General features: G+C 43.6%; 1 protein-coding gene across 1 annotated transcript; it reads left to right on the top strand.

Annotated features, from left to right (window-relative positions):
* The first annotated feature begins 21,426 nt into the window (after positions 1-21,426).
* Positions 21,427-49,338, top strand: LOC149453066 (L-threonine 3-dehydrogenase, mitochondrial-like). The gene is made up of 8 exons (XM_089688753.1): positions 21,427-21,621; positions 24,574-24,616; positions 27,204-27,274; positions 29,790-29,939; positions 32,367-32,539; positions 37,050-37,140; positions 37,686-37,955; positions 40,214-49,338. Exons 1-8 carry the CDS (start codon positions 21,441-21,443, stop codon positions 40,351-40,353), a joined length of 1,119 nt encoding a protein of 372 aa, XP_089544879.1. The 5' UTR covers positions 21,427-21,440; the 3' UTR covers positions 40,354-49,338.
* Positions 49,339-68,724: the final 19,386 nt, after the last annotated feature.

The following is a 68,724-nucleotide window of genomic DNA, read 5'->3' as shown; positions in this document are numbered from 1 at the left end:
TATCGGATTTGTGCATTTCTTTTAGAGCCCCTCCCCATGATATACCTTTTTACTACACAATTTTGCAACTTATTCCACTATACTTTATCTGTCTAGGTGCTGAAAGTAGATTTTGTTAATGTAATAAAGGGTATATCAAGGCGAAAAAAAACAAAAAAACAAAAAACCATGCAGCACATTTCTGCAATATCTGCATATTACCTGTGATTTATCTGTTTAATTGTAGTAAAGTCGTCTTTGTGACTTTTATAGCTTGTAATCTTACCTGTAGTTAAAATAGTTATGTGATAAATGTGAACCGTTTAGGCCAGGGGTAGGCAACCTGCAGATCGCTAGCTGTTGTGGAACTACATTTCCCATGAGGCATTGCAACATTACAAAACTGACAGTTACAGCTATGACTTGCAGAGGCATGATGGAACTTGTAGTCCTACAACAGCTGGAGAGCCGCAGGTTGCCTACCCCTGGTTTAGGAGATAGTAGCATTTTTTGCAGACCGTGACGTCGCCGGCAACATGCGCTCTGTGAGGGCAGCATACTCGAGTGTGCCACCCATTGAGAGTGCAGAGACTCTCGTGCGCATGTGTGGAAGTGATGTCATCGCGGCTCAGCCAATCGAACGGCTGGAGCCTGTGAAACCGAAATCTCTTCAACATGAAAGGCTAAATATTTTGTAGTCCAAGATAAGAGAAGGCTAAATACAGGGGCGGAACTACAGGGGTCACAGGGTTTGCAGTTGCAACCTGGGCCCCATGCTCCAGGGCACTTGTGCACCGCCCCCCATACACCTGGATAGGAGGGGTGGCAGGGGCTGCATATAGAGGAAGCGATCTCTTCATGTTCCTCCTGCAGCCGCTGTATCCCCGCTTCTCCTCCTCTCCCTCCTACAGGCATTCAGCGGCTGCAGAAGAAACATGGAGAGATCGCTTCCTCTATATGCAGCCCTCTTGCAGCTCTGATCCAGCTTCTTTCTGCCACCCCTTGGCCCCCCGTGCTCTGTTATGGCCCCTCCGTTTGCTCTTTCCCTGCCCCGTGCTCTCTCCTGCAGCTGACGGGAGAGGGGAAGGTGGTACCCGGCAGCGTTGCAGGGGATGTGTTAGGAAGGAGAGCCGGGAAGGAGCTGGTAAATATGTCATTTACCAAACCCTTTCTTGTCTGAATGGACAGAGTCTGTGATCAATGCCGATCGCTGATGCTGTTCATTCATAACTGAGGGCATAGTAAACTTTCTTTGTGAATGGACGGAAAGCTCTGCAGAGAGCTATTCCTGTCCGTTCATTCTGGGCTGCTGAGGCTGCAGGGGTGGAGATTGAGGGCTGTGTCCCCAATCTCTTTTCTGTGTCAAAGGTGAAACATCACACGTCTGTTTAGACTCCTGATATCTCACCAAAGAGATATCGGGGGTAAAAAAAATAGTTTAAAAAATGTTTAAAAATAAAATGATTAAAAAATAAAATAAAAAACTACTGACACCAGTGGCAGAACTACCAGGGTCACAAAGGTCGCACTTGAGACCGGGCCCTGGTGTTCCGCTACCATGCCCGGAGGGAAGGGCCCAGGCCCTGCACGCTCCCAGCACAAATGTCCACAACTCTCGGAAAGGTCCCGATCTCCCCTTTCGATCGGGACCTTTCTTTTCCAATCATGTGGTGGCGAATCACGGCAGTCACGTGACCCTAAAGCCCCGCCTCCCGGCTTCTGAAACTCTTAAAGGGCCTGGAGGCGCTGGTGCCAAGAGGTTAAGGATTGCAGTTGTGCTCAAAAGTTTGCACCCCCTGACAGAAGTCGTACTTTGGCTTTTATATTGAAAATCTGACTGATAATGCCGAAAAACTGTCTTTTATTGAAGGATGATGATCATATGAAGCCATTTATTATCAAATAGTTGTTTGGCACCTTTCTAAATCCTGATGATGGCGCAGAAATCACCCAAATGGCCCGGATCAAATGTTTCCATCCCCTGGAATGTTTGGCCTTGGTACAGACACACAAGGTCCAGACACTTTCACCCCCTTCCTGCCCAGGCCAATTTTCAGCTTTCAGTACTATCACACTTTGAATGACAATTGCGCAGTCATGCAACACTGTACCCATATGAAATTTGTAGCATTTTTTTCACACAAATAGAGCTTTCTTTTGGTGGTATGAATTTTTTTAGCATTTTTTTTAAGACCGTTAAAACTTTATTTTGGTGGTATTTATTCACCACTGGGATATATATATATATATATATATATATATATATATATATATATATATATATATAAATAATGTGTGTAAATGAAAGTCAAAAAATTAAAAAAAAAAAAGTGTGTTCTTATAGAATTTTGCAAATACACTTTCTTCATAAATCTTGGCCAAAATGTATTCAGCTATCCTTTTTAGTAAAAAAAAGAACCCAAATTAGTTTATGTAAAAATTATAATTTTTCAAGAACTTTTTTTTTTTTCCTATTAACATTTTTTTAACATACTGTCGCCCTAGCAGTGCAATGTCACCATAGTGACACTGTACTACTTGTGGGGGGTGATTAATATTTTTTTTTTTTTTTACACTGATTGCTTTTACATCCATAAAGGCTGTAAAAGCTATAATTTCTCCTTCTCTCTGACTGCATTCTTGCAGCCATTGAGAAATACTGTGAGAGCTGTGATTTGGACACAGCTTGTCACATGGTACAAGGCTGTTGTGAATAGTCCTGTATTATGTGATCTCTGTGATCATTCACAGATTTTGCACGTAGTAAGCAATGATGTCTGCAAGTGACATCTTGCTTACTACTATTCATGTGATCAAGGATTGTCCAATCAGTGGTCACATGATCGGGACCTCGCACAGAGGTCCCATACAGTGATCGGTGTACGGTGCCGCGCGCTCCCAGGGAGCTTGCACAGGCAGGGAATGCAGGAAGATGTTTATAAACGGCCACCCGCTCCTGCACTGCTCCCGTCCAACCGTTTATGTACATGGGCTGGACGGGAAGTGGTTAAAAATGGTACATTCTGTTTATTACCATTATACTTTAGGTATGTCTGATGCCTAGGACCTTCCTTCCTTTTTTTTTTTTTAATTTATTTAGCATCGTTACCATCTCAGCACTTTAATTCTCTTTTCTTTGCTACTTATTACTTGCCTTTTATCCTGTAAGATCGCAGTCCTTGCATTGTTGTGTTGCGAAGCACTGACTCTCCTTGTTACACATTTTGTTTCGCGGCAATAAAACCGCTACATGTCCACAGTTTTTCGGCAGCGCAGTGCTTTGGTGTGAACCGAGCACATAGACAGTAATAGTGTTTGTGGTGTCCTTGAATTTAGCCTGTGTTCTCCGTATATTCGGTGTGATCGCTTTCTTTTTTTAATAGGAAATCCATAAAATGTTACAAAAAATCATTGTTTTTCTAACCCTCAAAAAGATATTTTTCATTGGCAGACTCAGCCCTGCTGCCGAGTACACAGGGAGGTGACAAGTATTCCTAACATTGTTACAAGGACAATACAGCTTAAGGTGTGAGCAGGTTTTGGCAGGTGTGAGTCACTTTTATCCGGTTATATTCATCTTACTGGTTTGTGTTGGTTGAGGGTTTATCCTGACCGCATTTCACTGCTTGCTGGATGTAGATTCAAAACTGTACTTAACAATGGAGATATCTAAATGTATAGAGTGTAATAAGCAGACGTATTACAGGAGATGGTCAGAGACTGCAGACATGGTACAGGAGATGGTCAGAGACTGCACGCATGCTACAGGAGATGGTCAGAGATTGCACGCATGCTACAGGAGATGGTCAGAGACTGCTGACATGTTACAGGTGATGGTCAGAGACTGCTGACATGTTACAGGTGATGGTCAGAGACTGCTGACATGTTACAGGTGATGGTCAGAGACTGCTGACATGTTACAGGTGATGGTCAGAGACTGCTGACATGTTACAGGTGATGGTCAGAGACTGCTGACATGTTACAGGTGATGGTCAGAGACTGCTGACATGCTACAGGTGATGGTCAGAGACTGCTGACATGCTACAGGAGATGGTCAGAGACTGCTGACATGCTACAGGAGATGGTCAGAGACTGCTGGCATGCTACAGGAGATGGTCAGAGACTGCAGGCATGCTACAGGAGATGGTCAGAGACTGCAGGCATGCTACAGGAGATGGTCAGAGACTGCAGGCATGCTACAGGAGATGGTCAGAGACTGCAGGCATGCTACAGGAGATGGTCAGAGACTGCAGGCATGCTACAGGAGATGGTCAGAGACTGCAGGCATGCTACAGGAGATGGTCAGAGACTGCAGGCATGCTACAGGAGATGGTCAGAGACTGCAGGCATGCTACAGGAGATGGTCAGAGACTGCAGGCATGCTACAGGAGATGGTCAGAGACTGCAGGCATGCTACAGGAGATGGTCAGAGACTGCAGGCATGCTACAGGAGATGGTCAGAGACTGCAGGCATGCTACAGGAGATGGTCAGAGACTGCAGGCATGCTACAGGAGATGGTCAGAGACTGCAGGCATGCTACAGGAGATGGTCAGAGACGGCACGCATGCTACAGGAGATGGTCAGAGACGGCACGCATGCTACAGGACTCAGGTGATGATCAGAGACTGCTGACATGTTACAGGTGATGATCAAAGCCTGGAGACACATTACATTAAATCCCACCACATCTGAGCTCCAAATCTCTCTCCTAAAAAATTACTTTGTGCCAAATTTGATATTTCTATTAGGATAATAAAAAATTTGAGGAAAAAAAGCAGAGTAAAGAAATAAAGCAAACCATTTACTCACTAGAATCTAAATTTTTTTCTTTATTGAATTGGGTAGGCACCAGAACACAGACAACTATCGTTATGGACACCGAGGACTACACAATAAGTGCTGAAGGACCCAAAATTGGGCAGCACAGAGCCACACTATAATATTTATAGGGCTCTCAAAGAGCTCCCTTTACCATTGGCACCCGCAGCGGTTCCCAGGCTGCCCTATACATCTGGGGAGCCTGGAACCCCAGGAAGCTCCGCAGGAGGAACTCGGGGAACATACTGAGACTGTTTACCCCAAAAGTGGTATAAATGACGTCACAGCTGTCATTTCTCAGCTAAGTTTAGCAGAGGATGCAGCTATTCAAGCACAACTGGTGTTTAAATAGCTGCATTGAAGGGCAGGGGAGACACCGGGGGTCTAATAGACCCCTGGTGTCACCTTTTTATGACAATCTGTCACCTTCCTATTTTGGCACTTGTTAAAAAAAAAATATATATATATATTTTAGGAAGGTTTAAAAAAAATAATTATATAAAATAAGTAAAAGCAAAAAAAAAATGTCCCCTTAGACAAGTGGTTAAACAATTCCTGCAGGCACCATACAAAACCCTTTTTGTCTTCACGTATGTATCATGAAGAGATATAAATCAGAGGAACTCAATAAGACTCCTGACCCCCCCCCCCCAACACACACACACCTGCATTTACTGTACAGATCACCCCTGGGCAGGTAGATGAGAGCTGTTGTCATTCCACGCTGGCGGCAGTTACATAGCAGCATGTTTTACCTGAAAGCCAAGGTCACACTGCTTGTCTGCTGTGTGCAATGACAGCTGAGCAGATGTGCTGAGACATGATCTTGCAGTTCATAGAGCTTTCTGCAGCCAATCCGGAAGATCTGACAATGTCACAATGTATGTGACATTAGGCGAACTTCTAATTAGCTGCATGTTCTGTTTATACATTCTGCCAGGTATTCCCCACCAGGGTTCTGTGTAACCCAATGTGACGGTAAAAGGGGGGGGGGGGAGCTGTGTTGCAATTTCTTCGCAAGTCTGCCACAAAACGTTAAGATTTCAGTCTGATGTCTATGCTGCAGAAAGGGATGCAGACCAGGTTGAACACACCCACGTTAGAATATAGTTACCGCTCTTCCCCTGATACCCTGGGAAAGTCCCCATTTTCTAGGGTCTCACTAGGGTACAATCATCCCTACCGTTCATGCCAGGTGACTGCATGCTGGTCACTCTCTCCATCCTTCCTGCAGTCCCCAGGGTATGGGAGTGTATGTATTCCATGGGCTGCAAGTGTACGCTATGTACTAAACCTATAAATACCACTCTGTCTGTTACCTACTCCTGACTTATGCACACTGTTTATTATACAGCCCTGACCTTTGCACTCTGAATGTTACTTGATCCTGACCCCCTGCAGTCTGGGCTTTACCCACTCCTGACCTCTGTACTTTGTGTGTTACACACTCTTGACCTCTGTACTCTGTCCATTACTTACTTCTGGCCTCTGCACTATTTGTATTATGCACTCCTGACCTCTGCAGTCTATCCATTACACACTCCTGACCTCTGCACTCTGTCCATTACTTACTCCTGGCCTCTACACTGTTTGCATTACGCACTCCTGACCTCTGCACTCTATCCATTACACACTCCTGACCTCTGCACTCTGTCCATTACTTACTCCTGGCCTCTGAATTGTTTGCATTACACACTCCTGACCTCTGCACTCTGTCCATTACTTACTCCTGGCCTCTGCACTGTTTGCATTACGCACTCCTGACCTCTGCACTCTATCCATTACACACTCCTGACCTCTGCACTCTATCCATTACACACTCCTGACCTCTGCACTCTATCCATTACACACTCCTGACCTCTGCACTCTGTCCATTACTTACTCCTGGCCTCTGAATTGTTTGCATTACACACTCCTGACCTCTGCACTCTGTCCATTACTTACTCCTGGACTCTGAATTGTTTGCATTACACACTCCTGACCTCTGCACTCTGTCCATTACTTACTCCTGGCCTCTGCACTCTGCATTACGTATTCCTGACCTTTGTATACTGAACCTTATGCACTCCCAGCCTCTGCACTCGGAGCATTATGTGACGATCGCGGCGTCAGACTCAAGCCCTTCTCACCAAACTCGTGACCGAAGGACTAGCTAATCTAAAACCGCGCTGTCATGTGCGTAACAATGCTGCACCCTGCACAAAGATTTTCCAGCTAATGGACCACAATCTGTGTACCTGCAGCCTGGGAGCGATTGTTACTGGGTCAGGTTAATTACACAATTAACCCTTCACACTGCCACCACATCCTTTTTGTACAGAGAAAGAGGAAACTCGGCAATATTAGCAATATAACACTATGATGTTTGAATAATCGTTTGTATACACAATGTTACCGCAGACAGATGTATGCAGATATTTTAAAACACACAGTAGCGCTCTTCAGAGACAGGGGTTCTTAGTTTGCATTAACAAATAGAAACAGTTCAACACTTTCAGAAAGTAAGATTTATTACTAAAGGGTCAAAAGGGTGCAATAAAGATATTTACAGAAAAAGATGTAGCATATATATATATATATATATATATACACACACACACATGCACACAGAGAGCAATAACACAGCAAAGAGATAACAGAAAGAAGTTTAGAGGGATAAAGTACTTGCCGTCAGCCTTGGTTTAGCAGATCAAGTTTCCGGAGCAAAAGGGCTTTTATCTCCCAAAGTTGGTTCCGATGTTAAAAGGGAAAATTCTTCAACTTAGCTTAGTTCCAAGCATAACCGCTTTTCTAGGAACTCAGCAGGGTGTCTCCTTGAAGCAGAGAACCATTCACCTCATTTGGGGAGGGTGTTGGGCGTAGACCCAAGCTAGAACCAAAATCCCTCGCCGTTTATATCATGGTCCATAACTTACCCTCGAGGCATCTAGCCACTAGTAGATTAATATGCAGAAGCATCTGCTGAACGTCTAGATATGAAATATGACATACCTGCTTGGGGCGGTTAAGGAGATATCATTTTCTGCTCTCCTGTAGATTCCAGCTAGGGGGTGTAATATATCAGGCGACTTGTTTTAAAGTTTCCGATCTGAATATATGCCTGGTCTCCTTGTAAGTCTTCCATATTCCAAGATATGAAATCATAGGGGAAAATGGACTTTGATGTCTGTTTTTTACGGTTTATCTGGAATGTCTTTGAAGCTCAGTGAAGGACTGGTTTATGGCTTTACAATCCTTTTCCAAGCAAGAGTCTCAGAGACATACGGGGGCCAGGCTAATTTGGGTTTATAACCATGAGCTCTCCCGCTGGGCCTTGATGCCTTTTGAATTCAGCATCCAGGGATCACGTGTCACTCAACAGCGAGGGAGGGGGGATTTGGAGGAGAGAGAGATACAAGATGGAGGATCCTTAGCAAGATGGAGGACCACATCCATCTTTGTATGCACAATTACTACACATTACATACTCCTTACCCGCACTCTGTATCTCCTGACCTCTGAACTCAATATATTACTTACTCATGACCTGTGCAGTTTGTGCGTCACTTACTCCTGATCTCTAAACTCTGTGCTTTACTTCTGACCCCTGCATGGTTGTGTTATGCACTCTTGATTTCTGCACTCTGTGCGTTACTCTTGAACTCTGGGTTTTATATACTCCTGACCTCCGCACTCTGTGTATTTCACAGTCTTGACATTTACACTCTGTGATTCACTTACTCCTGACCTCTGAACTCTGTATGTCACTTACTCCTGACCTCTGGTCTATGTGCATTACTTAATCCTGACCTCTGCACTCTGTATGCTTCTTACTCCTGGACCCTGCTTTTTTTTTTGCATTATGCACTCCTGACCTCTGCCTACTGTGCCTTACGCACTCCTGACCTCTGCACTCTGTGGTTACTTACTTCTGACCTGTGCATTATTTACTTCTGATCTTTGTACGTTATACACTCCTGACCTCTGCACTCTGTATGTTACTTACTCCTGACCCCTGCAGTATGTGCAATCTTTATTCCTGACCACTGCACTCTATAAGTTACACACTCCTGACCTCTGTGCATTATGCACTTTTGACCTTGAGCAGAGTAGGCTCCTGTTTAACTTTACCCCTTTAGGCCCCTTCTTATCACAATTTGGCCACACCCACAATTCACTGCAGCACACAAACAAGCTGCATTGTTTGTTTGCTCTTGGTGCCCAATATCTTTTTATATCTTGCATGTCTTCATCCAAATCCAAAAGCCTGTGACCAACTGTTTCAGAGCACAATAAAAATGCAGGTGTGGTTAAATGGGGCATGATTTTGTGGGCGATGCTGCAAATGGTTTTGTGGGTGTGGTTACACATGGAGCACGATCAGTGGGGTATTCCTGGATTTTATTAAAAAAATTTGGTAGCCCTACACTAGATCCCAGAACGGCTTGAGACACAAGCAGCCTAAAATAAATCTCAATTAAACATCATTAGCAGAAGATTATAAAAATTGTACCAGAAATCTTGCATGGCCCAGAATCTGCACAGCCTGTTAATGATCAGGGTTGTAAATGGCTATTTGGATGTTGTAAAACACATTAGTAGGATGTCCCTTAATCCAGCTCCTGCTAATAGCAGTAATAAAATGATTCCACAATACACATTTTACTTTTTTACTTTTTTTGTATTTCTAGAACACTTTACTACCTGGGGTCAGCGGTGCTGAAATATCAAAAACGCTTTAACACTACTATGTCACACCCCTCAGCTCTCTTGGTTGGGTGAGAGTTGACTCAGTGATGAACTCTGAAGCAGGGCCATCTTAATAGCTTCACGGGAGGGGGGGGTGTCACAGTACAGGTTTTGGGATGGTTCCTGGGACATGACTATCCCGGAATAGCTTGGTAAATAGCGTGACTTTCCCAGCAAATCCAGGGCAATTGGCAAGTATAATGTGATTCGAGATTATCGTGGGGCCCATATGCACCTAGGGGCATATGGGCAGTGTCCAGGGGCGCCCATGCATTAAGACCGCTCCACTTTAAAGAGACTAGGAGCTCTCAGTTTTCCATAGAATCTATACAGGAATGCTAAGAGTCCTCTTTGAGGGCCAGTGACTCTGATTGAACTCCATACAGAAAGCAAGACCAGGCAAACTTTAAGTACCTCTCACTTTTGTTTTACCATTGCTATTGTCTGTTTTGTAATCACTTTCTGTAAATATTGTCTTGTTTTCTTTTCCATTCATTAAAACAATATTTTAACATTTCTAAGCTAAGTCTCCAAATGCTCTAATCAGCAATTGAAGAACTGTGTGAATCTGAAGAACGCTGCTATATATTAAACTCAGACACTGCACATTACTGTCTGGTGTGGCAGCGAGTGTCACATACTGTAACTTTTTAAAGTTAAAATTCTTACAGTAGATGCTGTGAACATGGCATGTTTCTGGTATAATGTGGAGGTGGCTGCCGGTTGTGGGTGTCTGTGCAGTTAACCTGTCCCAGTGATGATCATTCTAAGTCTGCTGGTGCTTAGATTGTTGTCCTGCGAGCCTGGAAAATCCTCAGTGCAGAGTGAGGCTAAGGGTGAATTTGTCACATTCTGATGGTGGCACTGTGATTTGAAACTGCTGCCATCACAACCTAGGGTTCCGCCAGAGGTTGCTAGGGGTTCCTTGAGCTGTGGATGATTGTTCTTACTATTTGATTTTGTTCTGGGGTTAATTTGGCAGAGCCAGCAGCATGACATCAATGATCTTTTTAGTTGTGTGCAAGTTTGGCATTCTGACAGTTTCTGTAACTGGGAAGGGGGTGTATTCTTCTTCTCACTGGTCACCAATGTAAGGAGCATTCTTCCCAATGACCACCAATGTAAGGAACCTTCTTCTTACAGACCACCAATGTAAAGAACCTTCTTCTTACCAGGGGCGGACTGACAACTCATGGGGCCCCCAGGCAATAAGGGATCATGGGGCCCCTGTGTCCTTGCCCAAACTCAAAAAAGCCTATGAAAGAGGTAACAGGGGCATCTCATGGTGCCCCCTACTGACCATGGGCCCTTGGGCAGTGCCCAAGTTTCCAAATGGTCAGTCCGCCCCTGCTTCTTACAGACCACCAATGTAAGGAACCTTCTTCTGACTGACCACCAATATGAAGAGCATTCTTCCCACTGATCACCAATGTAAGGGACATTCTTCCCACTGATCACCAATGTAAGGAGCATTCTTCCTAACTGATCACCAATGTAAGGAGCATTCTTCCCACTGATCACCAATGTAAGGATCATTCTTCCTAACTGATCACCAATGTAAGGAGCATTCTTCCTAACTGATCACCAATGTAAGGAGCATTCTTCCTAACTGATCACCAATGTAAGGAGCATTCCTCCCACTGATCACCAATGTAAGGGACATTCTTCCCATTAACCACCAATATAAGGAACATTCTTCCCACTGACCACCAATATGAAGAGCTTTCTTCCCACTGATCACCAATGTAAGGAGCATTCTTCCCACTGATCACCAATGTCAGGGACATTCTTCCCACTGATCACCAATGTCAGGGACATTCTTCCCACTGATCACCAATGTCAGGGACATTCTTCCCACTGATCACCAATGTCAGGGACATTCTTCCCACTGATCACCAATGTCAGGGACTTTCTTCCCACTGATCACCAATGTAAGGGACTTTCTTCCCACTGATCACCAATGTAAGGGACTTTCTTCCCACTGATCACCAATGTAAGGGACTTTCTTCCCACTGATCACCAATGTAAGGGACTTTCTTCCCACTGATCACCAATGTAAGGAACATTCTTCCCACTGATCACCAATGTAAGGAACATTCCTCCTTACTGACCTGTCCACTGACTCCTGAAAAATTTACTTTAGCAAGGGTTTCCTGAGACCTGTAAACTAATTTATAGGTTCCTCTAGGATAATCAGGCTGATAAAGGCTGCATTAGGCTTTGTGAATTGTGGGACTTATTACTCCGCTATCATTTTGTTTATACAGACAAGTGCTGAGTATATACCAAAACCTTTAATGTCAAAATGAGATCTGTGTGGATGGGGCCACCTTAACTTGCCAGGCCCCTAGGCTCCTGCCTAGGTTGCCTTACTGGTATCCTGACTCTGTGAGTTCACAAAGTCCCACCTACAGAATAACTACCTGCAACTCGTTCTCCGGGAAGGTCCTGCTAGATAATTGTCAAGGTTTCTGTCTAATAGACAATACCTGATATAGTTCCCAATGGGAACATGTCACTTGTTATGTGTACTTCGAGTTCACACCCCATCCACTCCCTGACATCTCTTCCCTGAAGGGAACGCCATGTCTTTCTACAGATTTATACAAGCGTGTATCTGATCCTTTATTTGTTAATATACATGATGATTATGTCTGCTCTCCTATTCTCACCTTTGTTCTTTTACAGGATTACCTCTGCTCCCTTATATTTTAATATTCAGGATTATCTCTTCTCTCCTATAATATTTTATACAGGATTATCTCTGCTCACCTATATGTGATTATACAGGATTATCTCTGCTCCCCTATATTATTAAACATCATTATCTCTACTCCCCCCATATTATTATGCAGGATTTTCTATGCTCCCTTATGGGATAATATACAGGACTATTTCTGCTCCCCTAAATGTTATACAGGATTATCTGTACTCCCCTATATTAGTATACAGGATTATCTCTGCTCCCCTAAATGTTATACAGGATTATCTCTGCTCCCCTAAATGTTATACAGGATTATCTCTGCTCCCTTATATTATTATAAAGGAGTACCTCGTCTCCCCTATAATACACTAAAGGATTACCTCTGCACTCCTATATTATTATACAAGAATATCTTTGACCCCCTATATTACCTCTGTTCCCACATATGTTATTATTATGCAGGATTGCCTTTTCTCCCCTATATGTTAGATTATCGCTTCTCCCCCTATATTATTATACAGGATTACCTCTGCTCCTCTATATATATTATTATACAGAACTATTTCCGCTTCCTTATATATTATTATACAAGATTATCTTTGCTCGTGTGTGTGTGTATATATTTATATATTATTATGCAGGATTATCTCTGCTCCCCTATAATATTGTACATGATTATCTCTGCTCCTCTATATTATTATACATGATTATCTCTGCTCACCTATATTATTATACATGATTATCTCTGCTCACCTATATTATTATACATGATTATCTCTGCTCACCTATATTATTATACAGGACTATCTGTGATAATATACAAGATTATTTCTGCTTCCCTAAATATTATTTTATACAGGATTATTTCTGATCCCTTATATTATTATAAAGGAGTACCTCTGCTCCCCTATAATATTATAAAGGATTACCTCTTCACTCCTATATTATTATACAGGAATATCTTTGATCCCCTATATTACCTCTGCTCCCATATATGTTGTTATTATGCAGGATTGCCTCTTCTCCCCTATATTAGTTTATCCCCCTATATTATTATACTCGATTACCTCTGCTCTCATATATATTACTATACAAGATTCTCTTCTCCCCTTTATTATTACACAGGATTATTATGCTCCCTTATGTGAAAATATACAGGATAATCTCTGCCCCCCTATTTGTTATACAGGATAATCTCTGCCCCCCTATAGGTTATACAGGATAATCTCTGCCCCCCTATATGTTATACAGGATAATCTCTGCCCCCCTATAGGTTATACAGGATAATCTCTGCTCCCCTATATGTTATACAGGATAATCTCTGCCCCCCTATATGTTATACAGGATAATCTGTGCCCCCCTATTTGTTATACAGGATAATCTCTGCTCCCCTATATGTTATACAGGATAATCTCTGCCCCCCTATATGTTATACAGGATAATCTCTGCTCCCCTATATGTTATACAGGATAATCTCTGCTCCCCTATATGTTATACAGGATAATCTCTGCTCCCCTATATGTTATACAGGACTATCTCTGTTATTATACAGGATTTATATAGCGCCAACAGTTTGTGCAGAGCTTTACAAAATTAAGTTACAATATACTGTATATCAATGATCGTAGTGGACAATACACAGTGAAAGTGTCAGATCAGGAAGGAAGGGGTTTGGCAATCTGTGGCTAGCTTGAGGCTTTGACACTTCGGCTCCCATCTGGAGAGTGTCCAGTTGACTGCTGCTCCAATGTATCTGTTATTCTTGGGTAAATCACACGCAGCTTGTCCCAATCCATACGTCATGACCAGATGGAGTCACGCTGCAGAGAAGTGTAGAGCTGAGCCCTCATCCCCTCCCCTGTGCTGTGACACATGGGACAACTCCTACTCCTTCCCCCTCCACCATTGGCTGCCTCTGGAGGATGTGTCCTATAAAAGGACTGAGAACATGCTGGATCATGTACAGGAGCTACACAGAGAGTGAGGTAAGAGAAGGCTGAGAAACTAGGAGACACTGGAGGAGGCTGAGGAAAAGGGGGATACTGGAAGCAGGTGAGGAAAGGTGACACTAGAGGAGGATGAGGAAAGAGGAGACACTGGAAGAGGGTGAGAAACAAGAAGACAGAGAGAGAGGGTGAGGAAAGAGGAGACCCTGGTGGAGGGTGAGGAAAGAGGAGACCCTGGTGGAGGGTGAGGAAAAAGAGGAGACCCTGGTGGAGGGTGAGGAAAAAGAGGAGACCCTGGTGGAGGGTGAGGAAAAAGAGGAGACCCTGGTGGAGGGTGAGGAAAAAGAGGAGACCCTGGTGGAGGGTGAGGAAAAAGAGGAGACCCTGGTGGAGGGTGAGGAAAAAGAGGAGACCCTGGTGGAGGGTGAGGAAAAAGAGGAGACCCTGGTGGAGGGTGAGGAAAAAGAGGAGACCCTGGTGGAGGGTGAGGAAAAAGAGGAGACCCTGGTGGAGGGTGAGGAAAAAGAGGAGACCCTGGTGGAGGGTGAGGAAAAAGAGGAGACCCTGGTGGAGGGTGAGGAAAAAGAGGGGACCCTGGTGGAGGGTGAGGAAAAAGAGGGGACCCTGGTGAAGGGTGAGGAAAAAGAGGGGACCCTGGTGGAGGGTGAGGAAAAAGAGGGGACCCTGGTGGAGGGTGAGGAACGAGGAGACACTGGTGGAGGGTGAGGAACGAGGAGACACTGGTGGAGGGTGAGGAACGAGGAGACACTGGAAGAACACACAGAGAGTGAGGGAAGAGGATGCTCAGGATACTCGTTACACTCCTATGGTGTAGAAAGGGAGAGGGCATGTCCTTTAAATACTAAGACATCAACTGAAGCTCAGGTGGTTGCACCCCTGCATTGTATGTGATTATTTGGTTTGTATACTCCTCCATGGTTTAGATATCGAACTGATTGGTTGATGGCAACAAAGTAGATACTACAAGTAATACATTGTAGCTGTACTGGAGGACTTGTGACATAATAGTTGAGTGCTGCTGATACTTTTTATTTGCATTAAAGCAAGGTGCCATATCCTTCTACCCGGTCTCTTCTGGGTGCCAGGCCGTGGTCATCTTCTCTGCACAGGAGTTCAGTCATCCCGGCACACAGATTTTGCCGAAAGGGAAAATTGTTATATGTCTTCTCACAGCCTATGAAATGCTCTCAGAAAGGAAATCCAAACATGGTAAAAGCACATGTAAACATACCCTTAGTGCAAATCGAAAAGTATCAGTAATCACAATGTATTCAGTAGCCTAAATGTACCAAAGCCCTTAAGGTGACCATACAGTGTACAATCTCCTTTAAATCTACCATCCTTGTAGTGTTAGGACCTGCCTTATTGGATACAAATTGAATGGGATGTTTAGATGTGGCCTCCTATTACATATAAAGGAGATTCTACAGAGATTGTACAGTGTATGGCTAGCTTTTGGGTTTGATTTTCATATTCTTTGTTTTTTTTTTAGCTTGGCGATTATTGGATCAGAAACTATTTAAATGTAAATTGATTTGACTGTAATAAATCAGTTATTGGAGGTACAGTATATGGTGTTCTCATAGGAAGATTATTGTGTGAGCAGGCTAGGGTGTAGCAAGTCAGCAGCAGGAATATTAGTATCAGAGGTGTAATATATGATGGGCGACACCCATAAGATGTCATTGTCATGTAGGATCTGTGACACCCAGAAAGATTTATTGTCCTATTGGATCTGTGACACCTAGAAGGCTTCATTGTCATATATGATCTGTGACACCAAGAAGACCTAATTGTCTATAACCTGTGCAACCCAGGAGACCTCATTGTCCTATATGATCTGACATTGCAATTGGAAAATTTTGATATGTTTTAAAATGTAAACCTGGTTCAGGGGTATTTCATTTTAGAAAGTGATTTCTTGATTGGTTAGAAACAAAATACAAACAAACAAAATACTTGGGATGGTTTCTCGGTGGAACACAACAGATCAGTGTCTTTTGTACAGTAAGCGTTATAAATATGTATATACAATATTGTGCAAAAATGTTTGGCAGGTGTGAGAAAATGCTGTAAATCAAGAGTGCTTTCAGAAATGGCTCTTCCTTCCTTTTTTTTCCATCAATTAACAAAATGGAAAGTAAATGAACAGAAGAGAAATTCAAATCAAATCTATATTTGGTGTGACCACCCTTTGCCTTCAAACCAGCATCAACTCTTCTAGGTACACTTGCACACAGATTTTGAAGGAATTCGGCAGGTAGGTTGTTCCAAACATCTTGGAGAACTAAGCACAGATCTTCTGTGGATGTAGGTGGCCTCAAATCCTTCTGTCTCTTCATGTAATCCCAGACAAACTCCATGATGGTGAGATCAGGGCTGTTTGGAGGTCAAATCATCACTTCCAGGACTCTTGCCTCTTCATGTAATCCCAGACAGACTCCATGATGTTGAGATCAGGGCTCTTTTGGAGGTCAAATCATCACTTCCAGGACTCCTTGTTCTTCTTTACACTAAAGATAGTTCTTAATGACATTGGCTGTATGTTTGGGGTCGTTGTCCTGCTGCAGAAAACATTTGAGGCCAATCACACGCTTCCCTGATGGTATGGCATGATGTATACCAGGGGTGGACTGACAACTCATGGGGCCCCCGGGCAATAGGGGATCATGGGGCTCTTGTGTCCTTGCCCAAACTCAAAAAAACCTATGAAAAAGGTACCAGGGGCATCTCATGGGGCCCCAAATGGTCAGTCCGCCCCTGATGGATACGTATCTGCCTGTATTTATCAGCATTGAGGACACAATTGATCCTTACCAAATCTCCAACTCCATTTGCAGAAATGAATCCCCAAACTTGCAAGCCTGCACCATGCTTCACTGTTGACTGCAGACACTCATTATTGTACCGCTTTACAGCCCTTCGTGAACAAACTGCCAAATATTTCACATTTTTGAGTAGTCCAGGGCACCTGCTGTTGTGTGGGTGTTTTTTTTTTGTTTTGTTTTTTTATGCACTCCAGTTCCTATGTTTTCATGCATAGGACATGGAAACAAGGCTAAGCAACTCAACTATGCACAAAACATATGAACTTGGGTGCAGAAAAAATGGCAGCAGGTGCTCTGGACTGAGGTGAAATATTTGGCTGTAGCAGGAGACCGTTTGTTCACAAAGGAATGGAGAGCGGTGCAATAATGAGTGTCTACATGCAACCGTGAAGCATGGAAGAGGGTTCCTTGCAAGTTTACAGTGGTATCAAAGGTTCAAGTTTAAATTAAAAAAAACAAATACAAACCCACCTTTTCTGTGCAGTGGTTTTGCACAGAGCAGCCCAGATCCTCTTCTCAGGTCCCCGACCCCCGCTCTCTCCTAATTGGCTCACTGGCTGTGATTGACAGCAGTGGGAGCCAATGACTTCTGCTGCTGTTTCAGCCAGTGAGGAGAGGGAGTCCCCCAGGACAGCCAAGGTTCGCGTGCACATTGCTGGATCGAGATGGGGTTAGGTGAAGTATAAGGGGGGGTTGTGGGGGGAGCAGCACATAGGTTATTTACCATTATGCTTAGAATGCATTGAATAGCCTTTACAACCACTATAATATTTTCCTACATACATGCTTTACACATTGTTCCTTTTTAGAAATTTATGGTTTTAAAGATGCTAAAAATGTTTTTTGTATTATTTTTGTTATTAATATTTTTTTCTAGATCCAGTATATGCTTTACATTTTTGTTCCTTTTTAACAAATAAGTAAAGATGTACATGGGCAATCTGTCCTGCAGTTGCTGATTTGGAGAACTGACAGGAATACACAAAGGTCAAGGGATATGTAATATGACACAAATTATAGCCTATTAAAATAATTATTCTAGAGCTCCAGATCAAAAAAATATAAAAAAACCTTGAACAGCCACTCCACCTAAAAAAGTAATGTCAGTTATGGGAGATTACTCTTTGCCATGTTTTATCTCTTGGCACTATGACGGTGAGACTTTTGTGACACTTTTTTTTTTTTTAGTAAAAGAACTGGAACAATCAGTTTCATGTTTATGGACAGGATAGAACACTAGGCTACAAGAAAAATATATTTAATTAATCAGCTTGCCCTAATTGAATCCCCTATACCAGTGGAGGGATCATTTAAAAAAAACATTCCCACAGAGGGTTAATAGTACAGCTTTATCTTCTTGGAAGGACTGCTTTTTATGGAGTGCAGGGGCTATAGGATGACAGTTCTTGGAATGACAGCAATGTGCTCTATACATACTGGACCAATCATGTATGGGCTGGAGGTAATAAACTAGAGAACCCCACAGCCAGCTGCTGCTGGATTGATTGTACGTGGCAATCGTGCATATTGACAGCAATTTACAAACCATTGATGAGAACAGAGATGGATCATTTATTCTTCCATCTGGAATGAGGGACTACAAGTCCCAGCAGAAATCCATTGCATGCATACAGGAATTATTTCAAGCAGAACTCAAGCCAGATGTTGGAATATACATATGTGACATGCAGAGGTGGACTGACAACTAATGGGGCCCCTGGGCAATAGGGGATCATGGGGCCCCTGTGTCCTTGCCCAAACTCAAAGCCTATTAAAAAAGGTACCAGGGGCATCTCATGGAGCCCCCTACTGACCCTGGGCCCTCGGGCAGTTCCCGAGTTTCCAAATGGTCAGTCCGCCCCTGGTGACATGTTTTCCTTGCTAAAATATTTCTAATTCTGGTCAGCCAGTTGTGTGATTTGAACACAGCATGGACACGAGGGTGACACCACTAGTCACTATTGCTGCTTCCTGTGGCACCTGCCTGTCCACTGGACTGTGAAAGAGCCCCAGCAGTTGCATGCGATTTTCCAAAATGGTTCCCCCCTCTCCTAGGACCTGAAACATGTTACTGCGGTGCAATAGGGCTTTACAGACTCTCAGGGCAATCCCCCCACCCTGATCTCTGTTGCAATGTTTCAGGCATTCATACCTGTTATTAGGTATAGGGAGGCTCTAAATGTGACCCTTTGGGCCCAAAGGGCCACATATAATAACCAATATATATGGCTGGGGACTGGAGTCATACTATAGGAGACCTTCAGAGACTGGGGCACCCGTTACAGGAGACTGCTAGAGATCACTGATATTACAAATCAGTGCTCCCACTACTAAGTGCTGGGGCTTAAGGACCACACTGCAAACACCAAGGGGCCACAGGTTGAGCACTGGGGCAAGAATTTAGGATTATTTGGGATGAGAACCAGTTAACCTTCCAATACACTTTTTCCATTATGGGAGGAAGCCACAGGAATCCAGTTGTTGGCAGATGTTGCTCCTGCTGGGAGTTGATCCCAAAGTTCCAGAACTGTAAGGACACAGCACTAGGCTCTCATAGAGACAATGTCAATGCTATGCTTGTCTCGTATTGTTCCCAGTAATCTCCTGAAATCCTCCCCTGAACAGCGTTCTCTATAGGAATGTACTGGTGGGTTCTCTTGTGATGTCAGCAGAGTAAAGTTTATCCGGGGCCAATTCTAGTCTGTTACTGATCTCTGGGTACGTGCTTCCCGCCATCCTGTCCATGTCTCCTCTCCTTTGGTGACACGCAGGCATTCCAGAACTCAGATGGGGCTCCTGAATCCAGGATTAACCCCTACATCTTCTAACCCTAGGATTAACTCCTACATTTTGTGGCCAGAACATTAACTCCTGCATTTCCTAACCAAAGGATTAACCTCTAGATCTCCTAATTTGAGGAATAACTCCTATGATTCCTTACCCAAGGATTAACTCCTACATCTACTAACTGAAAGATTAATTTCTAGATCTCCTAACACAAAGATTAACTCCTAGGTCTTCTAACCAGAGGATTCATTTCTACATCTCCTAACACAAGGATTAGCTCCTAGACCCCTAACCCAAACATTAACTCCTAGATCTAACCAAAGGATTAACTCCTATATCTCTTTACTGGGGAATTATTTCTTAGATCTTCTAACCTGAAGATTAACTCCTAGATCTCCTAACCCCAGGATTAACTCCTAGATCTCCTAACCCCAGGATTAACTCCTAGATCTCCTAACCCCGGGATTAACTCCTAGATCTCCTAACCCCGGGATTAACTCCTAGATTTCCTAACCCCGGGATTAACTCCTAGATTTCCTAACCCCGGGATTAACTCCTAGATTTCCTAACCCCGGGATTAACTCCTAGATTTCCTAACCCCGGGATTAACTCCTAGATTTCCTAACCCAATGAGTAGCTAAAAAATTAAGTCCTAGCTCTCCCCACCCAAAGATTAACTCATAGGTCTGTTAACCTAAAGATAAACTTCTAGACCCCCAAACACAAGGATTAATTCCTAGCTCTTTAAACCCGATGATTAACTCCTATATTTCCAAAACCAAAGATTAGCTCCTAGAGCTTCTAACACAGAGACAAACTCTTAGCTCTTCTAACCAATCTGCTGTAGAACATTACTGTGTGCATACTACACGTTGATCACCAATATTCTGTATTTCCCCTGCACACCTGCACTTCCAAGACTCGACATGAATGACATGCCTTGATTCAGATTTCCAAAAAACATCAGGCAAAGGACCTAAGTGCTGACGTTGTCAAATATTTTCATTATTCGGTGCCTAAAAACCTTAAATATGTATACAAGCTGCTTCTGTAACAGGATGCTCCACTGTTTAAACAGTGCTTACGACCTCAGGTGATATGGTCTTTATGCTGTTCTCTACTGTGCCCAGTATCCATGTAACATTTAAGAAGTATTTAGGCTGACTCAGCTGAGCTGTTTTCACAAGTCTGTTGCTGTAGAGTCAACAGTTAACTCATTATTTCCGCTTTAAAAGCAAAGCCAGATCATCCACAAGAAATCTTAGACAGGAGTCAAGGGTCTGGTGGATGTCCAGGGGGCCAAGCTACGACCATCATGCTCCTGTAGCAAACCATGAGGACAGAGAAAATACTAAAAGTTATGTGCCACCATATCACTGCACAAGGGAGGATGGACTTTAAAGCAAAATTTCTGGGCACCACTGCTATGAATGAACAAGGTCAACATTCAAGTAGGACTATACTTGTCTTACATAGCACTGTATATACTTGTTTTGATTGGAGTTCAGCTTTAAATGATCTCTTTGCTGGAACTTCAAATTCTCTGGAGCATGCTTTTGAGCTGTGTTTGGCCATTAAAGAGTCTAAATGTCTACTTTTCCTGTTCCTTTCAGATTCCTGTTGCAGAAATGCCAGTCATGAGGACATTAACACGTGCAGTAAAGCATGTGCTGCAGAGCCCTGCATGTGGGTGTCAGGCGGTTACATCTGTGCGTTTCATCGGCTTCTCACCTCGTCAGGTGCCATCTGATGCCAGCTTCCATTCGGTGTCCTTCTCTGAAGCTGACCACCCGCGGGTGCTGATCACTGGTATGTATGCGTTGATCTCACTCATTAGTTCCTGTATGAGGTCACTGGAGCTCCCCTGTGTGCTCATCCTCTGCATCTACCCTACATAAGCTTCTCCTCCTGGCCTTCCCTTGTGTGTTTCCCCCTGCCCCTCCCCTGCATATCCTTCATCTCCTGGCCCTCCCTTATGTGCTCTTCTTCTTCCCCTCCCCTGCCTATCCTACTCCTCCCGGCCCTCCCTTTTGTGTGCTTTCCCTCTGCCTTTCCCCTGCACATCCTTCTCTTCCTGGCCCTCCCTTCTCTTATCTCCCTCTGCCCCAACCTTGAATATCCTTCTCCTTTTGGCCCTCCGTTTTGTGTTCTCCATGAGTCCCTCCTGTACATATCCTTCTCTTCCCTGAACTCCCTTGTGTGTTCTCCCTCTGTCCCTACTCTGGAATTTCTTTTTCTCTCATCTCTTGCTGGTCTTGTGCATCTCCTGTATATTCTTTCTACCTTTCTGATTCTGGTCAGCACATCATCCTTCTCTTACCTTTTTCCTCTTCTTTTCCCTGAATGATAATCTTCCTCTGCTCCTCATTTGCATGCCCCTATTTTCATGTCCTATACCTGTGTATCTGCCTTCTCCTTCTCCATCTACTGCCTGCCCATGAGCATCTATCCTGGAATCCCTTCTTCTCCCAACTCTAGTTTGCTAATCTTGTGCATCTAAAATTCCATATTCCACCTTCCTGGCTCTGGCCAACACATCTCCATTCTCTGGCCTTTTCATTTATTTTACCTGCGTGGTATTCTCCCTCTGCCCCCCAACTGCAAATTCTTATCTCTTCCTCCCCCTTTTCCTCCCTCCTCCACTTCCCTGGAATTGCTTCTCCTCCTTCTGCCTTTCCCATGAGCATCCTTCTCCTCCCATCCCTATGTGCTGTCCCTTTCGATTCTCCCTGGGAATTCCTTATTTTACTTCTCCCCCTGCCTTTCCCATGAGTATACTTCTCCTCCCATCCCTGTGTGCTCTCCCTCTGCCCCTCCCCTGGAATTTCTTCTTCTCCTCATCTTGTCCTTCCCATGAGCATCCTCCTCCTCCCTCCCCTGTGTGCTCTCCCTCTGCCCCTCCCCTGGTATTTCTTCTTCTCCTACCCTTCCCATGAGCATCCTCCTCTTCCCTCCCCTGTGTGCTCTCCCTCTGCCCCTCCCCTGGAATTTCTTCTTCTCCTACCCTTCCCATGAGCATCCTCCTCCCTCCCCTGTGTGTTCTCCCTCTGCCCCTCCCTTTTGAATTTCTTCTTCTTCTCCTACCCTTCCCATGAGCATCCTTCTTCACCTATCCCTGTGTGTTCACCCTTTTGCCCTTCACACAGGAATTCCCTTTTTTCTTTTTTTTTTTTTTTTTTTTCTCCTCCCCCTGCCTTTCTCATGAGCATTCTTCTCCTCCAACCCTTGTGTGTTCTCCCTCCCCCAAGAATTCCTTCTTCTCCTCCTCCCACCTCCTGTGTGCTCAACCTTCGACTCTTCCCTAAAATTCTGTCTACCCCTTCTCCTGCCCTTCCCATGAACATCCTTCTTCCACCCCTGTGTGCTCTCCCTCTGCCTCTCCTCTAGGATTCCTTCCTCATCTTCTCCCACCTTCCAACAAGCATCCCTCTCCTCCCACCTCTGTGAGCTGTCCCTTTTGCCCCTCTCCTAGAATCCCTTCACTTTCATGCTCACCTTGTGCATCTCCCATACCTGTTTTCTGCTTTCTTGGCTTTGCCTACTACACCATCCTTCTCCAGTCTTTCCCTTTTGTTTTCTCAACCTGTAATTTTTCTCTTTTGCCCCTCCTCTGCGCATCCTTCTCCTCATGCTCACCAACCCCCCCCCCCTGCGGATTATTTTCCTAAAGCTTCCCCCCTGCAAAAAATGCAGTTTTGCCAAAAATTGTTCAGAGGAAAATTTACAAATGCTTTTTTTTTTTTTCAGTTGCTTGGAGGAAATCTGTCCTGATCCACAGTGACTTCCATTGCTTCCCTCCTCCTGAAAATGCTAACTGCCTAGCCACCGCAGCATTTCTGCATTACTGGCCCAGAGACAGCATGTGTTATTTAAAGCCAGTGCCCTGGCTGAATGGCTGGCCATAACACCATTTCATCACTGCCAATAATTTTCAGTCCCTGAGCCAGAATAAGTATGTAAAGTAGTTCTGACCTCATTTCGAGTCTCCAATTTTCCATTTTTCTGACTAGTTTTGGGTCCGTGATTCAGAAAGTGTATAAAGCTGATCTGTGGGATTGTGAAAAAAAGGTATTAGAAGTTTTTTTTTTTTTTTTTTTTTTTTTAATTCTGGTGAGCTTTTAGGTTATTGGATCAATAAACAAAATAGTGTAGTTTATACTTCTCACTGTATGTTTATATTCCAATTAAATGATAAAATAACACTCCTATAGAAAAAGATAAAAGCTTGCATATCACAGCTCAGCACCAGCATATGTAACGTGATGGCGTGATCACTTCTATATGCGTTGAGTCCCAAATAAGACGTCTTTCTTTACTACTGAGGATATTGGTACTGCTAAAAGGTGTGTAATCACTTTGTTTTTGTGTGCAACCCACACTAGTGAGATTATTGACTGCGCAGATCGGAATGATTTTTGTTTGTAATTTTGAGGTTATTGGATCATAGGGTGGACACCTCCATCCCTTTCAAACAGAACACATATTACTTACACAGGTTCTGAGGCTAATTCTATGCAGATAAGGCACTAAGTGAGTTTAATTACCACCTTAATCAGCCCCAGAACCTGTGTAATTAATGTGTTCGGTTTTAAAGGGATTAGGTGGCAACCCTATTGGAACAGCATGGCAGCAAGACAATTAGCATTTTCAGAAGGATAGGTCTGCAATGGCAGCCTGCCTATTCCCTCAGTCCAGGTTTCCTGATCATAGCTCTGATTTGATGTTCTCACTTTTAAAGCCTCCGTGTGTTTTTACTTGCAGGAGGATTGGGTCAGCTAGGTGTCGGGCTGGCAAAACTGCTTAGGTAAGCTGGATATTGTTGTTTTATGTACAGTCTGACATTCTCAAAGTTGGCTGTAGCTGCTATGTACTGTACAATTCCACATGGAAGAAAATAAATATATTTTAAAAATATTCTTTCCAAATATATTACCATGTATTTGAAATACTACAATTTTGGCCGTATTAAAAAAAAAAATTATATATATATATATCACACATACTGTATGTTGAAATGCATTTTTTTTATACAATACACAATATATGAAAAATATTTTTACAAATATATATTTTTAAAATATATTCTTCAGATTTTTTTAACATACAAAAAGTCATTGTAACATATATTTTTACATATATTTGTAAATGCATTCCAAAAATGTAGATTAAATGTATTTTTAAAGATCTACAATATTTTGAAAATGTATTTTTAAAAATATTTTTCATATTTTGTAATCTATAAAAAAAAAAAGCATTTCAACATACAGTGTGTGTATGTGTATGTATGTATGTGTATATATATATTATAACTGAATATGGACAGAATTGTAGTATTTAAAATATGTCAATATATTTTGGAAGAATATTTTTAAAATCTATTTTCTTTCATGCGGCATGCTATAGGGATACAGTGATTTATTGAACTGAATGTATTATCCGTTCAATTTTTTATTTATTTATTTTTTGAGTCATGATGTGCAATAATGGAAATAATCATATCATCACATGCATGGCCAGATTTAGGGGGGTGCTGAGGTGGGTGTAGAACCATTGCAATTTATTTGTTGCAGTTGTCCATCAGGGCTGAGACATCTTGGCCACAGTGTATATCAGGGTTCTCCCCAGGAAAAAGGACAGTGGAGGTTTTCTCCAGAATATGGTATTTTCAAAAAGCTTATATACCAGTTTTGAGTAGAACAGACTTCCTTAGCTAGGGTTCCATGTTATCCTAGGGTTTCTCGATAGGTTGCTGGGGAAGGAGGGGGGAGGAGGGGGGTCTAGAGCAATGAGCGTTTTCAGCCTATCAGGAACCATTAACACTAATAAGTAATCAGTTTAGCTTTCTGTAAAGGGTGCCTTCCCCCTCTGACCTCCAATGTAAGGGACATTTTTCCCACTGATCACCAATGTAAGGGGCATTCTGCTCACTGATCACCAATGTAAGGGACATTCTTCCCACTGATCCCCAATGTAAGGGACATTCTTCCCACTGATCCCCAATGTAAGGGACATTCTTCCCACTGATCCCCAATGTAAGGGGCATTCTTCCCACTGATGCCCAATGTAAGGGGCATTCTTCCCACTGATGCCCAATGTAAGGGGCATTCTTCCCACTGATGCCCAATGTAAGGGGCATTCTTCCCACTGATGCCCAATGTAAGGGGCATTCTTCCCACTGATGCCCAATGTAAGGGGCATTCTTCCCACTGATGCCCAATGTAAGGGACATTCTTCCCACTGATGCCCAATGTAAGGGACATTCTTCCCACTGATGCCCAATGTAAGGGGCATTCTTCCCACTGATGCCCAATGTAAGGGACATTCTTCCCACTGATGCCCAATGTAAGGGACATTCTTCCCACTGATGCCCAATGTAAGGGACATTCTTCCCACTGATGCCCAATGTAAGGGGCATTCTTCCCACTGATGCCCAATGTAAGGGGCATTCTTCCCACTGATGCCCAATGTAAGGGGCATTCTTCCCACTGATGCCCAATGTAAGGGGCATTCTTCCCACTGATGCCCAATGTAAGGGGCATTCTTCCCACTGATGCCCAATGTAAGGGGCATTCTTCCCACTGATGCCCAATGTAAGGGGCATTCTTCCCACTGATGCCCAATGTAAGGGGCATTCTTCCCACTGATGCCCAATGTAAGGGGCATTCTTCCCACTGATGCCCAATGTAAGGGGCATTCTTCCCACTGATGCCCAATGTAAGGGGCATTCTTCCCACTGATGCCCAATGTAAGGGGCATTCTTCCCACTGATGCCCAATGTAAGGGGCATTCTTCCCACTGATGCCCAATGTAAGGGGCATTCTTCCCACTGATGCCCAATGTAAGGGGCATTCTTCCCACTGATCCCCAATGTAAGGGGCATTCTTCCCACTTATCCCCAATGTAAGGGGCATTCTTCCCATTGATTATCAATGTAATGGGTGGAATATTCACTTTGCCCACCGAAGTGTATCATTCTCTTAGTAACTACCAATGTAAGTGAAGCAATCATCCCTTTTGATCATCAATATTAGGAACAATACTATTTTCACTGTTTTGTTTTTTCTTTTTCTTTTTTTTATTATTTTGGTTTATTTCACTTACTGAAAATAATTGTTGTATAGAGTGGGTATCAGATACATAAAGCATGCCCCATTCCTTATTAATAATATTTTATTTTTATGCATTTAACTTACTGCTCATGGTAATGTACCTTGAGCCGTGGAAATTGTACTTCCTATCAAGGGTTCCTTTGTGATGGAAAGGTAGAGTAAGTCTTGAGTAGGTTGGAGTAGACTGATTCTCTCAGAGTTTTGTGGGTGACACTGTAGCTGGGTGATTATATGAATTGACAGGTGTATGTTTGTTTTTTTTTTTGTTTTTTTGTTTTTTAGGAAAAGGTTTGGGAAAAGCAACGTGATCCTCTCAGATATCCGTAAACCTCCAGATAACGTCTTCTATAGCGGTAAGATCCTGTACACAGTATTCCTGGAATATTACTGACTGCTCTGTCACATTATAAGGAATGATCCACCAACATCCATCTGTACTCTGCCTCTTCCACAAATCCCCCCTCTCTGTCCACATCTATTGTGGTGTGACTGGAATTCAAATAAAATGAAAAGCAGGGTATTGTTTTGCAACTAGGGATTACTGCAATTACATGGAAAGTATGTAATAGGTTTACCTGCTACCTGGGAGTGCAGGATCGGCATCCTCCCAAGAAGCATTTCAGGCCATCTCGTTCATATTGTAGTTTCAAATCATGGCATTGAGGCATTGTAACTTTTTTTTTTTTTTTTAATTTTTTTTTTTCCCCCAACAGAAAGGTTATATTTGCGAGAGATACCAAGATTACTTTATGTAACCCTTTACATACAAATGGTGTTTAGTGGATGTGTACCTCTCATGTATCCAAAATTGTGTATGTGACCTAAAGGTCAATCTGGAAGTGGTTTTTCATTGGTCATTTTCCATCTCCCAAATATATTATAGGGTTCCAGGAATTCAGCTCCTTTGTAAAAAGTGAAGGCACATTATGGGTTAAGTACCAGGATGGGCATAGCATCTCCTGAACTTATTTCTGTTATTTATATCCAACTGGTTTATTCTACTCCCGGAAGACCTCTATTGCTGTATTTCCTGAAGTTCGAGTCTGATTCTCCTCCCCTCCTCCTGCCTAATCACAGAAGCCTTTGTTGTATTTTGTGAATAAGGTCACATAATACAAAGGCTTCTATGAATGGGCAGCATGTGGGAGGAGTGGGCGAGCTGCTCTGCGTACCTCTCTAATAGCTCTGAGAGTCTCCAGTGTATCTCCATTTGAGCCATAAACCTGACCAGTGGTGTCCCTAGGCAGGTGCGGGGGGTGCGCACCGCACCTGGTGACACCTACCGCACGGGGAGACACTGGACCTGCTCCACGAAAAGTTAAGTTGTAAAGCAAGCCGCTATCTCCGCAGGATGGATCGGATCTGCGGATTGAGTATAATGGATCGAAGTCCGATCCATTATGCTCTATCCGCAGATCTGATCCATTCTGCGGGGATCGTCGGAGGGGGTCTCACCAAGTGTTATCGCACCGAGTGACACCAACCCTGAACCTGACAGTTCTAAATAATAGAAGTCCAGTAGATGTCATGCAACACCTTAGACTTAAATCATAGTGTGCCTTTTTACAAGGTGGCTGAATTCCTGGAATTCAGATTAAGCCCTGGTTCACACCAATGCAACTTGTCATGCGATTTGACAGTTTCAAATCGCATGGCAAGTCACACCCTATTGCTTGCAATGGAAACGTGCAAATTGTTGCGACTCTGACTTTGAAAGTAGTTCCTGCACTACTTTTTTGCGATTTCAGGTGTGACTTGCATGGACATCTGTTCATGAAGTTGCACATATGTCTTCCAAGTTACACTGACATGGGACTTGGAAATCGTGTGACTTTAAGTAAAGCTGAAGTCGGATCCAGTGTGAACCCAGATGTAATTTTAATAAAAAAAAATTTTTTCAATCTGCATTTGCTGTAATTTTCTGTAAAACTCTATGCAACCTGGAGGTGTTCTACACACCACTGGTGTGCAGAGCAACCCAGAAATATAATTTAATTGTGTGATTGGTTCACTGATTTTCTCAGAAGTCTGCATTAACATACAAGTCAAGATTTAGGTATCCTCCGCAATAGGAATTTCAGTATTGGTGAGACCCTTCCCAATGGTTAAATACTTCTAAGGGGATGCAGACCCTGTAGCTTTCCTCATCAGATCAATGAGAGTGCACCAGGTAATTATAATGAACCAGACCCTTCCATTCAGAATCAGTCTGCACAGGACATGGGGAAACTGCTTTCTTCAGAGCAGAGCACCCTACATTGGTGAACCGTTAAAGGGTCATCTGATGGTCAATAATAGGCATGTCCTCTTTACATTGGTGGTCAGTGAATGGAAAAACCCATACTTTGGTGATTATAGGGAAGAATGCGCTCTTACAGCAAAAAAAAATTATTGGTGTCAGTGGTTTCGTACCTGAGAAATAAGAAAGAAAAACTTCACTGGACTCAATCTATTGGGTCTGCCAAGTGACTTCAACTCCAGAACTATGCAGGTACAATTGAGCAGGAGTTCAACCAGTCACAGCTCAAGGAGCCCCTAGCAATCTCTAATGGAACACTAGGGTTCTGTGTGGCCCTGGCTTAGAGAGGCTGTATCACTCTGAGGGTGTCCTGACCAATCTGGGACTAGTGACAAGTACATCAAAGTTCTGAAACCGAGAACATCTAGAAGGTTAACTTATGTTCCTTGGAAAGCCCAGTTTCTGGACCTGTACTGTATAATCCTGGGTGTGGTTGGGACACTCTGCACAGATCTTGGGAAGGTGCAGGGTGCGTCCGGAAACTGTCTCAATTTATTAAATTATAAGGCGTGGTGATGGGTCAGCCGGTGACAATTTTTAATCCTTTTTTAATTTATCCCCTTGAATAGGACCTTTCATTTACTCTGATATTTTGGACTACAAAAACCTTCGTGAAATCGTGGTGAATAATCGCATCACTTGGCTAATACACTACAGTGCGCTGCTCAGTGCGGTTGGCGAGGCGAACGTGGCTTTGGCCAGATCAGTCAATATAACTGGTAAGAAACTTGATAGAGATGTGTGTGTGTGTGTGTGTGTGTGTATATATGTGTGTATGTATGTATGTATATGTGTATATATATATATATATATATATATATGTGTGTGTGTATGTGTATATATATGTATGTATGTGTGTATACAGTGAGGAACAGAAGTATTTGAACACCCTGCGATTTTGCAAGTTCTCCCACTTAGAAATCATGGAGTCTGAAATTCACATTGTAGGTGCATTCCCACTCTGAGAGACAGAATTTAAAAAACATTTCAGGGAATCACATTGTATGATTTTTAAAGAATGTATTTGTCTTGCACTGCTGAACATAAGTATTTGAACACCTGAGAAAATCGGTGTTAATATTTGGTACAGAAGCCTTTGTTTGCAATTACAGAGGTCAAACGTTTCCTGTAGTTCTTGACCAGGTTTGCACACACTGCAACAGGGATTTTGGCCCACTCCTCCACACAGATCTCCTCCAGATCTGTCAGGTTTTGGGGCTGTCGCTGAGCAACACGAAGTTTCAGCTCCCTCCAAAGATGTTCTATTGGATTTAGGTCTGGAGACTGGGTAGGCCACCCCAGGTCCTTGATACGCTTCTTACGGAGCCACTCCTTGGTCATCCTGGCTGTGTGCTTTGGGTCGTTGTCATGTTGGAAGACCCAGCCATGACCCATCTTCAATGCTCTGACTGAGGGAAATAGGTTGTTGCTCAAAATCTCACAATAAGTGGCCCCATTCATCCTCTCCTTAATACAGCACAGTCGTCCTGTCCCCTTCGCAGAAAAGCACCCCCACAGCATGATGTTACCACCCCCATGCTTCACAGTAGGGATGGTGTTCTTGGGATGCAACTCATCCTTCTTTTTCCTCCAAACACGACGTGTGAAGTTTAGACCAAAAAGTTCTACTTTGGTCTCATCTGACCACATGACTTTCTCCCATGCCTCCTCTGGATCATCCAGATGGTCATTGGCAAACTTCAGACGGGCCTGGACATGTGATGACTTGAGCAGGGGAGCCTTCTGTGCAATGCATGATTTGAAACCATGACGGCGTCGTTTTCTACCGACCGTGACCTTTGAAACTGTGGTCCCAGCTCTCTTCGTGTCATTGACTTGTAGTTCTGGGCTGATTCCTCACCTTTCTATCAGTGATACCCCACGAGGTGAGATCTTGCATGGAGCCCCAGTCCGAGGGAGACTGACAGTCATCTTTAGCCTCTTCCATTTTCTAACAATTGCTCCAACAGTTAATCTATTTTCACCAAGCTGCTTGACAATTGCCCCATAGCCCTTTCCAGCCTTGTGGAGGTCCACAATTTTGTCTCTGGTGTCTTTTGACAGCTCTGTGGTCTTGCCCATGGTAGTAGTTGGCGTCTGACTGTGGGGTGGACAGGTGTCTTTAAAGAGCTCAGACAGGTGCTGCTAAGTTAGATTAATGAGTGGAGTAGAGGTGGACTTTTTAAAGGCATAGTAACAGGTCTTTGAGAGCCAGAATTCTTGCTGTTTCTTAGGTGTTCAAATACTTATGTTCAGCAGTGCAAGACAAATAAATTCTTTAAAAATCATACAATGTGATTTCCTGAATTTTTTTTAAAATTCTGTCTCTCAGAGTGGGAATGCACCTACAATGTGAATTTCAGACCCCTCCATGATTTCTAAGTGGGAGAACTTGCAAAATCGCAGGATGTTCAAATACTTCTGTTCCTCACTATATGTGTGTGTGTGTGTGTGTGTGTGTATATGTGTGTATGTGTATGTGTGTGTATGTATGTATGTGTGTGTGTGTATATATATATTATGTATGTGTGTGTGTGTGTGTGTGTGTGTGTGTGTGTGTGTGTATACACACACACACACACACACACACACGTGTGTGTGTGTGTGTGTGTGTGTGTGTGTGTGTGTGTGTATGTGTATGTGTATATATATATTATAAATTATTTATTTTTATTTTTTTTTAATTACCGTCTGACCTACCCTACATGTGGGATAACCCACTTTTTGGCAATTTCTATCTTTGATATCAATGTAATAAATTTGATGCAGTTGCTAAGGAGAACCTCACGTTAAATTGAGAAATTCCAAAAAAGCACCGTTTAATACAGCTGTGCATCAGCCCCCCCGGATGACTCTGTACAGCAACACATAGACTGGGAGAGGGAAGGGCAGCACTGGGAGCCAGTCAGTTGCTGCTCCTTTGCTATCCATTCATTGGGTGACACCACTGCATTTCCTAATTCTTAACAGATACAGAGTTGTCACTTTCCTGGCTGTGGTGTGTGGCTGGGGTGTATGTAACAAAATTGACCACACACAATTACAAATCGTTTGACAGAGAAGATAGCTCACATAGGTGTATGCTAACCTTGCACTGTGCTGCCTCTTGATTTCAGATCTAATTCCACATTCCATATTGTTTCCAGGTTTACATAATATTCTGGATATTGCGGCTGAACATGGGTTACGGCTGTTTGTCCCCAGCACAATTGGAGCGTTTGGTCCAACCTCGCCCAGAAACCCGACTCCAGATTTGTGCATACAGAGGCCAAGGACAATCTATGGGGTGTCCAAAGTCCATGCGGAGCTAATGGGAGAGGTATGAAAGCCAAATAAAAAGTTGTATTTCTTTCTGAACTCATAGAACTGGGGGTGGCAAGCGAGAGCTAGAGAGCTACAAAGTAACATTGTTTTTTGACTTTTTGCCATAAAATATATCCCAGTAAAAAAAAAAATCGAAGTTCATCGTGGGTAGGGTGGTGGGTGCACATGCACCCCCTACCCTACCCAGAAATTAAATTATAATTTTATATATAGATTGCCACCCTGTAGCAGTACACCTGCTATGGGGCAGTCTTAAAGTGTATAGAGACATACAAAGTAACATTGTTTATAAACATTGATCAGACGGGAGATCGAGAGAGATATATACAAAGTAACATTGTTTGTATATCTCTCTCGATCTCCCGTCTGATCGATGTTTATAAACAATGTTACTTTGTATATCTCTCTCGATCTCCCGTCTGATCGATGTTTATAAAGTAACATTGTTTATAAACATCGATCAGACGGGAGATAGAGAGATACAAAGTAAAATGGCTAGTCCTTCTGTTTTTGTTCTGAGATCCATCTGCATCTGATGTCTGGTAAATCACTTGAAATGCCTGGGCTGGTAGGAAGGGCTCCCGATCGAATGGCACTGTGACTGGCTGCACAGCACTGACATCATTGGGATCCTGTCTTACTGACTCTCTATTATCAGTACTTGACCATGAGCTGTAGTTCTGAGCGTAGCAGAACCAGACCGTGATAGATATATATATATATATATACACACACATACACAGCAGCTAAATATTAAGGCCCACCCTGTCCTGTTGCCATATATGCAAATAGCTGTCATAAATGGTTACGTAATAGCCAAATGATTGCTGAATAAATGGGCTCATAGCAGAAATGTATAAATTGCTCCAGTCCACGTGGGAAGGGGGGGGGGGGGTGGAGGTCGAGCTGAAATGTTTAATATCAATTTAGATTTTCTAGGACAGTATTGTGTAATAAATTCCTAGCAATGACATAATGACGTCCTCGCTCGGAGCTGACTCATCAATGTGCTTTTTGCAGCATAGACGTCTCTCCCGGTGTTTTTGGTAATATTGGGCAGTTGATGCCAACAAACATTCTGATGGGAGAATGAACTCTTTATATGTCACAAGATGCATCATTCTGCTGACTTGGCAGTTTGCTAATGTTAACATCCACCTGTTCATGGACAGGGACACCTAGCCAAGACAAACCGCCAAAAGCACAGTCAGTAAAGGAATCCTGAAATAAACCCGAGGGACACAAATTTCCACTTCAATTGCGCAGGTTTAAATTTAGCCCTAGTTCACATCGAATGTGGCTTTTAAATTGCGCTACTTCACTTGAAGTAGTGCGATTTCAAAGCTGCTGGTCAGGGTGATTTTTGTGCGCGGCTTGCCTGACATCTGTGCGACTTCATGCGCACATGTCTATGTAAATTACACATGAAATTCCCAAAAACCATGCAGGAACCTTTTTTCAAAACCAGTGATGCACCATAAAGTCGGAATTGCACCAATTTGAACGGTTTCATTGCCGGAACTGACAAATCGCACCAGTGTGAACCAGGGCTCAATGTTGCCTTTTATCTTATACACCTGGTTGAGGCTGGGTACTTCATTCTCGTTTGGGGTTTTTTTTTTTTTTTTTTTTTTTGAATGACCCTGAAACTGAACTTGTATAAATATAGGCCAGTGTGAATCTCATGCCTAGCCTTTTTCGCAGAAAAGAATCTGTCTCCTCCATATAGCACTGATAGCCATTATAGAGTAGTCAAGTGTTCAGCTAGAAATCTGGCACCTCATAGATTGAGCATCTGCCTTGACTTGGTCTGTCTGACCTGCGTAATGGCTTTTTCCATTAAAGGCATACTCTAGGTGCAAGATACCTAAAGCTGTATCCTAGGAGATATCAGGGGTGTAGATGAGGGGGAATATGGGGGTCTGAAGGCCCAAAGAACATCCACAGCATCAGTTTGCACTAAAACTGGGTGTAGCCACCGCTTCTGATGACTGTGATAGACAGCGTTCATTCAGAGAGAGGGAGGTTCTCTTTTATTTCCTCCTGACACAGCCCCAAAGGAGGACTTCCCTTACTGAGCTCACTTTGAACTGCCTGCTCTGGTGGGTTTCATGGAGGGGGAGAGCTGTACTGGGGGGGAGACAGCTACTGTTGGGTCTCATGGAGGGGGAGAGCTGTACTGGGTGGGAGAGCTGTACTGGGGGGGAGACGGATACTGTTGGGTTTCATGGAGGGGGAGAGCTGTGCTGGGGGAGAGAGCTGTACTGGGGGGGAGACAGCTACTGTTGGGTTTCATGGAGGGGGAGAGAGCTGTACTGGGGGGAGACAGCTACTGTTGGGTTTCATGGAGAGGGAGAGCTGTACTGGGGGGGGAGAGCTGTACTGGGGGGGGAGCTGTACTGGTGGGAGACAGCTACTGTGGGGAGCTATACGGGGAGGGAAGATTTGTAATGGACAGAGAGGATCTTTGCTAGTGGGGTGGGGAGATCTGTACTGGGGGAATTTTGGCTTGGATAGAGAGGTCATTTTTATTGCGCTCTATTGACCTGTGCCTCATGCAATGGCAACCCCTGTTAGACTGTTGCTTGTAAGTAAAAAATATATTTTGTGAACAAGGACTATGCTATATGTTACCCTGTACACAGTGAGTAGGCTTAAGCTTTAATGCATTTTAGCCACACCCACAACTCACCTCTAGGTGCCCATGACTGAACCCCACTCACCCCCCCCCCCCCAAAAAAAAATAAATCTATGGTCTTGGCACATATAAAAAGACACAAATTAATGCAAAATAATATGTGGGGCCTTGCAAACTACTATGGTGCCAAAAAGTATTCTATTAACCAATAAAGTGCTGTGAAATAATATAACAATTAAATTGTAATAGTAGATCGTAGATCGCCTACATGTCACACATACCCATACTAATGTATTATACCAAATCAGAAATAAAATGATAGTGTCGCGCTCTACTGACAAGTGAATAAATAGTTCCAAACACAATATTACTATCCAAAAAAATTCTTTTGTATCCAAATACAGTATCACTTTTCCAAGACTAAGTGTCCATATTCAATCTGTGACTTCACACTCTTTCTGGTGATGCAGACAAAACGATTTGTGTTCAATTCACCACTATTGCGTAGTTGTAACAACCATATGTGCACCTTCTCCGGCTGTGCTCTCGCCTGGTAAATATGACCAAACCGTTAAGTGAGGCCATATACTGTATGGCTTGTGTCCCTTTTAAATTGGACTTAGGGCTGGATAGGATGGTCACTCTTCAAAAGTTAGGGATCCCCTCACTTCCTTAAGCCTCTTCCTCCATAGGTATATATGCCATAAAGAGTATTAAAAACATAGTGCCTTATATTCTTTTAAAACATTTATTAAACATATAGTAGTGCACTCACATGTAAATGCTGATAAAATCGCCTTAAAATGAATACACAGTGTGTGTTAGCATTCAATACTGTGTACTTGCTGTGTATTGCCTGTCTCCTTAAGTGTCATGACATCAGAGCCCCTCCCCTGCGCGTTGCGCCACCAGGTCACATGGCTTCATCAGCCGGTTTCCAACTGCACATGTGCGAATCGTGCTGTGCTTTGTGAATAGGCCGCAGTCCACTGGGACCTGTGAAATGTCCCAGAGGACTGTGGGGGGGGGGGGGGCAAGGAGGGTGATCGGCACAGCGTGTGGGTGGGGGGCAATTACTAGAAGCAATCTCCTTAATTGCTCGCTGTGCAGCAGCTGAAAGATGGCTTCTTCTCCTCTCCCTCCTGCTGATTTTTAGCTACTGCAGAGAGAGCAATACAGGGGATTGGTTCCAGTAACTGCACCTCCGCGGCACCCATCACCCTCCCTGTGCCCAATACATTTTCCCCTGTGTGCCTTCACCCCTGCAGTGCTGCCGGCTTCCCACCGGCAGCTGCAAGCACACAATGGAGACCTTCATGATGGAGAAGGGTCCAGAAAATGTCACATTTACCAGGCCCCCCATTTTTTTTTTTCTCCCTGAATGAACACAATAAGTGATCAGTTCTGATAACTCACTTTGTTCATTCATAACTGAAGCTTAGTAAACTTTTTTTTTTTTGAGGGGGGCCCTGTCAGGTTGGCTGTATGGGGCCCCATGGTTTCTAACAGCAGCCTTGACTGGGAGCTGAAAGATGTGCTGTCTGCAAAAGTGTTGACAAGGAAAATGCTGATGGGAGAACAGAGCAGAGTGAGCAAAAAAATGACCATATTAATTTGTTGCTGTCCTTTCACTGTCCATTCACAGGCTGGGAGCACAGGGAGGACACCACTGTATTCCTTAACTGTAAGTGGTGTCATCCACCTGGCTATGAAGTGTGGCATAGCTGTGTAAATCTTAGGACTGCATGAACATTAATGCAAATCCTATGGGGGGGGGTGTAAAAAGTCTCCAATATGTTTCTTACCTGTGTATGTAGCTGTTTGCCTGGAATTTAACTTTGAAATCTTCTTGCTTTTATTTCCTCAGTATTATCACTACCGGTATGGCTTGGACTTCCGATGCCTCCGATACCCAGGGATCATTTCTGCCGATTCCCAGCCAGGAGGAGGAACAACAGGTATGGGTTTTTCTTTACTTCTTGGTATGATAGAAGACTCCTATTCATTGTAAAGAATATCATCCTTATGTTAGTAGTGCTTTGCATGAAGCTATAGTAAAATACTGTGTATGTATGCATTTGTTTGCTTTTCTCTCCAATGTAAAAGCAACTCCTTAGTGATGATCTGAACTGCCTTTTGGTTCAGTTCAAACATTGTTTTTTGGCAACGTTCATAGACGTTTTGATGCCAAACCAGAACCGCACTGGAGACAATGCAAATCAAATTAAAAATGCCCATTTTACTGGCACCATTGGTGATTAAAAAGATAGGTGTAGGTGAGGCGCCGAACTCAGATCTTGAACCCGTAGAAAGAAAGTTGGTTAACACTAATGGATTGGACTCTGCAGCTCTCCAAAAAAGGGGGACGTCCCAAGGAATAGGGGTCACTGGGAAATCCAGATATAAATGAGCCATGAAAAAGCGCCAAACAGGTAGTGCAACAGCCTCATGAATGGAACACACACCTCCCTTGAAACTTATCTCTGCATCTTTCTACCTCCAGACTATGCCGTCCAGATCTTCCATGATGCCATCAAAACTGGAAGGTTTGTCTGCAACTTGAAACCAGACACTCGCTTGCCCATGATGTACATTGATGATTGTCTGAGGGCGACGGTGGAGGTGCTCCAGGCCCCCTCAGAATCCCTCACCATGAGGACATACAACATCAACGCCATGAGCTTCAGCCCCGAGGAACTGACACAAGAGGTGCAGAAACATCTACCCGAGCTGGAAGTTATGTACAATGTGGACCCAGTTCGACAAGCCATTGGTAAGTGTTTCATCAAACTGAACTTTATTGTAGACAGAAACTCAGCTTCAGATGTAAAAAAGACTGAAAACAGTCTTTTGGAATTTTAGTGACTTTCATTTAAATTGTTGCTAAACTAAACCGTAAAGTCAGCCTCAGGGGCGGACTGACCATTTGGAAACTCGGGCACTGCCCGAGGGCCTGGGGTCAGTAGGGGGCCCCATGAGATGCCCCTGGTACCTTTTTCATAGGCTTTTTTGAGTTTGGGCAAGGGCACAGGGGCCCCTTGATCCCCTATTGCCCAGGGGCCCCATGAGTTGTTAGTCTGCCCCTGGGCAGCCTGTATATGCAGTAAAGCATGTTTGTTATACTCCCTGTGGAACCCAAGGGGTTAATCCTCTTCATTTTGAGGCTGGTTTATCCTGTCTTCTCTGATCTGCCCCTTCTTCCACAGTCCCCAATCCATCTGCTGATAGTACAGAACCCTAGGAGTCACTCTGCACATGCTCAGTTTGGTGTGTATTGCTAAATACCGGTTTGTTTGGTTGTTTTTTGGGGGGGGGGGGGGTGCGTGTGATCAGCACAGGGCCAATCAGCATTGTCCAGACAGAGGGTCAGGGGTCATACAGCCTCATAGGACAGTCAGAGGAGAATAAAAATTCCTCCTACAAGCTTTAACCAGTGCTTGGTCGGGCACTGATAAAAATCACAAGACTGTTATATACTGCTGATGAAAAAGGGTATTTAGCAGTTTATATTTACTAAAATATTTGCATTTCTGTGTACTGTTGGAGAGCAGATTTAAAGAATGCAGGGTCATGGGTTTAGTAACACTGTAAAAGAATCCTTGGTGATTCTGCAGGCTTGGCCATAAAGTAGGAATGATCCATAAAGTGGGTGGTGCGTAATGGTTTGTATGTCATCTTTTCCCCCTTGCTTCACTAACCAACTAGCCAATGACCCCGCCCAACAATAAGTCCAAGTAAGTGTCGCGGCAAGAAAAAAGCACACAATAACCCCTAGTAAGTGGCATGGCCAGCAGTATCCTACAGCAAATGTCAGGCCCAGCAATTACAAACCCTATTAAGTGGTATGGCAAGCAATAACCCCCAGCAGGTTTACAACCAACATTGCCAACCCCCACAATAAGTCCAAACAAAATTCATGCCAAGTAATAACCCCCAGCAAGTGCAGAGCTAACATTTACAACCCCCAGCAATAAGTCCAAGCAAATTTCATGCCAAGCAATAACCCCCAGCAAGTGTCAGGGCAAGCAATAAACCCTAGTAAATGGCATTGCCAGCAAGTGTTAGGGCCAGAAATGACAACACATAGTAAGTGGTAAGGCAAGCAATAACCCCCAGCAAGTGCAGAGCCAACACTGAAAACCCCTAGCAATAAGCCTAAGCAAATTTCATGCCAAGCAATAACCCCCAGCAAGTGTCAGGGCAAGCAATAAACCCTAGTAAGTGGCATTGCCAGCAAGTGTCGGGGCAAGCAATAAACCCTAGTAAATGGCATTGCCAGCAAGTTTCAGGTCCAGAAATGACAACCCATAGCAAGTGACAAGGCAAGCAATAACCCCCAGCAAGTGCAGAGCTAACATTTACAACCCCCAGCAATAAGCCCAAGCAAATTTCATGCCAAGCAATAACCCCAAGCAAGTGTCAGTGCAAGCAATAAACCCTAATAAGTGGCATTGCCAGCAAGTGTCAGGGCCAGAAATGACAACACATAGTAAGAGGTAAGGCAAGCAATAACCCCGAGCAAGTGTAGAGCCAACACTGATAACCCTAAGCAAATTTCATTTCAAGCAATAACCCCCTGTAAGTGTCAGGGCAAGCAATAAACCCTAGTAAATGGCATTGCCAGCAAGTGTCAGGGCCGGAAATGACAACACATAGTAAGTGGTAAGGCAAGCAATAACCCCCAGCAAGTACAGAGCCAACACTGACCACATGCAGCAATAAGCCTAAGCAAATTTCATGCCAAGCAATAACCCCCTGCCAGTGTCAGGGCAAGCAATAAACCCTAGTAAGTGGCATTGCCAGCAAGTGTCAGGGCCAGCAATGACAACCCATAGTAAGTGGCAGGACAAACCATAACTACTAGTAATTCTATAAGCCGGCCTAGAGCAATGATATGGCTGGAAGAGATCAGCAGCACTGAGATAGGGGGAGGAAAAAAGCCTGAGTAGCAGTATTGCAATGTACATGCTGTTAGGAAGTATTTATCACAGAACCCTTTCTCCTTAACCAACATGTTCTGTTCTTTTTTAGCGGATAGCTGGCCAATGAACTTTGATGACAACAACGCTCGCAAGGACTGGGGCTGGAAACATGAATATGACCTGCCTGAGCTGGTAACGACAATGCTTGGACACTTGAACAGCGAACATCTGGCCGTGCAAGCCAACTGAGACCAATTTCAATGGCCACCAGCTCCATGTCATGTCAATGTTCGCATGTCCTGGATGGGAGACTTAATTAGAGTACACCACAGTCCCCCCCCCCAACTGCTACAACTACAAAACTATTCTATGTATGTATGTATGTGTGTGGACATCACTTTTATTTGTTTTAATGAATTGGTTAGGAGTGGCAAGGTGTGAATCCATGGAACATTACTTGAAATTTTCTACTTTCAGGGTCAGGACAGCAGTAGTCATCCTGCTTCTTTTACAATGATTAAAGCTGAACTCCGGACTTTCCTTTTAATCTTGCACAGTTGTACCGGCTCCTCTCCTGGACTGAAATGGCTTACTCTGATGTCACTGCACACTGTTAGCTTCTCACAATGTGCATTAGAAGCTGCAGTAAGTCAGAGAGTCATTTCCTGGCTGGTCTCCAGCCCACCCCTTTTAATTTATTGGTATCTGTTCTTTTAATTATGGAGGCTCAGCATCATATGTGGGTGTTACCTAGGCTGCATCTGCATGCAAACCGCCCTATCTAGGACCTCCTGCTCCTCCAGACTGATGGCTACCCATCAAGGCTTTTTAATATTCGCATATAATAACTAATTTGCATCAGGACTGAGGGCTCTTGAGAGGAGTACTGAGGCAGGGTGCTGTGATGTTTTCAGGAAGCTAAGCACAGCACACTACCTGCCCCTCCCACCAGCCATGATCTGCCTGCAGTGCAAAGAGAAGAACAAAGACCTAGTGATGACATCACTTGGGTATAAAAAAGTATGTCATAAAAATGGAAAGGCTTTTTTTTTTTTTTTTTTTTATTATAATTAACATCCTGATACAGGGAAAGGAGGAACCAGGGAAGACAATTCAAGCTTTAAAGTGGACTTCTACTTAACATTTTAACTAAAAACCATCTTTTATTTCTTTCTTTCAATGCAGGTTACTTATTGTGCTTCCTATAAAGATAACCTGTTACTTTGTCTACTGCAGTCTGGAGGTCAGACTTTGTCTATTGCAATTAAAGTGTTACTAAACCCACAACAGTAAAATCAGTCTATATATGCTGTAAAGCATGCTTGTTATACTCACTGTGCAACCTAAGGGGTTAATCCTCCACATTGTGTAAAAAGGCTGTTTGATCCTGTCCTCTCTGATCCTCTCCTTCTGCTGTCCCCAATCCATCGGCTGATAGTACAGAGCTTTAGGAGTCAATCTGCACATGCTCAGTTTAGTGTGCATGGCTAGAGAGTTTTTTCTTTTCTTGGGAGGGGGATGGTGCATGTGATCAGCACAGGGCTAATCAGCACTGTCCAGGCAGAGGGTCAGGGGTTATGCAACCTCAGTGACAGTGACAGTGAAAGGAGAATGAGAACTCCTCCTCCTACATGCTTTAACCAGTGCTTGGCTGGACATTGATAGAAGTCACAAGACTGCTATATACTGCTGAAAAGAAAAGGTATTTTTACTAAAACAATTGCATTTCCATGTTGTGTGCACTGTGGGAGACCAGATATAGTGAATGCAGGGTCCGGGGAGACCAGATATAGTGAATGCAGAGTCCGGGGAGACCAGATATAGTGAATTCAGGGTCCTGGGAGACCACATATAGTGAATGCAGGGTCCGGGGAGACCGGATATAGTGAATGCAGGGTCCGGGTAGACCGGATATAGTGAATGCAGGGTCCTGGGAGACCACATATAGTGAATTCAGGGTCCTGGGAGACCGGATATAGTGAATGCAGGGTCCTGGGAGACCACATATAGTGAATGCAGGGTCCTGGGAGACCACATATAGTGAATGCAGGGTCCGGGGAGACCACATATAGTGAATGCAGGGTCCTGGGTTTAGTAACACTTTTTTTAAGCATGTTACCTAATATGAGCTTATTCAAATGATGAACCGTATGTACTATAGTGCGTTCCAAGCTTGTAAATAAATATAGTATACTATACAATAATAAAAGAAAATGTTTATGGCTGATGAATCCTAAAATTACATAAAAGAAGGTTTGTATTTTGTGTAGCCCATAATTCAAAGATCACAAATAAACCTCCATATATACCTCCATATACAACCTCAACTATTTTTCCATATAAAAACTGAAATACGCCTCCATATATAACTTCAAATATGTAACCTCCAAAACCCACTGCTCAGCCCTCTGTTACTTTGTAGCCATCAACATTATATTGCAAGAGTAACTATTCTCAATTCATTAATGATGATTCCACCATTAGAATTAGGATGACCCAACACGTTTCCCAGATTCAAAGATCTTCTTCATCAGGAGATATAGGAGATGTATCTATAGTATAGAAAATGTTACAATTATGGCAAATATCAATCATGTCCCAAATTACAATCTTACATCTATTTTAATAATATAGTTCACATATTTCAGGGAACTTATCTGCTTAGTCATTGAATGAACCAAGGACAAACTCTCAACCAATAGGAGACCATTAGAGACATAACCAGCCCAAAATACTGATGATTATACTATTATGGGGTTGTCTGATGTAGTGGAGACACAAATTAGCACTGGGAAATCTCACTTCTGGAGTCTACGAGAGATACAAAAATACAAGATTCAACCCACTGATACCTACATTAAGTCTAGGGTTCATAGAGGCTAGGAAACTTCACATGGCCTGTAATTTTAAAGCTAGCTGGTGAATGTTGCATAGCACAAACACAGGAGAATGCAAATAAAGGCAAGTGGTCTGTGTGTGTCTCTATAACCTTTTAAACTTGGAGAAACCCTTGCATTATTAATTGGGAAGAATGCTTCTTACATTGGTAGTCTGTTAGAAGAATGCTCCTTACATTGGTAGTCAGTTGGAAGAATGTTCCTTACATTGACTACCAATGTAAGGAACATTCTTCCCACTGACAACCAATGTAAGGAGCATTCTTCCCACTGATCACCAATGTAACGGACATTCTTCTCACTGATCACCAATGTAAGGAACATTCTTCCTACTGATCACCAATGTAAGGAACATTCTTCCCACTGATCACCAATGTAAGGAGCATTCTTCCCACTGATCACCAATGTAAGGGACATTCTTCCCACTGATCACCAATGTAAGGAACATTCTTCCCACTGACCCCCAATGTAAGGAGCATTCTTCCCACTGATCACCAATGTAAGGGACATTCTTCCCACCGACCACCAATGTAAGGGACATTCTTCCCACCGACCACCAATGTAAGGGACATTCTTCCCACCGATCACCAATGTAAGGAACATTCTTCCCACTGACAACCAATGTAAGGAGCATTCTTCCCACTGATCACCAATGTAACGGACATTCTTCTCACTGATCACCAATGTAAGGAACATTCTTCCCACTGATCACCAATGTAAGGGACATTCTTCCCACTGATCACCAATTTAAGGGACATTCTTCCCACCGATCACCAATGTAAGGGACATTCTTCCCACCGATCACCAATGTAAGGAACATTCTTCCCACTGATCACCAATGTAACGGACATTCTTCTCACTGATCCCCAATGTAAGGAACATTCTTCCCACTGAACACCAATGTAAGGAACATTCTTCCCACTGATCACCAATGTAAGGAGCATTCTTCTAACTGACTACCAGATAGAAGAATGCTCCTTACATTGATGATCAGTGGTAATCATTGGTGATCAGTGGGAAGAATGCCCCTTACATTGGTGATCAGTGGGGAGAATGCCCCTTACATTGGTGATCAGTGGGGAGAATGCCCCTTACATTGGTGATCAGTGGGGAGAATGCACCTTACATTGGTGATCAGTGGGAAGAATGTTGCTTACATTGGTGATCAGTGGGAAGAATGTTGCTTACATTGGTGATCAATGAGAAGAATGCTCTTTTCATTGATGGTCATTGGGAAAAATTCCCCTTACATTGATGGCCATTGGTCATATAAGTGCTCCTTATATTGGTGGTCAGTGAAGGGCCGTACATTGGGGGTCAAGGTCCCCCTGTCCACAAAAAACTGGACAAAATCACTGTTGTTGTTTCATGTCACCTTATAAACATAATTTGGCCATTGCTCATGGAACCCCTAACAATCTCGGGAGGAACCCTAGACTTCCACAGAACCCTAGCTGAGGCTCTCAAGGCAAAAAAACTGGAGTCACTAGTTGAGTGTTTGAATGTTGTTGGAATAATTATTATTTTTATTTTTTTTTATAGATGATGCATTTTTTTTTATTTTAAAACATTTACTAACTGCATTTAAGATAACATATTTAAGAGTTGTTTGTTTGGTTTTTTTTTTTTTTTAACTGAAGACATAGCTGAATTTAATATGTCTGTCTGGAGTTCAGCTTTATTTCTGTGAATTGCTGAAGCAGTATGAACCTTAAACTGTTGTATACAAATAAGCTAAAAAATGGAAAAGTCTTCATAAATCTTGATATCTCCCCAACCATAAGTCCTTAACCCTAGGTTTCCTTAAGCCTAGGTTCACACCTTTCTGCGTTTTTTTTCCGCAGTGTTTTGCAGAAATGCACTACAGTCCATTTAACATGGTTTCCTATGGGACAGGACATCACCCGGTACATTTTTTTGAAAAGGGTCAGGGACTTTTTTAAAATGCAAAAAGCTGCATTTTTGGTTCTATATAGACTTCAATGGAAATACTGCAGAAAAGCATGTGGTGTGTTTTTGCTGCGTTTGTGATGTGTTTTTGATGAGTTTTGCATTTTAATCTGTCTAGCAACAAGTGAAACATTTTTTTGCAAAAACGCAGGTGCAGAGAGACGCAAAAAGCACTGCAAAAATGGATCAATTGCAAACTGCATAGGTGTGAACCTAGCCTAAGTGATGTTTGGCCTGTTTGACAATATATGACAATATATCGGCTGTCCATCCTTTCCTTTATTGGGGTCTTTAAGCAGTTACCGTCTAAACAACGTCTTAATGTCTCTTCGGGATTGTATTCGCATGATGTGTATATATATGCATCCAATGTTTGCTTTGTTTTATAAAATATCAATTTTCTGTGCGGATGAGTTGTTTTGCATTTAAATTATTGCCTTTATGCATGACGCTGGGTGGGCAAGCTGTATCATACAGACTTAAAAGTATACTTGATTAAAATAAGTTTTTAATACAGGGCAGGAGTCTATAGAGAATGACTTGAGAGTCTTCAATATTACATTTCTTAGATGGTTTTATTAGACTGTGACCAGAGAATAACATTGGCTTGTTGGATTTAAAGGACCAGCAAAATGATATAAAGATCTACAATATCTGTTATCAATATATTATTAGAGTGGCCAACAGCCATAATCCACCATTTACGATGATACATGGTAGTTGATAGCACATCGAATTCAGAACAGGTCATTCAAACATTGGCTTCCTCAACTGTCATCTATCATGACTAGCTCCTGCAATGTCTACACATTTATCTATTAAAGTAGATGTAAACTCAGTCACTGAGGTCTCATATAAACTTTAATAGTAGCCACGCATTTCGGTACAATAACAGTTCCTAAGGAGAGCAAATATCAGATTTAATATGGATCTGTATGGTATGGTTTCCACTGAGTCCATTCCAGTTCCCGTTTTTGTTCTTTAAGCCTAGATGAAGGGGAATGTTTGGCCCTCGAAATCCATTGGATTTTATATGATGGGATTATGAATAATTGATAGTTTCCTGGACTTTCTTGTCCCATGGATTGGTGCTCTTTTCTATACTTCTATGGTTCTACCGTTCTACAGGTACCCATTGAGGGAAGCCTTTTAAGTGCACCATCTCACTAGAACCACTGAGCTTATTGAATAGTTTTTCTTCACTTGATTGTATGAATAAGTTTCTAAGTGCCAGGACCTATCTAACATGTCTTTCCCTTGGAGTATATACTCCATTCTGGAACCAACTGTAGAGAGGGTGCTGCAATGACTCCCAGTTGGTCACGGTGTGTAACATGGGTAAGATATATCATCAACACACCGGCAAGCATGTTTCAATTTTTACTGCATGATCACATAGACAACATTTCGGGACAGGGCATGGACCCTTTATCGAGCCTGATCATTCATCAATTCCTTAAAGACATCAAGCTCAACACACCAAGCTTATCGGTGTGTTGGTGACATATTTATGTCTGTCATTTGCTGCCCTAGTGGAGACTACAAATGGCCATGCCAGTGCACATTGCATAGGAATGGTTGTCACTATTAGGAAGCCGGTTCAGAACAATGGTATGCAGCCAGTGCTGGAGTCAGATCAATTAGATGAAAAGTGTCTGCAGGAGATGAGCAGCACTGAGAGGCAAGAAAGGTTGAAAAACCTATAGTATTTCTATGTGAAACAAAAGTTTTTTTTATGGTAATTGAGGCTTCAGCAAATCAAATATTAGGGCTTATATCTACTTTAATGGTATCAGTCTCTTATTTTGGAAGGAGTTGCCATTTAAACAGTTGTCCATAACAGCTAGAATCAGAATTCAGACATCTGAAGTCAGACCAGTATGGCATGGATTGCGGTTGGTTTATATGGGTTCTTCAGAATCAGCACTTAAGAATTCTTAATAGAAATAGACTTAAAGCCCATCTGTGGGCAAAACGAACCCTGCTGAAGGCGGGACATTTAAAAGTACTTGAAGTTACCTTTTTTTTTTTTTTATTGTCCAGAATGTTCTGGGCTTCCAGCTCTATTGGCTTCCAACAATGTGTTGGCCTTTACAGGTACATTGTAGGTAGGCATGCCAGGGCTGTAATACTCCACCCCTCCGCTCTTCATAATTTCTGACATGCGTGAGCCTATATAGAGGTGTACATTGTAGAGAAATGTTCATTATAGAGAGGCATGCATTAAGGTGTGCCTTGTAGAGAGGTGTGCCTTGTAGAGAGGCATGCTAGAGCTCCTTCCTGATTCCTGCAATGTGTGAGCATGTAGAAGGGTGCGTGTTTTAGAGAGGTGTGCCAGATCTCTAATACTCTCTACCCCACCATCCCAATTCCTACAATGTGTGAGCCTATAGAGAAGTGTACATTGTAAAGAAGCATGCCAGAGCTCTAATACTCCACCCTCCCTTCCCAATCCATTCTACTTGTGAGCATATAGTGGGGTGTGCGTTGTAGAGAGGGGTGGCAGAGCTCCAATACTCCACCCCCTTTCTATCCCTGCGATGAGTGAGTCTATAGAGAGCTGTGCATGGTATAGAGGCATGCTAGAGCTCTAATACTCCACCCCCTGCCTATCCCTGCGATGAGTGAGTCTATAGAGAGCTGTGCATGGTATAGAGGCATGCTAGAGCTCTAATACTCCACCCCCTTCCTATCCCTGCAATGAGTGAGTCTATAGAGAGCTGTACATGGTATAGAGGCATGCTAGAGCTCTAATACTCCACCCCCTTCCTATCCCTGCAATGAGTGAGTCTATAGAGAGCTGTACATGGTATAGAGGCATGCTAGAGCTCTAATACTCCACCCCCATCCCACCCCTGCAATGAGTGAGTCTATAGAGAGGGGTGCATGGTATAGAGGCATGCTAGAGCTCTAATACTCCACCCCTGCAATGAGTGAGTCTATAGAGAGGGGTGCATGGTATAGAGGCATGCTAGAGCTCTAATACTCCACCCCTGCAATGAGTGAGTCTATAGAGAGGGGTGCATGGTATAGAGGCATGCTAGAGCTCTAATACTCCACCCCCTTCCTATCCCTGCAATGAGTGAGTCTAGAGAGAGGTGTGCATGGTATAGAGGCATGCTAGAGCTCTAATACTCCACCCCCTTCCTATCCCTGCAATGAGTGAGTCTATAGAGAGCTGTGCATGGTATAGAGGCATGCTAGAGCTCTAATACTCCACCCCCATCCCACCCCTGCAATGAGTGAGTCTATAGAGAGCTGTGCATGGTATAGAGGCATGCTAGAGCTCTAATACTCCACCCCTGCAATGAGTGAGTCTATAGAGAGGGGTGCATGCTATAGAGGCATGCTAGAGCTCTAATACTTCACCCTCATCCCACCCCTGCAATGAGCATGTAGAGGGGTGTGCATTGTGGAGAGGTGTGTCAGAGATCTGATTTCCCCCCCCCCCATCTAGATTCCTGCATTGGTGAGCATATAGAAGGGTGTTCATTGTGAGGAGCTGTGCCAGAGCTCTAATCCCCCTCCCCCATCCTCTTCCTTTTTAGAAGTGTGCATCATAGGGAGGCATGAGTAGGCTCTGGTGTCCTACCCCACCTTTCTGAAAATGTGTGAATTTATAGATAGAGGTGTGCCAGAGCTCTAATACTTTACTCAGCTCTGATATCCACCCCCCAGCCTGATTATTGCAAAGTGTGAGCCTATGGAGAGGCTTGCATTGTAGGAATGCGTGTCAGAGCCAGGGGCGGATTGACCATTTGGAAACCCGGGCACTGCCCGGGGTCAGTAGGGGGCCCCATGAGATGCCCCTGGTACCTTTTTCATAGGCTTTTTTGAGTTTGGGCAAGGACACAGAGGCCCTATGATCCCCTATAGTCCGGGGGGCCCCATGAGTTGTCAGTCCGCCCCTGGTCAGAGCTTTGTCTTCTAAGCTGAAAGTCATTGCATGCATAATGAGTGTCCCAGTAAGAAAAAGGGAATTCTAGAAGCATGAGATTAGAACTGCCCTCGTAATGCAGCCCATGTTGTGTTCACACGTGTAGCAGTTTACATTCACACCAATTGGTTACAATCCTTCTACTCCTGGACAGACTGTCGAGTTAATTCTTAGCCAATCATTTGCTCAGTCAAGTAGTCTCTAGTGTTGCAGAGCTCTGAGACCAAATCGAATACACAGTCAGCCATCAGAACTATGGAACAGATACAAATTAGGTGGTGGACTCTGATCACACTGCAAATATGAATTGTATCGCTGTACAATAACCAACAAGTGTGATGTGCTGATAAATCACTATTTTTGTAAATGAGAAGCATGGGTATATTTTTGCATTCTTCATTTGTCATACTGTAAGAATGTATTTAATAAAATATGAAGTGAAAGCACAAATGAATAAGGCCTGTTTTATGATGTGTCAAGGTTGGCATGGCCAACATCCAGGAAATACTTTATTTCGCTACACACAGTATTGTCTGAGGGGACCTTGGGCCCTGGAATACCCACTTAGATGATTTATGAACACCAGTTGTGCCAAACATATTTTTTTTTTTTTTTTTACATCCTTCAGCATGTATCTACCACAGTGGTTCTCAACCACCAGGTCATAGCCCACTGTCAGGCCATAACCTTCCTCTCTTGGATGTCCAACAAGCTGCAGATCTCTTAACTACCCACAGTATCTTACAGCTCCCATAGTGCTTCTCAACCTATAGTGACCTACAGCGCCCTTAGGCTCCCTAAGAGCCCTCAGCCTCCATAGTGCCTCCAAGCCTGTTACAGACTCAAGCCCTCCATAGTTCCCCAACCTCCAACTATTTCCCACAGTGACTTCTTCCAACCTCCTACAGTGTACTTCAGAAACCTCATCCTCTACAAAGCCACCAAGTCTGCAGCCCCCTAACCAACAGATATGGTGACAGTTTTTTTCGGATACAGCACAGGGTCCGCCATTTCTGGAGCTGGAAACACAACAAAACTGCCAAGTTGGGGTAAGCAAGCCATAAGACCATTAGAAATAGAACAGGTAAAGTTAAAGTGCTGGATTTAAGATGCTCCTAGATTGTAAGCTCCAAGGATCAGGCCCTCCTATCCCTCTTGTATTGAACTGTATTGTTGCTGTATTGTCTCCCGTTATATTGTAAAGCGCTGAGCAAACTGTTGGCGCCATATAAATCCTGTATAATAATAATCATTGGATGGGACTCAGATCTGAAGATTTGCATGCAGTCTAATGAGAGAACAAAATGAAAGCACCAAGAGTCCAAAAAACAACATAAAATCGCTAAGAACTCAGAACAAGAAAACTGATGCAAAAACGTATTATATTAATTAGGCTAATAATGGGGGGCATCAAATTAACTAAAATAAGATATGTTTTCACACCTGTTTTGTAGCCCTTAAAAGGGGGAAGATATTTGCACCCCAAAATGCATTGGCTGTTCTATGTTGTTTTTGAGAACCAATATTAATATTAAAAGTTTTTGGATTCCAAAATCCAGTGCCTCATCCCAGTTCTACCTCTAATGGCCCTATGGCTGCCCTTACCCCAACATAGTTTGACTTGATAGCTCTGTTGACTGTTTACAGCTCCAGAAATGGGTGGGAACAGTGGCGACATCATTGATCAAAGATGGGAATTGCTATATTTGGTCAATATCACCCAAATATGGCCAGTGGCCATATTCAGGCAGTGATGTCACGATGATCCTTGCCCCTTTGCTTACATGTCAAGGGATTCCTGGTTATGTAAGTTGGCAGTGCTGGTGATGGCATTGGTTGCCAGGAATGCAGCGGGTGCCGGCAACCACTGCTTCCTTAGCATCTCTTGGCAGCAGGAAGCTTTCATATATAGAAGTATTAGAATTACTACCTCTATATAATATTCACCTCCCACTAAAAATCCTTGTTTCAGAAATGACCATATTACATTATTGTTATGTTAGTTCCAACCAACCCCATTGTATAACATTATAGAGATTGTCGATAGATACAGTATATTGTTGTGTACATGCATTTGGTGAAGAAGAAAAATATTTGATCAGTTTGCCAACCAATATCCCAGTATCTAAAATTACGCAAAGTAACTAGGGATCACAGATGACATCATTGACCAAATATAGTGATGACCCTAGTTGGTTAATAGCAATGAATTTGTGTTTGTCCAAACAAGGTATGGGTCCAATCCTGGAAGGAAGATGTCATTCCTGGGCCAATGAGCTGGCGGCCCCAAGTTGACATGCACAAAGGGGCGGGGATGATCAAGACATCATTAACCTAATATGTCCATGCATCCATATTAAGTCCATGGCATTGAAGCAATATGGCTACATGGCTTTAATAGGTCAATGATGTCACGAGCATTCACGCCCCTTTGTGCATCTCAGCTTCGGGGCAGCCAGCAGCTCATTGGCCCAGGAATGACAGCTTCCTTTGAGGACTGGATAAGCACAAGCTCATCCCTAGCAGTTAATGAAGTCACTAGAGATCCCCTAGTGAAATATGAGTATTCTACTTCAAGACAATGGTATAGCATCTGCTGGAGTACTCTAAATTTTGAGGATCAAAAGAGAAGCTACTAATATATTGCAAAAAGTCATCAGCCATAATAAAGCTTTTCTAAGAGAATCCCAGAATCTTAGTACTGTCCGAAATTCTACTTCAATCCAATCGTGAAAAGAAAATGGGGACATAAAATCTGTGAATGTTCTGTAAATCACACCTCAGCCTAGAAAGAGGGACAACTTTTATATCCAGAATTTCAATATTTTATGTGCAAAAATGATTTTTTTTCTTGCAATTGTAGACACCTACCACTGTTACATGGAAAGGAAAGGATACAGCACTTTAATGGCTATTGAACAGGATATATTTATTAGACGTAAAAATTGACAATGCACATCCATGCATTCCCTCCGGCCAAAAACCGGCCCACACCCCCAAAGAAAACCCCCCCAGAAGGTACCCACCCCAACAATATCCCCCTCCTTCACCCCCCCAGGACACCCACAACCCCCAAAGCAGGCCCCTCTCCCCCCACAATCTCAGAAAGAGATGCGGGTGACAAGGGCCAGCCCTCCACACCTCTCCCTGTCCTCCCTCACTGTGCAGATGGCACCTCCTTATCAGGGGTGTACTGACAACTCATGGGGCCCCCAGGCAATAGGGGATCATGGGACCCCTGTGTCCTCGTCCACACTCAAACCACACCCAAAAAATCCTATAAAAAGTACCAGGGGCATCTCATGGGGCCTCCTACTGACCCCGGGCCCTCGGGCAATGCCCAAGTGCTCGAATGGTCAGTCCGCCCCTGCTCCTTATAGACCCTGCTAGATGAAGCTGTAAACAATATAATACACAAGCAACTGTCAATTCCTGCTATAGATATCCTGTAAACCAGATCTCAATAAGCCAGCAATGATATCAGTTCCACAAAGTATTCCAATGGAGAAAAACAGAAATGCAACTGTGTGCCACATAAAAGTTCTCATCAGGGGCGGATTGACAACTCATGAGGCCCCCGGGCAATAGGGAATCATGGGGCCCCTGTGTCCTTGCCCAAACTCAAAAAAGCCTATGAAAAAGGTACCAGGGGCATCTCATGGGGCCCCCTACTGACCCCGGGCCCTCGGGCAGTGCCCGAGTTTCCAAATGGTCAGTCCGCCCCTGGTTCTCATATATGTCAGTCTGTAGTGTTCTCTGTTTCTCCTGCTATAGAAATTCTGCAAACTAGATCTCAATAAGCCAGCAGTGATATCAGTTCCACAAAGTATTCCAATGGAGAAAAACAGAAATGCAACTGTGTGCCACGTAAAGTTCTCATGTATCTCAGTCTGTGATGTGCTCTGTTTCTCCTGTGTTCACAAGACTGTGATCAGAGCTTCAAAAAGGACATATGATCGTCACCGAACAGGTCCACCCTACACCCTGGTAGCTGATTGAGTCTGCAATCCAAAGGCCATAAGATAAGTCCATCACTCAATGCAACAGTAAATCGGAACAATCTCCCCAAGTGGGTCCCGGGACATCTGTGCTGGCAGAGTATCATGCAGTCCCGGAGAGCGAGGTCTTGAAGATGAGACAGGACAGCTTGCACCGCAGTGTATAGTATGCATACTGCAGGTCAGGAGAGCCAGCATGCACTCCGGCTTCTCAGCAGGGGAAAACACATGGAGGGAGGACGTGAAAGGATGCCGGAGCTGGGTGGGAATTGGTCAAACCTCATCAGCCCTTGCCTCTGGGTTTGTGATAGCATTAGCTTCCTGGCTCCCTATTTATTTCCCTGCCTCACCCACTGCTATTATTTTGGATTCCCTTTTTGCCAACCTTTGCTTTTCTCCTGGGTTACTCTTTGGATTGTCATCTGAACTTGGCCAAGGATTGTTAACTGGACTACGCTTGTTTGCTACCAGCCCTGGCCTTGCAACTGTTTTCAGACTATGCTTGCTCACTCTCTGCCCTGACCTTGGACCGTCTTAGGATTCCAGCTGTTGTCTACTGCCTGACCATCCTCAGGACTACAGCCCCCCTTCCTGGTCCTCAGACCCTCTCCGTTTGACCAGAAACTATACCATCATGTTCTAAGACCTGCTGGTAGCCAAGTGTCAGTAGACCTGCTTACTTTACAGGAACAGATACTGCTATAGGCAGAAGAAACACCAGCCAGCTATAGTTCCTGACTTCGGCATCGGGCTATGTGCGTTGATACTACCAGCTGCTACATGGAGAGTTAACTGGGAGGGGCGCCATCAAAATGTTGTTGTGGGGCCACATGATTTGTATTTATGTCCATATATTCACTATACAGACTTCTTCTTGAGTGTAGAGCCATGCTACGCAAGTCTTCGAGTTTCAGCTTTCCATGCTGTTGGTGTTGATCTCAGGAGTCAGGTATGTGTAGAGTGCTTGGTGTACGTGTAATAGTCCACGTCCTCAGCTGACCTCCATATAAGAAGACAGCTTTATCCCTTCACACCGAGTCAGGTTGCACATAGTACAGTACGGCTGGATTACATATAGAGAGTTATACAGAGCTCGCCAGTACACCCAATGTCAGCCAAGGCAATAAAACGTATCCTTACATTCCCAAAAAAGGTCAAATGAGGTAGATGGAAACATACTGATTTTTAAATCTGACCTCCAGCCTTCCCTTCAGTCTTGCATAGTTGTGCAGGCTCCTCTCCTGGACTGAAATGGCTTACTCTGCACACTGTGAGCTTCTCACAATATGCATTAGAAGCTGCAACAAATCAGAAAGAGCCCATCTCATTTCCTGGCTGAAGGACATCCATCGTCATCTAGCACTTTCCTCCACAGCCTGACTGTCCCTGGCCTGAAAGTAAGCAGGTTGAAAGTAGCTAGACAGGTGCTGCCCTGGACAGGAGGGTAGGAGGTAATGCCTTCCTGGCTCTTTGGGTTTTGGCGAGATCCTTTGATCCGACCCAATGCACCAGTGCAGAGGCGGACTGACAACTCATGGGGCCCCCGGGCAATAGGGGATCATGGGGCCCCTGTGTCCTTGCCCAAACTCAAAAAAGCCTATGAAAAAGGTACCAGGGGCATCTCATGGGGCCCCCTACTGACCCCGGGCCCTCGGGCAGTGCCCGAGTTTCCAAATGGTCAGTCCACCCCTGCACCAGTGCATATAAAAGGGGTCAGTGGGCTGAGTCCAGAGTGCCGTGAGAGATGATGATCTGACTTTGCTAATTCTGTGTTATGTGGTCTTTTCCCGGTTCCCCCAAGGAGAGCTACACCCGAAAAAGAACCTAAGATGACACAGTCTGCTATCAAGATTCAAAGTTGTCAAAACTTGTGGTTCACCCCGAAGACACCAGCTGCTGGAGAATGCTTTAATCACATGGATTCTACCTTTGCAGATACACCGGGGTGGCTTCGTTTAGGATTTCGGCATGGGTACTCAACCTGTGGCCCTCCAGCTGTTGCAAAACTACAAGTCCCATCATGCCTCTTCCATTGGGAGTCATGCTTGTAACTGTCAGCCTTGCAATGCCTCATGGGACTTGTAGTTCTGCAACAACTGGACCACATGTTGGGCACCCATGGAATAGGGACTAGGGATTTAGGATGTTGACAGTTTTATTTGATTGCCATGTCCATTTTGGATCCTTTTTTCTGTAATGTAACACTTTGTTCAGTAAAGTGTTGAAACTTTGCCTTTTTGCCTGGTCTGAAGTTACTTAAAGGGATATAAAGCAAGGAACAAACTTATTGGGCAGAATATTGGCTAAATGGTTAGCACTTCAGCCTGGCAGTACTAGGGGCGTCAATTCGAATCCCAGCCACGACACCACCTGCCTGGAGTTTGCATGTTCTCCCTGTGCCTGTGTGGGTTTCCTCCGGGTGCTCCAGTTTCCTCCCACAATTTAAAGACATGATGGTAGGTAAATTGGATCCTGTCTAAATTGGCCCTAGTACTGTATGTATGAATGTGAGATAGTTACCTTAGATTGTACACCCCTTATATAGTGCCATTAATTTATGCAGCACTTTACATATACATTAGTCCAATGTATATGTAAAGTGATGCATAAATTAATGGCACTATGTAAGTACCTGAAATAAATAAATTTAAACCAACAAACAATAAATAACCTACCAGTATGTATTTGGGATGTGGGAGGAAACTCATGGAAACACAGGGAGAACAGGCAAATTCCATGCAGATAGTGTGCTGGCAAGGATTGGAACTAAGGACCCCAGTGCTGCAAGGTAGGAGTGCTAACCACTAGGCCTCTGTGCTTGTCCTTGGATGGCAACACTCATTCAGAGCACTGCATCTATAGAGGAGCAATGTTATCACCATGGGACTACAGATCACCTTCTTTTCTCCATAGTATAGGGAGGAGGTGTTTTGTAGTTCTCATAGATAATTGAACTGTTACGAGTGCAGCAAAGGCAGAGAGCACAGGAAGCTTATCAGCTCATGAGTTTTCTGGCAGGAACTAGTTTTATATTTTTGCGCTTGTCGAACAGATATACTATAATAAAACATTTTCAATGGGATATTTAACAGAACTAAAGAGAAGATCATGGGGGGGTCTACATATATGTGTTGGATTGGTCATCAGAGACCTGGCTATAGGCAAAAGGAGCAGTCGTCATTTGGGACCGTTGGAAGATTGACTCAGCTGGTATAAACTAGTCTGTGCTGATGGGACTGTTTTTTCTAGACAAGATTTACTTTCACCGAACTGATCGATAACTGTGTTTACTCAACCAAATAAACCTCTGTAATAGGTGATATCTTTGAGCACAGACAAGGTGGCAATTGTGTAAGCCATTTTGAAATATGAACCCAATGATGGCATGTATCCTGAGAAGGGAATATAAAAAGTATATATTAGAAAAATGGATACAAAAGTAGTTACTCACCTTGGTTCAAAAGCAAAATTCACGGAAGATCAACAAGTACACCTCGTATTAACGTAAAGTTGAACTCCTGGCGAGCAGCTATATACACAGTTACATTATATTTATCTGTAGCACAGGTCGGTGGCCCCTTTAAGCTGCCCTGCAGAGTATCTCTCTCTGGCCATACAGGACTTTTTTCCCTCTCTGCTGTTTTTAAACCCATTTTCTGGAAGGAACTGTTCAATTTTTATCTTACTCTGTGGATTAAAAAGTCTTCCACTTAGGGAGTGAGCGCTCTACCAAGAATAAAGGAAAGGGCTCCAACCCCGGCAGACCTGTTTTAATGTTCTACTTGCCAGAGGCTAGGTAGGGCCTTATTAAATAGGCTGTTCTACTATTGTAATTCCATCTTTGATCACTGAGGCTAGGTAGGGCCTAAAAGTATTAGGTAGGCTGTACTACTATTGTAATTCCATCAGTGATCACTGTGGGCTACAAGTCTCCAAGTTGGGGAGTGAGCATTCTACCAAGAAAAAAAGAAAGGACCCCAACACCAGAAGTCTTCAGTTCATGTTCCACTGGCTAGTGTCTAGCTATTAAAGTATTATGTAGGCTATACTGCTACTGTAATTCAATCAGTGATCAATGTGGACTACATGTCTCCCAGTTGGGGAGTGATCACTCTACCTAGAAAAGAGGAAAGGATCCCAACGCCGGCAGACTTGAGTTCATGTTCCACTGGTTAGTGGCTAGAGAGAGCCTTAAAGTATTAGGTAGGCTATACTACTATTGTTATTCCATCAGTGATCACTTTGGACTACAAGTCTCCCAGATGGGGAATGAAGGTTTCATCAAGAATAAAGGAAAGGGCCCCAAAGCCAGTAAACCTCAGTTTATGTTTCATTGGCCTGTGGCAAGGTAGGGCCTTAAAGTATTAGGCAGGCTATACTACTATCAGTGATCATCACTGTGGACTACAAGTCTCCCAGTTGGGGAGTGAGCATTCCGGCAAGAATAAAGGAAAGGTCCCCAATACCGACAGACTTGAGTAATGTTCCGCTGGCCAGTGGCTAGATAGGGCCTTACAGTATTAGGTAGGCTGTAATACTATTGTAATTCCATCAGTGATCACTGTGGACTACAAGTCTCCAAGTTGGGGAGTGAGCACTCTACCAAAAAAAAAAGAAAGGACCCCAACACCAGAAGACTTCAGTTCATGTTCTACTGGTTAGTGGCTAGAGAGAGCCTTAAAGTGTTAGGTAGGCTATACTACTATTGTTATTCCATCAGTGATCACTTTGGACTACAAGTCTCCCAGATGAGGAGTGAAGGCTTCATTAAGAATAAAGGAAAGGGCCCCAAAGCCAGTAAGCCTCAGTTTATGTTTCATTGGCCTGTGGCAAGGTAGGGCCTTAAAGTATTAGGTAGGTTATACTACTATCAGTGATCATCACTGTGGACTACAAGTCTCCCAGTTGGGGAGTGATCACTGTGGACTACAAGTCTCCAAGTTGGGGAGTGAGCACTCTACCAAGAAAAAAAGAAAGGACCCCAACACCAGAAGACTTGAGTTCATGTTCCACTGGCTAGTGGCTAGCTATTAAAGTATTAGGTAGGCTATACTGCTACTGTAATTCAATCAGTGATCACTGTGGACTACAAGTCTCCCAGCTGGGGAGTGAGCACTCTACCTAGAAAAGAGGAAAGGATCCCAACGCCGGGAGACTTGAGTTCATGTTCCACTGGTTAGTGGCTAGAGAGAGCCTTAAAGTGTTAGGTAGGCTATACTACTATTGTTATTCCATCAGTGATCACTTTGGACTACAAGTCTCCCAGATGAGGAGTGAGGGCTTCATCAAGAATAAAGGAAAGGGACTCAAAGCCAGCAACTCTCAGTTTATGTTTCATTGGCCTGTGGCAAGGTAGGGCCTTAAAGAATTAGGTAGGTTATACTACTATCAGTGATCACTGTGGACTACAAGTATCCCAGTTGAGGATTGAGCACTCCACCAAGAATAAAGGAAAGGACCCCAGCTCCGGCAGACCTGACTTTATGTTCAACTGGCCATTGGCTAGGAAGGGTCTAAAAGTATTAAGGGTCTAAAAGTATTAAGCTGCCCTGCAGAGTATCTCTCTCTGGCCATACAGGACTTTTTTTCCCTCTCTGCTGTTTTTAAAACCTATTTTCTGGAAGGAACTGTTCAATTTTTATCTTACTCTGTGGATTAAAAGGTCTTCCACTTAGGGAGTGAGCGCTCTACCAAGAATAAAGGAAAGGGCTCCAACACCGGCAGACCTGTTTTAATGTTCTACTTGCCAGAGGCTAGGTAGGGCCTTATTAAAAAGTTGTACTACTATTGTAATTCCATCTTTGATCACTGAGGCTAGATAGGGCCTAAAAGTATTAGGTAGGCTGTACTACTATTGTAATTCCATCAGTGATCACTGTGGACTTCAAGTCTCCAAGTTGAGGAGTGAGCATTCTACCAAGAAAAAAAGAAAGGACCCCAACACCAGAAGACTTCAGTTCATGTTCCACTGGCTAGAGGCTAGCTATTAAAGTATTAGGTAGGCTATACTGCTACTGTAATTCAATCAGTGATCAATGTGGACTACATGTCTCCCAGTTGGGGAGTGATCACTCTACCTAGAAAAGAGGAAAGGATCCCAACGCCTACTATTATAATTCCATCAGTGATCACCGTGGACTATAAGTCTCCCAGTTGGGGAGTGAGCACTCTACCAAGAATAAAGGAACGGACCCCAGCTCTGGCAGACCTGAGTTCATATTCCACTGGCCAGAGGCTAGGTATGGCCTTAAAGTTTTAGGTAGGCTGTACTACCATTGTAATGCCATCAGTGTCCATACTTTCATACTGCTCTGCTCTACACTGTTACGGAAAGTTACTTTTGCCTATTATGTCAGTGTGGTTCCCTCACATCAACCTAGTGCGGTTTGGTTATTCCAAAGGTGGTGGTGAGGAACGACCAGGTAATGGTGCAACATTGCAGTATTGTGCACTTTATTTATCCAGCCTCCATTTCCTCTACAGTTCTTTATTCCTTTTTGATAATGAATATTTCCAGGTACAGGGCAGGTTATCACTGGAGCAGGGTAGAGGGGCCCAAACAATCCAGCGGCTCCTCTTGGAGTAGCACCACATACTGTATATGTGAGAAGCTTTACCTAGCTATTCTTTTTCAGGCTTTGATCCAGACACTGCTTCTAGGACAGTACTATCAGATCTTGACCCTTTCTGTTACCTACACTATAGTTATGAATACTATAAAGATTTGGGTCAGTATTTATAAAGGTTCTTTGCTTTTCTTGTAAGGTAAGATGATACATTTTCAAATGATAGTTTAAAAGGGGCACCTTTTTGCCTGAGGAAAAGAGATTTAGCCTCAACAAAGGGAAGGGCTTCTTTACAGTATGAGCTGTGAAAATGGGGACTATATTCCCTGAAGAACTAGTTCTAGGTAAATAGATTAAAATAAAGTCCTGATGTGTTTCTAAATGTACAGAATATAAATGACTATTAATTAGTGTTGCACTGATACTGTTACCTTATGGGCCAGTATGAGTACCGATACTTCTGCTCATGTACTCACCAATAACAATTACCAATATCTTTGCGGTGCGATTTGAACCCATACAAAATGAATGGGCTCAAATCGCACTGCAAAGAATTGCATGTGATTTGAACAGGAATGCAGTGCAATTCACACAGCAAATCGCACCGCACGCGCAGGGAAACCGCAAGTGATTCAGACAAGAAGCCCACTCATTTTGTATGAGCTCAAATCACACCACAATGCTATATGTTTCAGGTATCGGAGCATTTGCATGAATATGAGTGCGAGTACAAATGCTAAGTATAGGCACCGATGCCGATGGGTACAACCCTACTATTAATATTTATAGGTATTTATTAAGTAATACCAACTTAGAGTGTTGTTGCAGGGAGTATCCAATTGCTTTAAGGGAACAGGAAGAAAGTTTTTTCCAGTTGGAGAGTTTTTTTGTTACCTCCTACGGATCAACTGCATGTTAGTGTTCTGAGAAAGCAATGTCTTTTTAGTTTTGTCTATTAGATGAACTTGATAGACATGTGTAGCGCTACCCCCTTAGGAGTTGCTGAGTTTTGGGTTCCCCTAAGCTATGCACGGTCAGGCAACACTCATTTTTCACACCTTGCACACTGGAGTCAAAGAACAGTCCTTGAGCTTGTTTTTAGTTGTTTTATTAAGGGGTTAAGAACTTGGATGGGGTCTAGGGTTACATGGAATGTCAGAGGTACTGCAGAACTTGAGGACAACTCCTTAGCAACTATGTACAAAATGGGTTCCCCTAAGCTATGCACGGTCAGGCAACACTCATTTTTCACACCTTGCACACTGGAGTCAAAGAACAGTCCTTGAGCTTGTTTTTAGTTGTTTTATTAAGGGGTTAAGAACTTGGATGGGGTCTAGGGTTACATGGAATGTCAGAGGTACTGCAGAACTTGAGGACAACTCCTTAGCAACTATGTACAAAATGTTGGTAGCAACAGTCTCTTCTTAGAGAGAGCACTAAAGGCTCTTTGGTGTACCTCACCAGACCCCGGATGATTCTTCCTCTTCGCTCAGCTAGCTGAGGGTATCCCTGGTCAAGGGGGCCTAGAAGCTGCCAATTTAGCATAAGCAGTCCCGGATGAGAAGCTAATTGAGTCTTTCACCTGGATGCCCTCTCTGCTTATCCAGCTCAGGGGGTGTAAGAGTATTCACATTGTCCTTTCCTGTCAGCTTAGTGGGCTGGTGGCTGCCTTTAGGCCTTTCGCTGGGCTGGCTCCTTCCTTGCTGCTTAGGATGTCCTCCCCAGGAGGTGGTGACACAGTGGAGATTCGCTTTTATAGCAAGCTGCCTGTAGGTTGGCCTATTCCCTGGAGCCCCATCCTAGGCCCCACACTCCAACCTTTCTCACACCTTCTTCCACCCAACACTGCCTGCCTCCCCCTAGGGTCTTCCACATTTGAGGGTTGCCCTGGTCACCATGCCCATCCTTCTGCCAAGGGCGGCTGCCTTCAGGCCTTTAGATAGGCTGGCCCCTTCCCTGCTGCTTAGGATGTCCTCCCCAGGAGGCGGTGGCACAGTGGAGATCCTCTTTTATAGCAAGCTGCCTGTAGGTTGGCCCATTCCCTGGAGCCCCATCCTAGGCTCCACACTCCAACCTTCCTCACACCTTCTTCCACCCAACACTGCCTTCCGCCCCTTAGGGTCTGCCATATTTGAGGGTTGCCCTGGTCACCATTGCCTTCCTTCTGCCAGGGGATTGGCCAGGGTCCCTCAAACACGCAGATCTGGCCCTGGTCCCCTCCTCCAGAAAGCTCTCAGGTTTCTGAAGAGGTGGGAGGGCTCCAGAAGCCATGACTTGATAGAGCCTCCAAGCGTGCCCTGAGGTGAACTCCTGCCTCACTCACAGGCTGACTCATCCCAGGCTCCTACTCAGCCTCTTCCTAAAAAAACAAACAAATAGCCTATCTAACCTGGAGGGCGTCAAACGTGTATCATTTTTCAACTTGATTACCTATGTAACTACATGTTATTTACTCTATGCATACTATGTTCGTTTAGAAAATAGAAGTGCAATATCCTACAGAAGGTTCTTAGAGCATGACAGACTAGCTAAAGAGACAGTATAGCAGGTGCTGCCTGTTTTCCTGCCTCCGTTTGTCTGAATGAAACATTGGACTGTGCCTTCCAATCAGGGAAAGTTCACTGCAATAAGTCATCCACTTATGTATATAAATTCCATGCTAAGCTATTGAGGTCTGTCAATGGGCTTTACTCAATAAACCAGAGGGAGATAACATCTTCTCAGTCACAAAGTAACTTAGAGGGCCACCTGCGAGCTATAAAAAATGGAAAATATATATATCAAATATTTTATGCAGATGTAATTAAAAAACACAAATGCAATTGTAAAATGTCATTTTATTTTAATATTGACAATAATAAAGAAAATATGTATAAAACATCTGTATATTTTCTTTTAACAATATAGCCTGGCCCAGGACTCACCCAAGCCTGTGACTGGACACTGAAGGAGCAGCAGCAGCATGCAGAGCTTGTTACACTGCTCTACCTCATGTAGGCATGTTTACTATATTAGACTGACAGCACTGTGCAAAGCAATAGGTCCCTGATTGGCTCCTTTTCCTGGGAAATAAATGTGAACTTAGTCAAGATCCAAGGAGGGCTTTGCATAGTGCTATTAGTCGAACACTGTGAACAGGAGTAGGAAGCCCACGGATGAGTTAATAATGACCTCCTGTTCCTTCATTTTCTGGTCAGCTGGCTAGCATGTTATGCATGTTATATAAAATGCTCTACATCTAAACAAGACTGCCCCCAGACTACACTCCTAACCCTAGGTTCACACCTAAGCATTTTCCGCAGCGTTTTGTGTTTTGCAGAAATGCACTACAGACCATTTAACATGATCTCCTATGGGACATGTTCACATCTCTGCGTTTTCACCCGGTGCGTTTTTTGGAAAGGGTCAGGGACTTTTATGAATGCCAAAAGTTGAGTTTTTGGTTCTATAGACTTCAATGGAAATGCTGCAGAAAAGCATATAGTGCGTGTTTGCTGCATTTATGAGTTTTGCAGTTTAAATCTGCCTAGCAACAAGAAAAAAAAAAAATGAAAAAAAAAACGCAAAATGCATAAAAACTGTTAAATACACAGATACAAAAATGCAAAACACAGCGCAAAACGCAATGCAGAAATGGCTCAAACATAAACTGCATAGGCAGTGGTGTATTTAGGTTTCGTGCTGCCCTAGGCAACACAAAAATTGCCCCCCCCTCCTACGGGGAGACCCTGACACTTACCAGCACCCCCCTCTCCCCACGAAGAGAGCCTGACATTGACCAACAACACCCCCACATGAGAGTGCCTTCCACTACCATTGAGAGTGGTGTATTTAGGTTTTGTGCTGCCCAAGGCAATATAAAAATCGCCCCCCCCCCCCCCCCCACGGAGAGACTCTAACACCGACCAACACCCCCCTCCCCCACGAAGAGAGCCTGACATTGACCAACAACACCCCCACCTGAGAGTGCCTTCCACTACCATCGCTAGTGGTGTATTTAGGTTTTGCGCTGCCCATGGCAACATAAAAATCGCCCCCCCCCCCACGGAGAGACTCTAACACCGACCAACACCTCCCTCCCACATGAAGAGAGCCTGACATTGACCAACAACACCCCAGCTCCACCCAAGAGAGCCATCCACTACCACCTCCCCCCCCCCATACACTGCCACCCCCCCCCCATCCCTGCGAGAGAAAAGACACTCCCCTTCACAGCTCCTGACATCCCCGGGAACAAGAGTCAGGCTCTGCATACACCATCAAGCAGCCCGCAGCCTCTCTCAAATCCCACCTGGTCCCCATGCTGTGTGTGTCCCTTCTTCAGTTCCTTCTTTTTGGGGGGTGAAAAATGCTGCTGCTTCCTAAAAAATGCCACCCCAGGCAAATGCCTTGTTTGCCTTGTGGTAAATACACCCCTGACCATTGCCCCCCATACACTGGCAACATCCCCCAACCCTCTGAGAGAGAAGACACTCGCCTTTACAGCTCCAGACATCCCCGGGTACAAGAGTCAGGCTCTGCATACACCATCAAGCAGCCCGCTACCTGTGTCCCATCTTCCATCCCTTCATTTGGGGGGCGGCGCTGGTTGCCCCCTGAAAAATGCTGCTGCCCCCCTGAAAGATGCTGCTGCCCCCCTGAAAAATGCCACCCTAGGCAAATGCCTTGTTTGCCTTGTGGTAAATGCGCCCCTGTGCATAGGTGTGAACCTAGTCTAAAGAAGTAGCCTTTCATTGCCACAACAAGCCCCCAGCTGTTAGAATAGCAATTTGTAACCTTCAGTGTGCATCCTTGTCCTGTTCTCAATGGAAACAAGAATCAAGCACAGGCAACCTGACATACTATATTTTTACTGATGCTTTGTATTCTAAACCTCTTATTGATAAAAAAAAAAAAGAGGAAAAGGAGAGGTTCGGGAGCTCACACAGTTTGTTACAAGGAAACAGAAGGACAGAACAAAATGATAATAAAAAATAATAAATAAAGATAATAAAAAATACTGTAGATTACAGGGCTATTAAATAGTGGATGTCCGTGGATTATTTTTGGCAATGAAAGATATAGTTTAGTGTCACTTTAAGTACTAGCTGAGTTGGTTAATTGAAACATGATAGTGTGTATAGGCTCTATTCATACATATACAGTGGTCTATGGACAGAACTAAATGCAGCAAATGCAAACAAAGCATGATTCAGCATTCTGCCCGTCACCATGACACAGTCTAGTCATTGACTTGGAAGGTATAATGAACCTGGCAGAAAAAAATCAGAAAAGTGCAAACTCTACCGCCACCATAAAAGACACATTATTTCAGGTACTTATATAGTGCCATCAATTTATGCAGCACTTTACATATACAGTCGTGTTCAACATAATAGCAGTGTGTTGAAAAAAGTGAATAAAGCTCAAAATCCTTCTAATAGCTTTTATTTCCGTACACACAAATGCATTGGGAACACGACACATTCTATTCCAAATCAAAACATGAAGAAAAATAGATCAAATTTGTGTTGTTCCTCTAACAAAATTGAAGAAAAGTGAATATTAGACTGTTCAAAAAAATCGCAGTGTTTGTATTCTTCTTTACAAACTCAAACATTCACTATATAAACTGAAAAATGTTTGAAGATTTTGCTTTCCTTTGAATGACTTAATGAATATTTGGTTGTAGTCGCACTGTTTCTGAGAACTGCTGTACATCTGTGTTGCATGGAGTCACCCAACTTCTGGCCCCTGTGATCAGGTATTCCAGCCCAGGATGATTGGACTACATTCCACAGTTCTTCTCTATTTCTTGGTTTTGCCTCAGAAACTGCATTTTTGATGTCATCCCACAAGTTTTCTATTGGATTAGGATCCAGGGATTAGGCTGGCCACTCCATAACGTCAATCTTGTTGGTCTGGAACCAAGATGTTGCACATTTACTGGTGTGTTTGGGGTCGTTGTTTTGTTTCCCATTTCAAGGGCATTTCCTCTTCAGCATAAGGCAGCATGACCTCTTCAAGTATTCTGATGTATTCAAACTGCTCCATGATCCCTGGTATGCGATAAATAGGCCCAACACCGTAGTATGAGAAACATCCCCATATCATGATGCTTGCACCACCATGCTTCACTGTCTTCACAGTGTACTGTGGCCTGAATTCAGTGTTTGGGGGTCGTCTGACAAACTGTCTCCGGCCACTAGACCCAAAAAGAACAATCTTACTTTCATCAGTCCAGTCAATGTGCTCTTTGGCAAATTGTAACCTCTTCAGCACATGTCTTTTTTCCAACAGTGGGACTTTGCGGGGGCTTCTTGCAGATAGCTTGGCTTCACATAGGCGTCTTCTAATTGTAACAGTCCTCACAGGGAACTTTACACCTTCTTTCATCTTCCTGGAGCTGATTGTTGGCTGAGTCCGCGCCATTTTGGCTATTCTTCTATCCATTCCAATGGTAGTTTTTCGCTTTCTTCCACGTCTTTCTGGTTTTGGTTGCCATTTTAAAGCATTTGCGATCATTTTAGCTGAGCAGCCTATCATTTTCTGCACTTCTTTATATGTTTTCCCCTCTCCAATCAACTTTTTAATCAAGGTATGCTGTTCTTCTGAACAATGTCTGGAACAACCCATTTTCCTCAGAATTTCAGAGAGAAATGCACTGTAACCAGCATGTACAAAATTTGCTGCCTTCCTTCCTTAAATAAGGGCAATAATTGCCACCTGTTTTTCAAAGAATGAATGACCTCACTAATAGAACTCCACACTGCTATTATTTTGAACATGCCCCTTTCAATTAGTGATTCAATTACACAGAATCAGCAGCATGCATGTCAGAACTGTTGAGTCTGTTGGATTTCTATTACTCTATTACACCTGCTAGTAACTTATTTGCATGTAGAAATATCATTTCTACCAAAAACATAGATTGACCAGGTCAGTGATGTCTGACTGCTATTATTTTGAACACAGCTGTATATTGTACATTCACATCAGTCCCTAACCCTCAAGGAGCGTACAATCTAAAGTCCCTAATGTATATACATATACTAGGGCCAATTTACCTACCAACATGTCTTTGGAGTGTTAGAGGAAACTAGAGTACCCAGAGGAAACCCACGCAGGCACAGGGAGAACATACAAACTCCAGACAGGTGGTGCCGTGGTTGGGATTCGAACCAACGACCCTAGTACTGCCAGGTAGAAGTACTAACCATTTAGCCGCTGTGCTGCCTGTCAAATGTTATTATTATGAATCATTTACAACTCACCCTGGAGCAGGGGTGTATTTACCACAAGGCATTTGCCTAGGGCGGCATTTTTTAGGGGGGCAGCAGCATCTTTCAAGGGGGCAGCAGCATTTTTCACCCCCCCAAAAGAAGGGATGAAAGAAGGGACATATGCAGCATGGGGACCAGGTGGGATCTGAGAGAGGCTGTGGGCTGTTTGGTGGTGTATGCAGAGCCTGACTCTTGTCCCCGGGGATGTCAGGAGCTGTGAAGGTGAGTGTCTTTTCTCTCGCAGGGATGGGGGGGGGGGTTGCCAGTGCATGGGGGGGGTGGTAGTGGAAGGCTCTCTTGGGTGGGGCTGGGGTGTTGTTGGTCAATGTCAGTCTCTCTGCATGGGGGAGGGGGCTGTTGGTCGGTGTCAGGGTCTCGCCGGTTGGGAGGGGGGAACGATTTTTTATGTTGCCTAGGGTAGCACAAAATCTAAATACACCCCTGCCCTGGAGCCTGGAAAAATAACACATTACATAAATAAATGATTCATCAATATATGCAGTTGCATATAATAATTAATACAGTACAGGATAAACAGTATACACACTATACAATAGACATGGCATCATCTATGGGCAGTTTATGTAAAGAACATATCTACCATGATCAAAGGCATCACAGATTCAGGAGAGTGTATCGCCCCATAATTTTCTATCTTACAGCAAGCTTGTGCTTTTTTAATGCAGGGTCCCCCTTCTGTTCTTGCAGCTTTCTCCTGTGCACCAAGGGCAGGGGGTGGAGTCTTGACACCCTAGGCTTAAAGGCAGCACATTGAATGATGCTGGACGTCATTGAACCTGGAAGAGGTGCAGCACTGGATCCATGGGGAAGGTGATTTGAGCAAATGGTGCTACTTTTATTATTTTTAAGCTATGTGGGATCCGCTTCTGAATTTTATGTCCTAGGTCACCATGGGTATTCCCCACTTGTGTGGATTTTTAGTGTGTGTTTGTTTTTAGGGCTATGTAAGTAAATACGAATATCAAACCTTAAAGCATTTTTTGTATTTTGGCTGTAGGAGTGACATCTTTGGCCCCAGCAGTCTTCATGGGCATACCTCCCCTTTTTTGTTTGGGAGTCTTGGTTATTCGCATTTCCTATGGGGCTGGATGGTGACATCTGCATTTGTTGTTTTTATATGTTTACAGCTTCATTTCTATGTCAATTGCTATCACTTTGTAAGTAATTCAATACACATAAGGATTAAAACTTTAAATGGAATGTACTCTCTTTTTTCTATTTTGTATAATGTTTAGGTAAATACATTATAGAGATGTGAAATCACTGACACCCCTGAGGAAGGAGCTCTGAAATGCGTTGGAAAATTGAAACACATCCTGTATACGATACCAGGGGCGGACTGACCATTTGGAAACTCGGGCACTGCCCGAGGGCCCGGGGCCAGTAGGGGGCCCCATGAGATGCCCCTGGTATCTTTTTTTCATAGGCTTTTTTGAGTTTGGTTAAGGACACGGGGGGCCCATGAGTTGTCAGTCCGCCCCTGTATGATACTATTTTTGACAACTTTGTGTACTCTTTCTGTGACATTTTGTATTGCAAGCAGTATATATGTTTTTAATTCAGAATCTGTATTTGAATAAAATGGCCAATCAAATTTTTACTACAATGTTGTGACTGCCTAAAAAGTCCCACTGGGAAACTAGTAGTCTATTATCATAAAGCAGGGATGTGGCATCTATGGTAAGGATGTGGCATCCAGGGTAGGACTGAGCTTTAACCTCTTGGCACTGGCCGCACTCAAATGTGCGGCCTCCCGGCGTCTGGGCCTTGACGCCAAGCAGCCACACATTTGCGTGCAATTAAGAAAAACATATGTGCTGAGAGTGTGTGCCCTGTGCGCTCCCAGCACACATGTCCGGTACTCACGGAAAGGTCCCAATCTCCTCTTTCGATTGGGACCTTTCCTGATCATGTGACCGCTGTGATGGCGAATCACAGCGGTCATGTGACCTTAAAATCCCACCCTGCCTCTCGGCTTCTGAAACCCTT

This window comes from Staurois parvus, unplaced genomic scaffold (assembly GCF_062004578.1).
Source record: "Staurois parvus isolate SC_StPar_1 unplaced genomic scaffold, SC_StPar_1.0 ptg000453l, whole genome shotgun sequence".
NCBI lineage: Eukaryota > Metazoa > Chordata > Amphibia > Anura > Ranidae > Staurois > Staurois parvus.
The sequence above is the reverse complement of the archived record's forward strand: the minus strand, read 5'-3'. Positions and strand labels throughout refer to the sequence as shown.

Excerpts from the sequence above, each read along its gene's own strand:
- LOC149453066 (XM_089688753.1), top strand. The coding sequence starts at position 21,441 with ATGCCAGTCATGAGGACATTAACACGTGCAGTAAAGCATGTGCTGCAG. Across the intron at positions 27,275-29,789 it reads AGATAACGTCTTCTATAGCG|GACCTTTCATTTACTCTGAT; the intron begins GTAAGATCCTGT and ends CCCCTTGAATAG. Across the intron at positions 37,141-37,685 it reads GCCAGGAGGAGGAACAACAG|ACTATGCCGTCCAGATCTTC; the intron begins GTATGGGTTTTT and ends TTCTACCTCCAG.